At 50.6% G+C, this 70,430-nt stretch overlaps 1 protein-coding gene across 2 annotated transcripts; it reads right to left on the reverse strand.

Annotated features, from left to right (window-relative positions):
• Positions 1-433: 433 nt before the first annotated feature.
• MASP1 (MBL associated serine protease 1) lies at positions 434-21,477 on the reverse strand. 2 transcript variants are annotated; one of them, XM_058031210.1, is made up of 11 exons: positions 21,303-21,477; positions 19,051-19,276; positions 12,225-12,402; positions 11,829-11,960; positions 11,172-11,368; positions 10,726-10,873; positions 10,133-10,251; positions 9,190-9,268; positions 4,812-4,949; positions 3,770-3,844; positions 434-1,329 (listed from the first exon to the last, which is right to left on the reverse strand). In XM_058031210.1, exons 1-11 carry the CDS (start codon positions 21,305-21,307, stop codon positions 434-436), a joined length of 2,193 nt encoding a protein of 730 aa, XP_057887193.1. In that variant the 5' UTR covers positions 21,308-21,477. The 2 variants fall into 2 exon arrangements, with proteins under 2 accessions (XP_057887193.1, XP_057887195.1); XM_058031212.1 differs by lacking the exons at positions 434-1,329; positions 3,770-3,844; positions 4,812-4,949 and adding an exon at positions 7,387-7,592 and having other exon boundaries at positions 21,303-21,378.
• Positions 21,478-70,430: the final 48,953 nt, after the last annotated feature.

Raw genomic sequence — 70,430 nt, forward strand, 5'->3', positions numbered from 1 at the left:
TCCATAGGCTCTGAAGCTCTGTAGCTGCATCTTCTGACAGAGAGATCTGGCCAGAGAGCCCTGGGGGTGGGGACAATTGCCTGTACACAGCACAAAGCTTTGGTGTCAGGGAAACGCTGCCTCAATGGCTGTGCCTTTTTCCTGCCTTGGAGGGAAGTTCCCTGGAGTGTGGGTGAGGTTTGCAGATGGGCAGCACATGCAGAGGACACCAGCTGAGATCTTGTCCTTCGCCCCCTCCTTCCAGCTCCCTAGCAAGCATTTCCTAAGAATGCGAGCGAAGGGATGCGGGACCAAGCGAAACAAATGACCTGGCAAGGGCTCGGCATGCGTGGAGTATCGTGGCTATTGCTTGCGAAAGACCCGAGTCTGGAGCACATTAAACAATAACAACAAGAAGAAAGGGAGCCGCGGTGGCAGCAGGCAGCTTAGTCACTCATCTCTCCAGCTCTGGGTCCAGAAATGTCCATCTCTCTGAGGAGCCTGTTTTCTGCTCCACCCAGTCCACGTAGTTGGAGACCTTGGTGTACACACCGTACACCTGCTTGCTGCCGCACTCCTCCGGGCCGCCCCACGAGACCAGCCCTTGGGCCACCCACCTCCGTGTTCCCGGGTCCTGGATGACGAAGGCTCCCCCACTGTCCCCCAGACAAGTGTCCTTGCCCCCCTCGTAGTAGCCAGCACAGAACATGTTCTCGGTCACGCTGTAGTTGCCCGAGCGCGACTCGTAGCTGGTCTTGCACTCGGCGTGCAGCACCACGGGCAGTTTGACGTACTGCAGGATGTCAGACAGGGTCCTCATGCCTGAGCTGATGATCTCGTCCACTGTGATGTTGGGGTTGGAGATCCCCCAGCCAGCCACCAGCCCCAGCGTGTTGGGGTGAGGCCCCTCCAGCTCGTGCTCAAACTGGGGCAGGCAGACAGGCATGACGTACTTCCCCATGGTCACCTTCTCCTTCAGCTTCACCAGCGCGATGTCGTGGTTGTAGTTCTGGATGTCAAACTCCTCGTGGAGGATGATCCTCTCCACCGTCCTGTTGACAGCTTCCATCTTGTTCCTCACATCGTGAAGGGCCAGGTAGACGGTGACGTGCTCCTTGGAGACGGGGATGACGGTCTTGTCCCGCCGCTGGGACCGCAGCACGTGGGCGGCCGTCAGCACCCAGGACTCTGAGAGCAGCGCCCCGCTGCCGAACCATTTGTCGTTGGGCACCCGGGACATGTCCTCCACCACAATCAGGGCCTGCCAGGGGAAGAAGCCGGGCTCCGCGTTCCGCCCGCCAATGATGCGCTTGATGATGCCGGGCAGAGGACGAGCCGGCCGGCCACACACTGGGGACAGAAGGGACAGCACAGTTACCTCCAGCTTATTTATCTAAGGAACAAATGAAAGGGGCCGTGTGGCTGGTTATCTCCAAACCAAACACTCTCTTTTGTCCTTTTTGGTTTTGTTTTTCCTTCCATTTTCAGTTTCTTGAGGGATTTGGCTAGATCCACATCACTTCAGATGCAGAAAGGCCAAATGAGTAATCTTACAGCCTCACCGTGACCTGTGAGCTCAACCAGCCCTTCACAGACCTTTCAGGCACTTGCTTGGCTCCTGCTCAGTGTGCCAAGAGACCCAGGGGAATGATGGTGGGAGGACTGGAGCTTGACATCAACCCAGTCTCACCCCTCACTGAGACCTGTCATGAGGTCTGTGCTCTCACAGCCATGGCATTTGCCCTCCTGGAGCTGCTGTGGCTGGAGAAGGCTCAGCCATGGGATGTTGCCTAGCACCATGGGCTTTACTCCTGCGTCTTATCAGCCACAATTCTGGCAGCCAAACCAGAAGCTCTCTGCTCAGCTCTTCAACAGACCAGAATTAATGCCTGAAGAACCCTGACATGGTGCCTGCTTTGCTCCCAGAAGCTTTATCTAGGCATGGTGTTAGGAAGGTGAGGGAATCAGGATGTTGAAGGTGGCTCTGAAAGGTTGGACAGGGTAGGGAGGGACAATCCTGTCCCTAGGGAATTTAAGCCTTGGGATATGGCTGTTGGTGGTAGGGCTGATTCCTGCCTGTGGCAGCACTGTGGAACAGGACTCAGGTGGCTTGGCAATGCTAATATCACTGGGAGGTTGTGGGAGCCTATTTGGGCATGTCCTACATCTGAAAGAGTCCTGAATCACAGCAACTCAGGTGCAGGTCTCATTCCTCTCAGTCTGCAAAAAAACCCCAGATCCTCCATGGAAAGTGCTGGGACTCTGCCTCAATGCCACCTGTGCTGTGAGGATGCAAAGCCCCACAACCAGAGGCTCTGACCCCTCAGGGTGGTGGGGTCAGGGTGAGAATCAGTCTTGGGACCAGGGCAGGAGCACTGGAAGCTGCTACTGCGGATTTGTTGAGGCTGGGGTCTGTATCTTGGAAAAATGTAACTCTAGCAGGGAGGGAACATGGTGAATGTGTCTCTGCATGTGCTCCCCACCCCTGCCTTTCCCAGTGCTGAAAGGAATAAAAAACATGCTCAGGAAAAGAATTCCTGTGTCCCAGCCCAGCTGCTCTGCTGCACCGAAGCCGATGGCTGTCCCAGGGAGATGCTTTTAGAGGAAGTGCATCCAGCCAAATATTTATTAAATTACATATCAAAAATGCTGACCAGGCGGCAAATGCTCCCACTAATGGCAGAGGCAGGCATGGAGCAGAGGTTCCTAGAAGAGAGGTTCCTATTGATGGGGAGGTGCGTGAGACACGGGAAGATCTGAAGAGCAGCTGGCCAGCTGCTGCCGGCAGATGCGGATCTCAGGAGAGTGTGACCCTCTCTCTGGGATTTTCCATTTTCCTGAAGTCTCTCTGACTCCTGTCACTAATCACAAGGCCTGGAAATGGCCCATGAAAGCGGCTATGGCCCCAAAGCTGTCCCCGTATGCTCCCAGCTCAAATTAGTTCAGGCTGAAACATCAAGCAGAGATGCAGAGAGCAGCTGCCACAACAAGAGCAGCCACAGCCCTAGTCTTGGAGTTTTGTGGGATGCAGGAAATCTGAGGAGTCCTTTCTCTAGCCTTGCAGTGTCTCAGCATGGCTGGAGAGCAGATACCCTCCATGGGGTTGGGCCAGTGTCTGAACCCAAGCTGGTTGCAGCTGCAGCTGATGCATGGCATGGATGCCTGCACCTCTCTGGAGAGCCATCCCTGCACATCCCACTGCAGCCCACACCCAAACTGCCTCCAGGCCCCTGACGTGCTAGCCAGTCTGGCCCCATGCTTGGCCATGGCCACAAACTCCCAGAGACTTTTGTTTAATCCCAATCAGGTGCCTGGCCTGGAAACTTGCTGGCTGCAAACATTTCTGCCACTGCTCAAAGACTTGGGACACTTCCTTCCCTGTAAAGCAGTTTGTTTTTTTCTGGAAGGCTTGAAGAGGTGATAATTGCTACTGGATGTGTACACACTGCCAACAGGAGCTGGCAGCCAGGTAATGCTCTGCTCTTGGCTAAAACCATCTCCAGGGATGCTGGCAGCTGAGCATGGCCACGGGGCTGCTGGAGTGGGGAGCTTGGGGAGCCCTGACAGCTGGGATGGCTGTGACCCCAGTGCCACCACTGCACCCTGACCCCCTGGGCCTGCTGGGGTAGCAGGAAGCCTCTGTCCCCACCATCCTGCTGGCCATGCACTGTGGCACTTGGGTATGTCCAGCTGGCACTGTCACCAGGAGCAGGGTTCTTGCATGGCAGCATGCCCTCCCTGTGTCCCTGCTCTGCACCCCTGGCTGTGTGAAGCCACCCCAGCACAGTACCTGGTCTGCAGGATGGCAGCTTGGTCCCCAGCTCCTCACTCCTCCACTGCCCCAGCGCATCGCACATGTAGGTGGCTGCAAGAGAGCAAAGTGTTAGCTGGGCTCTGGTCCTGGCATGAGGGATTGTCCTTTCCAGTGAGGAGACCTTGCCCGGCTGTCAGGGCCCTTTGAACCCTTTTTCAGAGCAGGAAGTGACCTCCCTTTTAATGCCCTTGGCCATGGTAGCCCTGCCCCCATGCAGGGACATGTCTCCATCCTCAGTTTCATTGCCTGGAGCTGTCTGGAGGGCTGTGCTATGGCCTCAGCCTCTGCTGGCAGCTGCCTCCACACAAAAATGCTGCCAATGCCCATTCTGATAATTCATATGTGATGCTGGGACCATATGCAGGGAGATAAAAGCAGGAAGACAAGAATGTGAAGAATTCTTTTGGCTTTGGTTGCTGAGGGAGGAGAAGGGAGAAGGGCTGGGCTGTGTATGCACCCTTTCTACTGTCCAGAACTGGGTCTGGAGGGTACACAGAATTGTGATAATGATAAACCAACTTGTGGTTTTTCTTGGTTGCGTACCAAGGGGGATGGCAGGAAAAACTCAGTCTGATATGATCCCACTACTATCTGTTCAGCTTGTTCTGTGCTGAACACTTGGGTGCTGGAAGGAGAAGCCTTGCAGAGTCCTTCCAGAGGCTGCTCAACCTAGTACTCTCTCTAGCAGCAGCTCCTTTCACAGACACACAGAAAATTTTGTAGTCTGCAGGGAGCAGATGGCAGGGCAAGAAGGCAGAATGCAAAACAGACACTCTCACCGCTCTGCTGAGGCTGTGAAACACCCAGGCAAAGCAGCCAGCAGGGCCAGCTCCATCCTACCTCATTTGTCCAGTCTGACAGTCCAGGCAGGGCAGACACAGGGCTTGGTATGTGCAGGCTACATCCACAGCCTGCTGTTTGCAGAACACCCTGGAGCTGCCATCCCAGCTCCCCCTCTTGCATCCCACGTGCCCACCCTGGCTGTGCCGTGGGGACGTGGCCTGGCCCCACTGCTCACCGGTGCTGTTGGGGGCCATGTGGTAGTAGGGGTGCTGGCAGTGGTACTGGATGGATGCCTGGTAGGTGGTCAGGTTGTTCCTGGTGGAGAAGGTGACAAAGCCATGCTCCAGCTCCGGCGGCGCCTTGCAGTCAGCAACTGAAAGCCAACACAGAAGGGGGGGTTGGATCCTGTGCTGTGGTTTGGGGTGTTCAGCCAGCCAGCCAGCAGGCAGGTAGTGCTGGGCTCTGGCCTGGGATGGTGCTCTTGGGGGGCAGACCAAGGGCCTGTATGGTGCTGTGTCCCTTTTCTCTGTGGCACTGCAGGGGGCTCTGGCCTGGCAGGGCAGGCTGGCCCTGTGAAACCCTGCCATGGCCACCCTGCACAGACAGAGCACACGAGTGGCACCAGGAACACCAGCAGCCTGTCCCACCCATAGGCTGTGTGACCAACACTCACACTGGTGGAGACCCCAGGCCCAGGAGCCCCTTCATGAGGGGTCAGGATCTCTCTGCTGCCCCACTGGGAGGGGAAGAAGCCTGTCCTGGCAGGTGAGATGGTCCCAGAGTGTGTCTTTGCACTGCTGAAGTGTGCAGGGAGAGGCAGGCAGTGATTCACTAGCTGTGCATCAGGGGTGCTCCTCTATGTACAAGGCTTTGCTGAGAGCACAGCCCTGTCCTTCCTGCTCTGGTTTTGCTCACCAAGAGCTGATGAGCATTTATAGATCAGGTGAACAGCCCTGGGTCCTGGCTGTCCTGTGACAGCAGGAGATGAAGGACATGGACAGTGTGGCTTGGCTGGTCTGCAGGCAAGGGAGAGGCCAGTACATGTGGGTGAGACCAAACTCCTCCATCCCCCAAGACATCAGCAGGGTTGGCTCTGCTTTACCAGCCCCTGGTGTTGACTCAGGGTGGGATTGAGGGAGAAGAATTTTGCCCTTCCCCATGGCTTGTCCATGGTTCCCTTTCTCACCATGACCTCCCAGAGTGCTCTGCCCTCTCCCCATGGCTTGTCCCCTGTATTAGGTTAGTGCCAAACACTCCAGGGAGGGCCCCAGGCTGTGGGAGGGTTCATCTGCCAAGTCCAGGAGTCACCTCCTTGGAGCTGAGCCTCCCTCCCACGTGGGCAGCTCACAGCACATTCAGGTGATGCTGTGCAGCCTTCCCCTCCCCATCCTGGGTGAGCTGCCCCAGGGGAGGGCAGGAACCAGGGTCTGATACTGCCAGGAAATGCAGCGCTGTGCAGCTGGGTTCTGCTGTGTTTAGGATGAGGGGCTGAGTAGGGAAACAGTGACTTTGCAGTAAGCAGGTCCTGTGGGTCAGGGATGATGTGATGTCTGTTGGTTCCCCTGTGCTCTAGGATGTGAAGGGAACGAGGAGAGTACTCTTAACTGATCCAGGCTAACAAAGAGAGAATTCACTGGACACAGTCCCTGGAACCAGGGATATGGACCGCTGCTCAAGATTGCCTAATTCCTTGGGTGAAAAAAGCCTGATTTATGGCAAAATACTGCAGCTCACCATTCCCCAGGGTCCCCTTCACTGTCTGTAGAGACAGCAAGTGATGGGATGAGTGTGTAGGTGCAGGCAGGCTGGGTGAAGACTCTGGGTTTTCTTGCAGGAAAGAGGGAATGAATGTCAGGGGACCACCCTGACCATCTCTGCTCTGGGACTGTTTATGGCTGCAGGGCAGCATTCACAGGCCTGCACAGCCCATCTCATCCCTGTGTGTCCCTCAGACCTGGGCAGGCCTGATCCCTGGAGAATGGGCTCTTGCAGAGAGGTGTTGCTGCACCAGTGTCCCAGGTCCTGCTGAAAGCGTGAGGGGAGGGCATTCCTTCTGTGAGCCTTTCTAGAGTTTTTCCTCAGGAAAGGGGCCATTTAGCATCTCTGTCTTTGTAGGACCAGAAGTGGACTGATGTCCCCAACACACATCTCCTCCTCCTCTCCCTCTCGTCCACATCCCTGCACCCTCTTAGAGGAGCCTCCAATGCCTCAGGGAGAACAGTGTGCGTGCCCATGGTTCCTGGGGATGTGAATGGGGCCAGATACCAGGTCTGGCCTCCTTGAGCTCCTTGGGCAGTCAGCCTGAGGCCAGGCTGTCCTCACCTCTGCCAGGCCAGCCACGGGGAGCAAAGGGGAAGTGAAGGAACATCCATCCCCCTGTCTTGGTGCCTGCAGGACAGGGCTGGTGATACCAACCCATCCTCCAGGCCTTCTTGTCCAGAGGGTCTGAAAGGCACCAGGACTCTTGGAGAGAGGAGGGGAAGGAGTGTTTCTTATTTGCAACACTGGGCCAGTGAGGAAGGACAGTGGGAGACTGAATCCAACCCACCAACCCAGCAACCGGGCGGCCGTGCCACAGTCCTTGCACAGCTGCCTTGGAGGGGGAGCCAGGGCGGCCCAGGAGTCCGAGCGCAGAGGGAGGGATGCAGAAATGCTGGGAGCCAGCAGCAGCAGCACGGGGTGCCCAGGCAGTGGTGCTGGGGCAGGTGGGCCCCCTTCCCTGGGGCAGTGTGTCAGTGGCAAAGGGGGGCTCGGCGTCCCTTTCCTTCACCCTTCTCGAGACGGAGTTAAGAAAGCACCAGGCGCGAGGGTTAAGAGTGCCATGCCGGTTAGACAAGCCACAGAGATGGATTTGGCAGCCAGGCCAGTGGAAAGGGAACCTGCCCTGGGTACGGGACAGACCAGAGGGGCATCGAGGCAGGCTGCCTGTCGGGGCGGCATGGCCGGCGCCAGCCTCACGCAGCCACTCGCTCCGAGCCGGCTCTTCCCTCTGTCTGGTTGTCGGCTCTATCTGCAGCTGCACCGAAAGCACAGGGGAAGGAGGAGAGCAGAGAGAGAAAGCCCAATTAGTAGATGAGCGGAGAGAGACATGCAGGAAACCCAGCCCCCAAAACACCAGAAATCGTTAATGAGCTCCCAGCGAGCTGTGCCAGGGTGCTGTGGATGCCAGCGGAGCCACGGCCCTGCTGGGGACCCCCTCACTCTGCTCAGCCAGGGCAGCCTGCGGGTGATGGCTGGGAGAAGCTGTCACTGGTTTCTGTTTAGCCTCTGCAGGCTATGGAGCGGGATTTTATCCACTTTGCTGAGAAGTTTTCTATTTTCTGCATTGTTTGTGCCCTGCCTCGCACAGACATCCCAGGGAGGTGGAAGTCTGTAGCCTAGAGGCCTAAATTGCCCATTTAGGGGCTTCTTGGCTTTCCAAAGATGTCTTAGAAATTTAGTGTAATGAGTCATATTACACAAGAAGGGATTAGTTCCAGCCCAGCTGGAACAATGCAGGTAATAATTTCCATTTTCTCAAAAAATTAGTAATTTTTGGTGCTAAAAATATTTACCTAGATTTTGTTCTAAGTTTTAGACAATGCAAAATTTTCTCCGATCACTGTTCAAGCCAGATGAAATCAATGGGAATTTGTGGTAGTGCGAGTGTAGGAGTGAGGAGTTCCTCAGTAGGGCAGAGACATCACTGACCCCACAGCTTTTAAGGAGCCCTCTCAGTTATTAATCTATTTAGCAAGTCTGAGAGGCTCCCAGTTTCCATTTGGCCTGAGAAAACATGAATTAGAACTCCAGAAATATTCTTTGTTCCAAGGTAAGATGCACAATTATTGAAAGCGTCTGCCCAGATGAGAAGAACCTGGATCCCAAAACATATCCCCCTGCCTCTCCTGGAAGGACCTGGGACAATGTCTGACCATGTTTGCTGCTTTTCTCCTCTGGACCAGCCTTACAGCACTGAGCAGCAGTGAGAGCCTCCCTGAGCTCTGAGAGGTTTGGGAGAAAAGGAAAAGGTGTGATCAGATACATATCTCACACCTGAGCTGAGGGAAGAGCTGGATTAGATGAAAGAGGAGATTATTCAAATTATCACCTGTCCTTTCAAATGACATTTCTTTTCTTCTCTCATTTTCTCCCATTTAAAGGTTTGTAAATATTTGGACGTTTTTCCCTCCTCTCTCACTTACCTGAGCAGTGCTCAGTTTAGGTTCATACCAGGGACCTCTCTAATGCCCTGCATTCTAATAGCCTCCATTTGGAAGGAAATTTGGACCAGGAACTAGATTATCCCACATTGTCCCAGGCTTACCTGACAGAGCCAGTTCTGAAGAGCCAGGCTTGCTCTTTCTTTGACAGGGAGACAGCAAAGTGGCTCACAAATCAAGCTCTATGAGTAATCTGAATGAAAGCACCAATCTCCTGCTTGTGGCATTTGGCCTGAGCCCCGTTATGTTATCCAAGAACAAGCCAAAAGAGCTTTGCAGGGTTACGTAGCCTCTCTGGCTGGGTTTGTGTCTCTGAGTAAGGAACTCCACTCTGGCAGGGCAGCTCCCATTAGCATGAAATGATTTTAGCAGGAAAAGGATGTTGGCAGGGTAGGGAAAGGGTGTCCTTACTTTTGCAGATAGGGATCTTGTTACTCCACGTGCCATCCTTCAGACACTCGATCTGGAAGGAGTCGCTTTCCACGTTATCCTGTGCAGAAGGTACCAACAAAACAAAAAACAAACCACATTCTATCAATGTTCAAAGCAAAGAAATAAATCTCTCAATAAAAAGGGAATTTCTTGGTGATTTAGTCAGGTTATAGCTAGCATGCCCTGGAAGAGGACTTTTTTAGCTAAAAATTGCAATAAAATTGTAATGAAAAACTTGAGGTGTTTTCTTGCTGCCAGCAACTCTGTGGCACACTGAAAGCCAAAGAACTGGAGTCACTTATTGCTGTTGTGAATGATGGGATGGGTAAGGAGGCAGCTCTGCACGAAGGATGGGACTGGGAGGAGATCAGAGAAATACCCAGGTCCATGTTGGAAGTCAAAGTGGGCTACTGGCTTGGAGGGAAGACAGCCACGCCATGAGTCAGCCATGCTCTCTGTGGTTCTCAGCTGCTTCCCAGAGAGAGCCTGACAAAGTCCTGCCCTCCTGACTCACTAATGCTGTCCCCAAGTCCCTGAGGACCTCCCAGTCAGTGGAGACTGGCCTCTGCAGGCCTGCTGAGACAGTGCCCACTGAGGTGGGGGGCAGGCAGAGCCCTGGCAGCTGCCTCAGAGTTTCTGCTGATTTTTTTCTCTGGCAGGGGACCCAGGCCTGACATTCTGTGAGGTTGCTGCCTCTGGAGGGATGCTGAGAGGATGGCTCAGGGAAGTGCTATCTCCTCTTTCCCTCTGCATCTTTGGAAAGGAAAGGTGTTGGCTCTCAGAGGAGGTGTTTTCCTTGCCCCTGGGAAGGGGATGAGGATGATGTGTGATTGTGTTCACTCTCCCAGAGATGCAGTGGCTCTGAGAGGAAGTATCCTCTTCTTCCTACCTGTATTCCCATCTCCATGTTGACAACCCATACCTTCAGCACTTTGTATCCAGTGTTGCAGCTGATGACAACCTGGTCTTTGAAGGTGTACTTGGCTTGAGAAGGCTCAATTTTCCCATTGATTGGTGGTTGCACCAGTGGGCACGGGTTTCCTTTGAATAGAAAGCAAATGAGGCTAAACAGGGGAATAAATAGAGCAAATGTAAAGTCCCAGCTCTTCCACCCAGCCCATGTAGCAGAATTTGAGCATCTCTGCCCTGCTTTTACCCTTAGTCTACACTGGCATGGCACAGCCAGGCATGGAGGCTCCATGTCTTTCCTTCAGTCTGTAATTCTCTGTCTTTGAGCATTACAAATCTGGGAGCTAATAACAGTAGCTTGTGCCATTATCCTGCCCAAAATTGCTCTGCTCTGCAATATGGTCTTGTTTCAGAGCCCAGTTGTTGTAGGGAAAAAAAGAATCATTTGGAGGGAGGGCTCCATGTTACTTTAAGCCTCTCCTATTGTGATTTTTGGAACAGATCCTTTCTGGAGACAGGATCACAGACTACCAAATTCATGCTGTCCACCTTTATAAAGCCCTTCCCATTCCCAAGCCCAGCAAACAGGAAAGCAGCAGGAGTTACCAACTGCTGTGTATGACAGCTTCCAGCCCCTGTTGTCTCCAGAGTTGTCACTGTGGAAGCGGATCTGCACGCTGTTGGTTTGGGTTTCAATGCGTCCTGGGGACTTTTCTCCACAGAAAGGTCCAAACTCCTTTTGGCCTGCTTGGATCTGCCGAGGGAAAGATGACGGAGGGATTTGAGGGGGCTCTCTGATCCCTGAGGCCAATGGGTGGGGCTGGAGTGGGGCTTAAGCACCATGTGTTGGGAGAATGTGAACAGAAAGAGGGTCACTGTTGGTTGGGGGGGGTCACAAGCAGATGTGGTAAGAGACATGGGGTGAATAGAGCACAAGGCTCCAGTTGATTCTATCACCCCTGTTTAGACTGGGGCGATTCTGATCCCATCACCAGAGCACTGGGCACACAAAACGTGAGTGTGAGAGGAGGAGAGTGCAGAGCCTAGCTCACCTTGATGTGGTCATATGGACAGGTCACCTCGGGGTGGTCTTCCACATCAAAGCTGTCCTCAAAGTTGAGGGTGATGAAGAAGCCCTCCTCCAGCTCGATGCGGTACAGGCAGTCTGAGCTCTTGGGGTAGGGGCTGGGGAAGTCGGCACTGGTGATCACCCCGCTCCTCTGGGTGTAGAGGTTGTCACTGCACTCCACTGAAACACAGCCATGGCTCCATCAGGGCCCTGACAGCCATGACCCAGCTCTGACCAACCCAGGAATCCTCCCAGTGGAGTGGGGTCTGTTAGGTGGATCATGAATTCCGAATATGGGTACATGGATCCCAAATATGTGTCCATGCAAGGAGAATCTCACACAGCCAACTTCCAAATATGCCCATGGCACAGAAGCCCTGGGCTGAGAGCTAGTCCCAGCTAATCTACATGATGCAGATTCAGAGCAGGGACTAAAGCTTTTCATTTTTCTGACTTGAGGAGATCTATAGAGCTTAGCTGAGGAGCATAGCCCCTGGGAGAAGGAGTCCCACACTACTGGTTTGTAGGGGAATAGGCTGCTCATCCCTGCTAACAGCCAAAAAAGGTGCTTGGAAGGTGTGATGCCTACTCAGGAACCCTCTGTGTGCCCATGCCTGGGTGTGGGCTGTGCCTGTGGTACCTTTACAGGTCCTGTTGTCGGAGTGCAGGATGTAGCCAAACCTGCAGGAGCAGTAGTACCCGCCAATGTAGTTGTGGCAGTAATGGTCACAAGCCAGCTCCTCATCGCTCTTCTCCTGGCACTCATCCACATCTAGAATGGAGTTAACAAGGAAGGGAGGTCACCCTGAAGGTCTCCACATGTCACTCTTTGTGGGGACATTTGTCACAACACCGAGAAATCTTGTGTTATCCCATGTGGTGGGTCACATGAGCACCCAGCGAGTCCCACATGGCCCAAGGGCTGCACACGAGTTCTTCTCTAACCCAGGAACCCAAGGCTGACCTGAGATGTGGTTCCTGCAAATCTGGTTCCCTGTCCTAGGGCAATCTGGCCCTGCAGCTCCAATGCTCTTACCCACAGCGGTGTAATGGGCATCGAAGCCAGTGAAGCGTTCCTCGTTGGAGAAGTCAGACCTGAAAGTGAGCCCCATGTAGGGCCCTGGGGACAGGATCACTTGCTGTCCTGGAGCCTGCTCTGTGTCCGTTGTCTCCCTGCCACAGAAGGTTGCCAGCTCCTGGTCCTCAGTTTCAATCTGTTGGCAGAAAGAAGGGGTGAGCCTGGAGAGCCTGCTGTGTGTTCCCTGGGGAGATCAGGCTGCGATTGGAATCATCCTCCCTACCCGGGAGCTCACACCTCTGCCTGTGCTCGCCCAGGCTGCCCCCTGCCAGGACTCACCAGTGTCGCCATAGAGCACAGGGACTCAGTCTGCCTGTTCTGCCTGGAGGGGCCTCTGAGGCAGATGCCAAGAGCCTTTGGCATCCAGGATGTAGTGAGGAGCTGGGGGATGTAAGGGGAGGATGCAGGGTGGGAGCTCATTTGGGAGATGGGATGAGATCATGGGGTGGCAGTGCAGAAGAAGGGATGTGAAAATCAGCCCTGGGCTGTGTCATTCCCACTCAGAGCTGGTGGCACCTGAGATGCTTCCCCTCACCTCTTCCCATGGCTCAAACACTGCTCCATCTGTGAGAGGGGCCTAGAGCAGTCCCTGCCTATTGGTTTTGCATCAACTCAAAGCAGCAGCTGTAATTTCTGTCCCTTGGGCTGCCTTGGACAAGCTTGGTCCTGTCCCTCCTACCCAGGCTCTCTGTCTGGCTCCAGAGCTGTGGCTCCAGGCACTGCTGGGACTCTGACCGTGCACCCAGAGGGCTGAGGAAGGGGAGTGATGAGCCAGGGTGCCCTGTTGTCATACCAGCACATTCAGTAGTCTCTGTGTGCATCCCTTTAAAACAGAGCCTTATCTGTGCCTTAAAGCACTGTAATCCCTGCAGAAAACCCTTCAGTTTTCCATGGAAACCCTCTCCTTTCCTTTTTCCCTGCTGTTTTCTCCAGCATTGGTCCACCTCCTTCTCCTACACATCCCATCCCCAGCCCCTGTCTCAAGCACAACCTCTCCCAGGCAGTTCCCAGCACCCTGCCTGCTTTCCCCCGGGGATTTGAATATGAATAAGCCTCGGCAGAGGAATGTGATGAGCACCACCAGGCAGCCACCACTGCTCGAGCCAAGCCACCGCTATTGAGGCTGTGATGAAGTCTGCAGCCCCCCAGCACATGCCTGGGGAAATCAGTCATCTGCTGGGGGCCCATGGGGTCCCGGAGGTGCTGGAATGCTGTCCCTGGCTTGCTTGGCCTCAGCAAGAAGAGACCCTTCTCTGACTCCGTCCCTGCCACCAAGAGACCCCCAGGATGTGCCTGCTGGGGAGGGTCTGGGCTGAAAGGGAAATTTCCCAGAGCTGAACAAACAAGAGGAAACTCGTTCACACCAGGGAAAGCCAACATGGAAATGGCAACTCAGCATGCCTTGACATTGCCTCCAGATATTTTCCATCCTCTCATACAAGCTGGAGCTGGCCAGAAAAGAGAGACACTTTCCGATGATAAATTTTGGGAATTTCGAGAAAAACACACGCACCCTGCTTTGGGGACAAAAACCCAATTGAATTTTTTTTTTTTGTGTAACAGCGTTCTGGGGCAAAAAAAGAAAACAAGTAATTTGGGCTCCATCTGGTTTCAATCCCTTTGAAATATACTGTGGTGCTTTAGAATTGCTTTTAAATCTGAAAGATTGTTTTGAAATGAAGAAGTGTTTCAGACTGAAAAACAGGAGTGCCATCATCAGCAGCGAAGGAAAAAGGCATTTCAGCCCTGATGCACAGAGTGGGCAGTGCCAGCACGTGGAACACAGCCTCTTCCACAGAAAATGCTTTTTCTTAAGGAAATCTGTGGGAAGGAGGAATTTCCAGCCAGCTGCTCTGTGCGGGGCTGGTGGCTGTCACCCCTGTCAGAGTTCAGAGCCACCGCGTGAGCTCCCATTCCTTGCCTTCAGCCCCAGGGAGTGCAGGACCTGCAGTGCAGCATTCCCAAAGTGCAGGAAAACCTTCCCAATGCCCTGTGCCTCTGCTCTAGGATGCTGCAGCCATGGGGCCAGCCCCAAGCATCCCTGGATCCCTGGATCCAGCCTTGGAGCAGCAGGATGGGCCCCGGGAGAGCTGTGCTCTCCTCACTGGAGGCATCACAGACCTTATCTGAGACGGGTCCCATGCCCCAAGCCACAGGGAGCAGAGGCAGCCCTGCAGCAGTAAACTAAACACAGAGGTCATCATCCCTGGTTAATATTTGCTGCTTCTGCTGGGGACTGTATACTTTACTTTTGTAGATCATTTACATCCAGCGAGCAGGCTGGTAATTAAATCCTGGTTGTTTGTTTGGAGTTTCTCCCTCTCGGGTCACGATGTCGACGTTTTCACTAGAGAAGATGTGTCCCTGAGGGAAATATCAATTGCCACAGAGAAATTCCCTATAAAAATACGCTGAAAGAATCTTCCTTTGAAAAATAAAATATAGCAACACCCTTGTGCATTAAATTTACCCGTGCCAATGCCTCCTGCTGTCTTCCCTGTTTTTTCTTGTATCCTCAGTCCCTCATTAAGACCTCTGCCCTTCTGGATGGAGACAGATTGGAGTTCCTCTCTGGTTGTGGATCTATCCCTCTGCGTTTTGCTGGTGCTGTGGCTAATGGGTGTCCCAAGCTGTGGGGCCCCTCTCTGCCCCCACAGTGATTCCTCCCTTGGGCAAAGGAGCTGGGATGCCCTGGCTGGCAGGAAAAAATGCTATCCCAGGGCATGGGCTGTTGGGGATGCCTGGGAGCACTGATGCTCTGGAGGTGCCTCCTGCAGCCAGGGGGTTAATAAAATGCCAGAAACACCGAGGGGAATTTGGCCAGGCAGTTTGGTGTCTGCTGCCCGAGAGGAGCAGGCAATAGAGAAACACAGCCGCCACCCGCCCCCCTCTGCAGCCCTCCAGGAATGCACTAATTGGACTGATGAAGGCCAAACATACCACTTGTAATATATATAAATGGCTCATTAGGCAGAGAAATCGCAGTGCTGGGCTGAAGACACTGGGAACATGACATGGGGAGGAGATGCTCAGAGCCAGGGCAGGGCGCGCAGCGGCCCCCGCAGAGCAGCCCTGCAGAGTGTGGCAAGAAGGCAACACCCAGAGCAACAACGGGGCTTTTTCCACAATGCTGCTGCTGCTGACTGCTGGGAATGAAGCAGGGACAGCCCCTGCAAAAGCCTCCATCTAAGTCTGCTGGAGATCTTCTCCCCAGGATACATCTAGGGTCCTTTCATAAGCTGCAAACATGAAATTGCCCTGAATTTCCATGGGAGCATAGGTGGCAGCCCTGCTATGGGTGATGAAGGAGGATAGCTGGTTTCCTGGGCTGTGGATTTGGCTTGGCTCCAGAGACTGTCCCTTCCTGCACGGCAGCTGCACCCACGTGCCCTATGTACGGGCAAGGTTTGTTCCCTGGAGGGGCTGGGGGTGAAAAGAGACCCAGGCAGGAGGCTGGGGTCCTGCAAGAGAGGATGACTTGCTCCCATGCCTGTTCTCCCTCCTCCCCCTGCACTGTCCCCAGTGGCACAGGGGAATGGACTCTGCAGAGAGGTGGCACTTTCCTATCAGGATAGGAGGGACAAGCAGCAAAGCCCTGGGCTCTCCCAGCTGCCTCCTGGGGTTCACAGTGCTCCTTTTGGGACCCCACACTCCCAGGGAATGAATGAGCCCCAGCTAGGGCTGGCTGACAGGACCAAAAGAGGATGCTCTCCTCCTGAACCCTCAATTCATGCCAAACCTTGATTTGTGCTTTTTCTCCCTGGTTTGAATAGAGGAAGGTGTACATGGGCCCTGTGCATCCTTGTTGCAGCCCCAGGCTGGGTGTGCACTGCCCTGAATGAAAAACCAAGCCTGTTCCCTGGTCCTGCATGTGCCCCACCAGTGCCTCATCAGTCACTGATGGGGTGTCCCCCCATATTCATTCCAAGCAAGGAGCTGGCTGCCAAGCTCTTGGGGGCTGATTTCATTCCAGGGCTTGACTGAGCAATGTGCAAAACCCCACTGACAGCTCCCCAGGCTCAGATCTCTATAATAAGCTTGGGGATTTACTCATGATGGCCCTCTAGAAACCAGGATGCCCATCTCCCTGTCACTGTGCTCCTCAGTGACACTGTTCAAGTCATTTATCCTGATTTTATAGTCAGAGCTGTGGATTTTTGGGTGCCCTGGGCCAGGGCTGCAGGCTTGCCAACCATGGTGAAACCCTCTGCAAATGAGGAACCCCCAGACTGGCTGGCTGTGGACGGTGAGGAGCTGGGCAGAGCCTGCTGAGCAGCACAGCAAAGGGAAGGAGCAGGAAGAGGGTGGGTGGCTGCTCCATCCCTGTCCACATGCACCTGGCAGGGGGCTGACAGCAGCCACCCAAAGGTGAGAGGCTGTATCCAGTGTGCTGAGCCCCAGAGCTTGGCTCTCCAGCAAACTGGAGTTTTCTGCCTGCATGGGGGGCTTCTCCTGGTGGGTATTTTGGGGATTGCTGTTCCTCCCATTCCTCCTGGCTCACTTCCTTACTGAAGTGCAACTCCCCTTCTCTGCCATGCCCATTTGCACAAACAAGCCTCCCATGCTGTGAGCATTTCTTCAGGAGCCACGTTCATTTTTTACATATACACACAGGGGCACGCGTGCATGTGCATATATATAAATAAACAGCTATTGTTTTAATTAGCCATTGTTTCAGAGCTCTGGAAACTGTTCCCTCCTGCAGACCACCCCGAAGGCAGAGGTCTGTGAGGGTTTACAGCTCACATCACCCTGAGCTTGCCACTTGGGATGAGCTTCTACACCACTTAAGAGCTTGGGTGTGTGGGCAGCCAGGGGGTGAGGGAAGCAGGACACAGGAGCTTTCTGCCTGTCCTGAATTGAGTCCCCACCTGCTCAGCCCCTTTTAAACTCCTTCTTACAGCAGTCAAGATGAGGAAGACCCTGAACAAACAAGAAGGTGTTTCTTCATACACACAGAGACACATAACCATGTATTTAACCTGTCCAACTCTCTGGCATGTGGTGCTGCAGAGATCACAGTTACCCATGAGCTCAGAAAGCAATGGTACAAGTTCATAGAGGGGGAATCCATTGAGCACCATGGAACATAGAGCTCTGCCTGTGTTTCTGAGCTTCCTCACCGTCACCAGCAGAATATTACAGAGAAGCACCTGCATGTGCTAGGCCTATAGTTATGTTCTATAGCCATGCACTGTGGCCTCTGTCAAAGAGAGGGGTAATTGATGCTGGTTTTATAGCTTGCACTGGTGGAGACAGAGCTGGACACACAAACCCAAGGAGGAAAACAGCCACGGACTCATTCACTGCTCTCCTTAATGTTTCCTAAGCCAGTGGTTTAGCAGCATCAAGAGTGCACCCTTACCCAGCAGAGTAACCTCTGGATCTCCTGGAATCCATCCATTTTCATCACTTTCCAAATGTAATTCTGTGGTGGAGGCTCCGCAAGCTGAGTTATAGCCCCGAGCAAATTTATACAGCTGAGATCTAAATCCCTGTGAAAAATACCTCCTTCTTATGGAAATCCAGCAGCAGGGAGAGCTGTGGTGCCAAGTTGGCACCATGGCCAAATAACAGGGAGCCTTATGAAAAAGGAAAAAAGAGCAGGGGGTGAAGGGCAGGAGGAGGGGTAAAGATTGGAATGGGGAAAGTTTCCAAGAAATCTGTTCCTTGAGCTTACTGGGGTTTTAAAGCAATATATCTCTATATATGTCCCTGGGCCCTTGTGCTTGGAGAAGATCCAGGAGAAGCAGAAAGAGCTAATCAAACCTCAATGAGAGCTGTTAGTAGCAGGGTGAGTGCCAGCACAAAGGGGAAATTAAAGCAGGGAGCAATAGACCCTAGAGGGAAAAATACACAAATGTTTGCTTTGTTTTCTTAGGGGAGGAATAAAACAATAATTTCAATTATCTGGAAAATAGCACCAGGGTCAAGTTCTGTGGTTCCAGACCTGGGAGCAAGCTCCACCTGCCTCTGTGTGAAGGAGCAGGGTGGAGCTTGTCCTGGTGATGATGTAAGGTGTGTTCAGCCAGGCAACCTAGAAAGCACCTGCTTGCTACTGCTTCATCTGCCAGAAGCTCCACACTTGAACATCTTCAGAGATCTGGAGAGCCACCCTTATCCTGGATGTGAAGGAAAGCCCTGCTTGGAGAAACCTGTGGTGTACAGACATGGTTGCTCTGGGGCACTGCAGTGTGTGGCCACCCCAGTTTTGGGTGGGTTACCACCCAGCAGAGAAGCAGACTGAAATATTTGGAGGTTTTGGCCATGAGAGCTCCCTGGAAACCTCCATAGCATTCTCAAGCTCAGGTCTAACCTCTCCCTTTTGCTTCCTGTGGGGATGGACAGGGTGTCCTGAGAGCCTGCAAGGTGTGGCCAGGGATCCAGGCTGGCTGCAAGACGCATCCACAGCCATGGCCTGACAAGTGTGCCCAGCTCAGGGCATCTCCTGGCTGGCATCAGAGTGGCACAAACTGTTGCTTAGCCACAGGTGTTTTATCAGCCCAGAGGTGTGAAAATCCCATTGGGTGCAGTAAGAATTAGATGCCCAAATACTTTCAGAAATTTGTTTGTCTCTGGGTAAGCTCTGACTCTGGTGTCCCACTCCCTGTTGGTCCAGTGGATGCTGCCAGCTTACCTGTGCTCTCCCTGTGGTCCACTGGACTAAAAACTCCTGACCCCAATAAAATGGGGAAAACTGTCCTGTTCCCAGCTTTTCCAGCACTACCCTTTCTCAGCTGGCCAAGCAACCCTGCTGTCCATCCCACCACCTGTCACGGCTCACCTTCACATAGTCGTATTCACAGAGGTAGGATGACTCCAAGTCAAAATGCATGAAGTACAGCTTGATTTTAAACCCATCAGGCACAGAGATGTTCCAGGTCATTTCCGAGTCGCTGGGATAGGAGTCGGGGAAGTTGGGAGACTGGATCTCCCCAAACATGTCTGTCAGCTCCACAGCATCTGCCACACAGAGCAGCAAGGCACAGAGGGGCCAGGCCAGGGGGTACCTGGAACACACATGAGGGGATGAAATGAAACTCTGGCAGTGACAGTGGCTGCGCAAGGCTCATCTCTGTTCCCAAGTGGATCGTGCAAGAGGAGGTGCAGCACCATGGCACCATGAGCAACCCCTGGGAGGAGCAGGTGGGATCTGCATGTGGCTCCCATGAGGGGAAAGCCCCTTTGGAAAGTGGGTGCCACAGGTGCTGCAAGTGATGCAAAGGCAGCTCCACAGCTCCCAGCCAGCCTGAAGTGCCATCAGGAGCTCGGTGTTTCCTGTGCTGCTGGAGCAGGAGCCATTGGCAACACATCCCTTAACTAATGGAGCTCTGGTGGGCAAATCTTCATTTAATGGAAGAATGAACATAAGCATGCTTAATAAAATAATGATGTTCTCTAAATCGATTTAGTGAAAGCATCCTGGCAATAACTGCTAAGTATCATTATTATTATTATTATCATTATTGCTGCTGAGCCTCATCCTGCCAAATTGGGATCATTAACTCTCAGTAAATAGCACACATCTTTGCAGCTGGGCAAAGATGGAACCAGGCCTCAGCTTTGTGACCATGCATGTTACACTCTTCTCTCTTCTCTTCTCTTCTCTTCTCTTCTCTTCTCTTCTCTTCTCTTCTCTTCTCTTCTCTTCTCTTCTCTTCTCTTCTCTGAGGCTGAGATTAATAAAGATGTTTTGTCATCTTTTAAAAAAATCTCAGTCTGAAGACTTTGTCCCAACTTGTTCCCAATTTATTTATCCCAGAGGAGGGCAGAGAGAACAGGTGAATCTGTGGTGGTCCAGCTGACTTCACACCAGCCTTGAGCTTCATTTGTCATGAGAGGGAGCATGAGCTGAGCATTCCTCTGCACAAGGAGAGAACACCACCCATGCTGGAGGTGTGAACACAAAAGCCTGTGCTATTGCATAGGACCCAGAAAGAAGAAAGACCTCAGGCTCTTTACACATAGTTGGAGCATACAAAGGAAAAGAAACATGCAGGAAATAAGAGCCATTAAACATTAAAATTTCTAAAATAGGCACTAAGGCCTGGCAAAGGTTTGTAGGTGTATACAACAGACATTGGAACTACTTACATGTACACCTGGTTTCAAAATCAGGGCTTGATTTAGGTATGCTGGTGAGGAAATTGAAGCTGCATTAGTGGATTATTTTTAACCTGTCTGTGTTCTTTCAAAACCAGGGCAGCAAATTTCTGGGGTTCATTTGTGCAGTGCCATCACTTTTCTCAGCTCTTCTTTACAAAGAAAAGTAAATGGGAGCTGAGAAATTTGGATTGATTTTTCTTTCAAGCGGAGTGAGGTTGAACATGCCCTTTTCTGACAGCTGTTCTGAAACCACAAAAATGTGTGAAGGGAAAAACTGTTATTCCTCTGCTCAGAGTACATGCACGGGGCTGGATGCTGAGCTGGTGTAGTGGGCATCACCTCCTCCATTTCAACAGGCTGTTTTCTTGAGCAGTTCTGCTTCCTCTGAAGCAGGGGAGGCAAAACAGCATCAAACTTCATCCTCACGACTGGAAAGTCTTAACCTCATGTGAAAGTGATAAATGACCGTGGTGTGCACAGAAACCTGAAGCCCACTCAGCAGGTCCCACCTCGCTGTGCCTCGGCCGTGGCAGAGCGGTGCCCATGCCGGGATGTCCCTGTGGCTGTGCCGGGATGTCCCTTTGGCTGTGCCGGGATGTCCCTCTGGTTGAACCGGGATGTCCCTTTGGCTGTGCCGGGATGTCCCTCTGGTTGTACCGGGATGTCCCTTTGGCTGTGCCAGGATGTCCTTCTGGCAGTGCCGGGTTATCCCTTTGGCTGTGCCGGGATGCCGCTCTGGCTGTACCGGGATATCCCTTTGGCTTTGCCGCGATGCCGGCGTGCAAGCCGGGCTGCGGCACGAAGCCGGGCCGTGAGCACTGCCCTGTTCGCTCAGGACAGAGGAACTGGAACCGATCCTGGAGAATCCCTCCTGAGCAGGACACCCCCCTGCCCGGCCGTGCCCGGGCTCAGCCCGTGCGGGGTACTCACCTCATTTCGCTGCTGGGGGAGTTTCCCGGCGGCTTTGGTGCGGAGGATCGACGGCTCGATCCTTGCGGGGGACGGCTCTGCCTCCTTCCCGGCGCTCCGCTGTCCGCCTTATCTCTGTCCGGAGATTTGCGAGCGTGTGTGCGCCTATGTGTGTGTGTGCGTCTGGAGCTGTCTGGCATTTTCCATGCAGGTCACGCCTTCCCGTGCCTGCAGCGTTCCCCACATCCAGGCAGGCAGGCAGGCAGACCTGCCCGCAGCCGAGCCCTCCTCCCCGCCCGCCGCTCCCTCCTCTCCGCCGCGGGGCTGCCCTGCGCTCCAGCATTCAGCGCCGTTTTTGTCTTCCCTAATCTCCAGAGTTTTGTGTATGTGTGTGTGCCCATGCACATTGTGTTTTCTCTCTCTCTCTCTCTCTCTCTTTTTTTTTCTCCCCCCTCACAGCCTGCTTTGCCAGATGGCTAAAATTTGCCTCTCAATAGGGTCTCAGGCTCCAGCAAAAACAGAAGGCAAGAATGTGTGAAAAAAAAAAACTGTGCCGGGATAAATAGCTTTAGTGGTGGTGCTGCCGCTGGGATCGGCCCTCGGGAATTGCTTTCAGCATCTCTGCTTAGTGCCGAGCAGCGTTTGGGATGGAGATCTGGCTTCCAAGAAACTTTGGAGCTGTGACAGTCTGAATAAAATCAAGCCCTAATTTGCATCCTCCTGTAGAACTGAGGAATTGCCAGATTCAGTATTTTCTCCCAGGGCAAAAGAGCAGCTTTAGAAGTGGACTCTGCTCAGGAGTGAAAACTTTAAACACTAAAGTTTCACAGTGTTTTGAGCCTGACTCCCTCCTGTTCAGGAAACAGGTAAAAACATGAACACCCCCCGCTAAGCCGCGGGAGACTGATCTCCCCTCCCTATGCCAGGCACAAACCAACCCAAACTCCCCTGTCTGCATAGCTAAGAGGGAAGAAGATCTATCCGGGCTGCAAATAAGGGAATGGCACGTAGGACGTCAAAGGATGCGAGCGACTCCCTCATTCAGAAATCTCCTTGGACGCACAAGGAGCAAAACTTTAATAGGTGTTTACCAACTTCAGCTTGAGCTGGTTAATGTGAACCCCGTAGATATCCACTGGCAGGCACGCATACGCATGCGGCACGCTGAAAGGCGCACAAAAACAAGGGAGGGAAGAGGCAGGGAAGCAGGGATGTGTTGGCACCACTCGGGGCAGCAGCTCCCGGCCCTCCCGGGCTCGCTAGTGTCAGGCTGTGGCGCTCCCGTTAAAGGGGCGATGGTGCCTCCAGCCTCTGCACAGGCTTTGCCCCTCCAGCAATCCTAGAGAAGCTGGGAGGGAAGTGGATAGAGTGAAAAAAGTAAAATTGTCTTTTTCCATTTCTTGTCTTTGTATTTTGGGAGGTTATGGTTTCTTGGTTTCCCATGAAGAAGCTGTTTTCTCATTCCCGCAAGTCTCTGGTTCTGCACCGAGAAAGAAATGGTACCTAAGAGACACAGTGAAAGAAAATAGAAAAATATGGGTGGAAAAGCACTATAAAAAGAGGAGAAAGGCCCTGAGTAAAGGGAAGATCTCAGTCTGCCATAATTTCTAGCTCTATTTGGAAAGTTTTAACAGCTTATCACTAAACAGACATGAGCTCTCACTCATGCTAACACACCCAGGCAAGCTGATCAAACTAATTAATATGTAAGCAATGTGTCAAATGCAAGGATTTATTTTTGCAGGCAAGTGTGGTCCTGTCTGAGCCCTGAATACACTGTGATCTATTTTTTCCCTGCCTCTTATGCAGGGTGGGTCCTTTATGCATTAATTTTTCCATCACGGCACTCTTCTATAGCTTTTCGGAATGGCTTCTCTAATTCAGGGGAAGTATTAATTCTGAAGTCAGATTTTCTTTGCCTGCCAATGATTCTTTCAAGACCACCTTGGGTCAAAGTCAATATTTACACTTCAAGGCTGGACTGGGAAGTGTAAAGTGGTACCAGAAGCTCTGCAGGGTTTTGCACCATGCTGGTGGATGCACCATGGGCTTAGAGCATCCATGCTGACCGAGTAGGCTCTGGAAGGCAGGAGAGGATGCCCAAGGAGCAGCACACTGCAGAACCCATCAGCAGCCCTCTGAGCTGGTTTCCCTGCTAGGCTGCTGAATCCTTGATCCAGTGCTTGTCCCTGTCCCCCAACCCCCTTGGTGTGCAGAATCACATCTCCCTGAAAGCTCATGCTGACCAGCTCAGGACTCAGTTTTTTTCCAGCCAAATCTTACCTGAGACATTGTGGGCTGCTAAAGAAAGTTGACGGGTAGTGGCTGCATGGCCACCACTTCAATTCTGCTGTACCCAAGTGCTTAAAATTACCTGCAGCCTCCTGCTCCAAACTCCAGCCCCAACAGCTACACTGCTGAATCCTCTGGGAAGGGACTCTGATCTCCAAATGAGTCCTCTTGGAGCCCTGATGAGCTGGCCTGGCTAATTGCACTGAGTTACAGAAGGTCAGCCCCGGTTGCCCTCTGTAGCAACATAAACCCTGTGCTGCAGTGTCTGCTGGTGGGGAGGCATATGGGAATCTGCAAAGGGAAGGTGGTGCAGAAGCTGTTCTGGCTGCAATGCCTTCTCCTGTGTTATTCCCATCTGACAGAGAGGAGGGCTCATCATAGCCAGGCCTGGCCACTGACACAGCTGTGTGAAGTGTCCATGAAGGGTAAAGGCAATAAAGGTCACCAGGAGAGGATCTGGTGCTGTCCAGGCAAGGTCTCATGTGTGCTGTTACCTGCTCTCTACCAGAGCTGGCTCACAGCTACCAGGGATGCCAGGGCTGTGGAGACATGTCCCACCTCACTGGGGCACTTGGAAAAATATTACCTGAGGTGTCACCATGCAGTGACCAGAGTGGGGATGCTGAGTTTTTGGGAAGGAGTGTTTTCTTCCCCAGGTGCTGGTGGAACAGGGGAGTTAGACTGTGACAGGTCAGCAAACAGGCCTGGACCTGCTTTCTCACTGATGTGTCCCATATTGGAGAGATCATTTTTGGAATTACTTCTGCATGTCCATGATGCTCATCAAGGACTGAGCTCAGCAGTGTTGCCCAAAGCATTTCTTTAATGCTGGGGTCAAATTCACCTCCTTGAAATAATACCAGTATTATCTAATTCCCTGAGTGGAATTAGACAGGGATAAAACAGATGCGAGGGATAAGCATGGACCCACAGGAATACGACTGTGGGGTGAATCTGTGACTGGAATAAATGGTCATACACTGAAAACCAGTATCTTGCAAATGTTTGAGACCCTGCTGCTCTCTGGGTGAGGCCAGCACAGCCCACACCACAGCCTGGGCACACTGCAACGTGTGCACTGCTGCTTGTCATGTTGTGTGTGATAGGGACCAAAGTGCTGGCAGATCTCCTGCTCCTAGTCTCCCCTGCTGTCTTTCACCTGGGATGCTGGAGAAGATTAATTCTCCAGGAAATGTGAGCTCTGTTTTTAACATCTTTCGTGAGTCCTGCAGGAGATGCAGGCTCTGCTCCTGGCAGTTCTCCCCCATCTCTGATGGGCTCCTGGAGCCCCCTCGTGGCTCCTGCCACTGACACGGTCCCACCGACGCCACCTTGGGGAGCTGCTGGGGGACGAACAGCGCTTCTGCTGCAGCTCCTGTGCAGCCCCAGTGCTGGGGAGTCACCTCGGGGGTGTCACAGGGGGGACAGGGCATGGGGGTGAGAACAGAGACACGCAGAAGTGTGAACAGGGCGGACAATCCCACTCCAAAGCCATTTCCCTGCTTTGTGAGCCTGGCAGGAGATGAGTCCTTCCGTGGCTTTGCAGTGCCAGCCCCTGGAGCCTGCTGCTCGATGTGACAGCCCCGGGAGAGGCGGCCAGACCCCGGAGCCGGCGTGGAGGAACGGGAGGATGGATGGGGAACGGGGGAATGTGAGACAACGGGAGAAAGAAGGAAGGTGGAGATCGGGGAGGAGGCACACAAAGGTGGGGAAGGGGCTGTGGGGGTGGCAAAGGGTCTCTCTGTGCAGGAGAGGGGAGAGCGGCTGGGAAGGGGCGTGCGGGGCGGTGGGCAGGGCAGGGCTCGCTGCCCGGGGCTGGGGACGCTCCTCTGTCCCTCGGGTCCCGGTGCCACTAGATGGCACTTGAGCCTCTGCGCGGAGCGACACGGGGGTCCCGGGATGCGCTGGGATCCGCGGGCTCCCGAAATGCTCCTGGCAGCCGTTCCCGTGGGTGATTCTGTACCGGGGACTGGAAATGGAGAAAGCATTTGGGGACGGGTACTTCCCTCCTGTCCCTGGGCTGTGCTGGCTCTCCTGGGGCACTCGCCATGCAGAGAGGCTCATGCCACAGGCCCTTGCACAGGTGACCTGCTGAGGTGCCACACAGCTTCCACTGGAAGGTACCTCAGAAAAATCTAGTGCACTCAGCACAGCCCAATTGTTATTCTGTAAATCGATGCTTTGTTCGGCTGTGAGAGAAAATCAGATCCATAATGCTGTGGATGGAAATATTGAGCCCCTTTTGCCATTTTCTGTCCCATCCTCTGCCTCTACATGCACACTGTGAGGTCACGGGAGGCGCCCTGACTGTCACAGCATGCTCATGACTGGCACGAGATGATTGGGATTGTTTCAGCAGCCAGACATTCCCCTCTCTGCTGAAACTGAGGGATGCATCCAAAAGGATGCACAGAAGAAAACAAAAGCATATAACATTGAAATAAAACCAGAGAAATCAGGATGTTGTGCCATATATTGGCCAAGTCAAACACATCTCCTCTCCTCTGGATCCCAGCCACTGCACCGCTGGCTCCTGACAGCTGCCAGATCTGAGACTTTGTGCTGCTGTGTAACTGTGTGTGCTGGGCCCGACTTTGATGGATGTTTTGTCATTGCTCCCCTTTGTATTCTGCTGGAAGGGAAGCCCATGAGTGCTTTTGAGAGTGTGAGGCCTGAGGTGCTGAGGCATCTGACAGGACACAGGCTTGGCTGGGCCTGCACCGCTGCTGAAGGACAGGTGCAGGACTTGTGAAGGGCTGAGGCACTTAGCACTCACAGAGGGAAGCAGCAGAGCATCTCTTGCACACCTTTGAGAGAAAAATACCTTTGAAATTTATTTTGAGCAATCCAGGGAAAACCTGGGGTAGGGACAGGCTTTGAAACCTGGTCCTGCCTCATAACCTGTTGCCCCACACCCTCCCCAGTTCAGGGGAGCACTTGGCATGAGAAGGGCTCAGTTTTCTACCCCCAGGTGCCCAGACTCAACATCCTTTGTTTGTCCAAGCCCTTTTCTTGCTGACAAGTGAGTCACTGGGGAGCTCTGCAGCCTGTAAGGGTCAGACCACAACCAATCCCTCTGTGCAAACCAGTGTCCTCTTTAGAGGCAGAGTGCAGTTGTAATGCTTTCAGACAAGCCCGAATTGCTGTGATTTCCCCCTGACAGAGCAGCTGTGAAATTGCAGTGGGACAGAGCGTGGTGTGACAGATTATGTGGTGGCAGGGGATGATAGCAAATCCATGGCACTGGAGGGGGCACAGATAAACGTGAGCTGGCTGAGCTCACTCAACAGTTTGTTTGCAGGACCTTGCTTTGCTGGAAAATAAAAAGACCCAGAAAAATCACAGAGCATTGTTTCTTTCTCTTTTTTTCATTTCCAAAAGCTTGGCCCTGCTGAAGCTGGTGGGTGTTGGACCATGATGTGAGTCATTGCTGGTCCTGATAGCAGCATCCCCTGCTCACATGCCCAGGGCTCAGTGCAGGTTCCTGTAGCTCATAGCTGCCAGCATCATTCAGGTCTGCAGCCCCTGCTCCAGGCGTGTCACTCTCTGCCCTAAATGCAGCTTCTTTCTCCTCTTGGGAAGCCTGGGAATAAATACCCTGGGAACCCAAAGCTTCCTGCTTTGGAATGTGCATTTTTCCTCAGGACCAGTAGACCCTCTGAAGCTCCCCACAGGGGAAGCCCTCTGCCCTGGGTGGCTGGAGTTACTTCTAGACATGGTGGTGAGGATGTGATGGATGTGGAAGCTGCAGGTGTTTATTAGCTGCAGCAATGAACAATCCCCTCCCTGAGTGTGGTGTTGGGTCCACCTGCTCCATGGGGCCTCAGTTACAATGGCACCAAGTAGAATGGTGGCTGGGAAGCAATTTGTCATGAGTGGTGGCTCCTGGGGGTGCCATTTGGTCCTTGGTGGAGCAGGGGTCGGCAGGCAATTTGCTGTGTGCAGGGGACACTGCCCATGTGTGCCATGAACAATGCAAATTTATGCTTGAGGCCCCTTTCTGTGCCTGTGGTAAGAAGCATTTTTAAGGCTGGTGATGTCCTCACAATGCTGGCCATTTCAAGCAACACAGCCTGGAAAGAAAATAAACCAAAGAGGGTCTGGTGTACAGAGAAATGTCATGGTGACATCCACTGCCTCTTGGTGAGGCCAAAACTGTTGGGAGAGCCCTTGGTGCTGGGGCTGCTTCAGTGGTGAGGCAGCTGGTGCAGACATCTGTGCCAAGTGACTCATTTCCTCCTGGCCACGAGGGGAAACTGCTGCTGCCAGCATGGAAACCCACATGTTTTAGGGCCTTTCAGTCACTCCAGGGATCATCCCTCTTGCTTCCCATTTCTGGGGTGGGACATGGGCGGCTGAGGAACTGCTAAGGCTGGAAGGCGAGGCACAGGTATGGGGGTGTTGCAAGAAGGAGAAGATGTCAGACACATCCTTTGGCACTGTGCACACTGTGGTACTGCTGAGGAGATCCCCAGACCCCACAGTCACATCTGCCTTGCACCTTTCACACAGGGCAACGCCCATGGCAGAGGCATGATGTCCCCTGCCTCAATTTCTCACGGTGCCATTGGACTCAGTGACGATACAAATGTCAGAGCCATCATGCCACTAACTGGCAAATGGGCTTCCCAAACTGCTGCCCAAGGAAGGTTTGGATATTTAACCCTTCCACTGGCCATCCCTTGGAGCAGCAAGACTGGGAACTCGTGGCTATGGGCAGACAGGCGAGCAGAAGAGGACCCAGGGATTGAGGGATGCTGGAGAGGACTGTGAGCTGTTTGCCTGCCTCTGTGCACTGCTCTGAACCAGCTCGGGAGCTGTTGTGAGTGTGCTGTGGAGGATTATCGACAAGCAGCAGCTCTGCCCTCATTACAGCCCGTTAATCACCCACGGCTGGATGGGGGCTGTGCAGAACGGCAGGAAATGCAGAATCTATTCTGTGGGCTGGAGGTGAGCACAGCTTAGAGATCACATAGCTGGAGACAGAGTATGGGGGGTGAGGGGCTGATTTCAACAGCTCACCTGGATATATGAGACCCAGCAATGGGCCCTTAGTTATCTTCAACATCTGCTGTGCCTTGTGCTTTTTGGGACAACCACATTTACAATCTCTTTCAAATCACATCTTAGCTCTTACTCATGCTCCAACCGACCCCTCCAAGACATAAAAATTCAGCTGATGATGAGCTATGGGTTTGGGGAAAGCAGAAGGTTGTTAGTCCTGAGGGCAGCATTGGGCAGAGAGGGATGGTGCCCTGGGCTGAATTTGTGAAGAGCAATTTCTGCATTATTCATTCATGAGTGAGCTCTTTGGGAGTGTATTTGAGCGCAGAAAAATGATATTGAACATTTGTAGCATCACAAATTGACTGCACACAGGTGATTTCAGTTGCTGCCAGGATGTGGCCACTTGTGGGGCAGAGTACAGGTACCTGAGCTACCTGAGCAGGTCACCAGTGCAGGGGAGGGTGGGGGCAGACTGGGCAAGGGGAGAAGTTTGTAGCCAGTGTCTGCCTGAGCCACTGTCAGGCAGTGACCCACACACTCTGTGCCCTTGCTTACAGACTGAAGAAATTTAAACATCAGTTTTACACCTCAGGGAAAGCTCCACATGGGGCATGGCTCTAGGCTGTGCTCCCATCTCAGAGCTGGTGAGAATGGCTGGAACATGGGGGTTAATGGTGTTTCTGGTCTGACAGAGCTGCACTGGTTTTGCCTTCAGACCAGGTAGAAACTGCAGAAACAGCTACAGAGAAGCTAAGAGTCGTGTTGTTATCCTAGACTTTAGGAAGACTCCCCATGATTCCTTTGCTCTGTCTCCCTCCTCTGCTGTTTCCATCAGGCTTGGGGCACACAGGGGTGTGAGATATGGCTCAGAAAGCTGAGGGATGCAGTTTGGGTGAGGTGGGGTGTGCCTGGTCCTTAGGAAAGCTTGCTGATTTGGGTGGGGGCACCTGCAGAAGAAGGATGCAGGCTTGGCTTGCCCAGGAGGACTTCCCTGCAAGCCAGCTATGTCCCATTTCTCCTTAGTGGTGTCTTTCAGTACTCGTGGGGGCTGAGCTGGGGCTCACAGACCTTTTCTCAGCTCTCAGTCTGGGCTCCCTGGGGAAAGCCAGTCTGTGATGAGGCCAGAGGGCACAATGTGCAGGGGATAAGCTGTCGATAGCTAGCGTGGGTGGGTGCAGATTCTGGTGCTACCATGCTATAAACAGCAATAAAGATACCAAACCCACGCAGACAGGTTGCTGATGAGGCAGCAGCAGCCTCAACAAGAGGCTGAGGAACCATCCAGCTGCCTCCAGCAGGTGCTGGGGGTGAGATATGCTTCATGTCTCATCAGTGCTGGGGAAGCACTGACAAGAGAAACAAAAGGTGTGAGCAGGGATGGAGAAGGAGAAGCTGGATGGAAAATGTGACTTTAGATCCGTTTCCAAGTGAGAAAAGTCTTTAACATGTTAGAAGACTGCAAAAGGAGGGGTTGCTCACTCAGCAGGGTTTGGATCACCCCACAGCAGCACTGGGGCACGATGGGCTCCTGCTGAAGTCAATGAGAGCACCCAGTTGGGACTGTGCATCCCTGGAGTGACTCCAGCAAACACTTGTGCACCAGAGCTGTGAGCAAAGCTGAGCTGAACCCCAGCTCCAGGGCCACTGACTGCTGGAACTGTCAGCCTGGAATGTCCTGTACCTTCCTCTGGAGCAACTCACTTTGGGAACTGCGTGATAAAGGAGGGCACAGCTTGGAGTGGCTGTCACTTCCAGCCTGTCCCATCTGCTTGGTGCCAAGGTCAGAAATGCTTTGTGGGGGTTTTTTTTTGGTTGTTTTTTGGAGTCTTTTTTTCATCCCTAGCTGCGTAATTTCATCTATAAAATGCTGAAGTGTCAGCTGGGATCAAGTTCTGCCTTTCATTTTCTGTTTCTGCTTAAATTAATATTGATGTAGTGTTTATCTTTATTTAATATTCATGATGATAAAAGACTTGGAGCCATTCACTTTTAATTACATCCTTCTTATAGAAGTGGTCTAGTGCAATTAGAGGCCTTCCAGTGCATGAAAGAAAAACAAACAAAGTTTTTGCCTCCCCTTCCAGAAGTGCCAAGTGGGGTTTCCAAGGGCATCCCTGCTATGGTGGCCTGTGAGCAGAAGTTTCTGTGTAGGACTCTGGGCTGTGCTCTCAGGGAATCCACAACACTTGGTGACCATGTGCAGGCCTCTGATGTGGGGCAGTGTCTGGGAGAGGTGGGAAAGAGGCAAATGTGTGATGGTGGTCACAGGGGTCCGAGGATGAGGGAAGAGATGAGGATCTGACTCCACGTTTCAGAAGGCTGATTTATTATTTTATGATATATATTATATTAAAAATATACCAAAATAATAGAAGAAATTATTTCATCAGAAGCCTAGCTAAGAATAGAAAAAGAAAGAATGATAACAAAGGCTTGTGTCTTGGACAGAGTCTGAGCCAGCTGACTGTGATTGGCCATTAATTAGAAACAACTGCATGAGACCAATCACAGATCCACCTGTTGCATTCCACAGCAGCAGATAATCATTGTTTATATTTTGTTCCTGAGGCCTCTCAGCTTCTCAGGAGGAAAAATCCTAAGGAAAGGATTTTTCACAAAAGATGTCTGTGACACAAATGTGCAGCTCCATTGGGTGGGGGTGGGTGGCTTTGAATGCAAGGAAAAGCAGCTGGGGTGTTGTGATGTGGGAGTTCCATTCCTGTCCTTGCAGCAGCCCCTCTGTGGGGGTGATGGGAGCCCTTGGGCCTGGATGGGGGAATTGGAGCCCCTGTGCTCTCCCTTCTGGCTCTGGGCCTGTGTCCTTGTGCAGCTCAGAGTCTGCCTCTTCTCCCCCAGCAATAACAGCCACTTCAATAAAATCTGGGAAAATGACCGTGGAGCGGTGCCTTGATGGCAAGGCAATGAGCAGCTCTCCTCTTCAGCACTCAGACAGCATTGCTCCTCTCTCCCATTACCTTATCCACGAGCAAATTATTATATTGAGCTGTGCAAATTGCCCAGGAGCTTCTGCTGGGAGCCTGAGCCTCTTCTGACACGTGAAGCCAATCTGTCTGAGCGTGCCAATGTTCAGACATGGTCTGGTGATCAGCATCTCTTCTGGCAGCTGGGGCAGTGGTGGCTTCTGCTCTTGGTGTGGCTGCTGACAGGAGGCAGCAAGCCTGAGGAATTCCTGTGGACTGGAACAACTCTCCTGCTGTCACAGGGCTGGGTTTTCACAAGTCTTTGAAAATTGGAGCCCTTTAAGCGTTAAATGTCAGCACCCTAGGTGGAAACATCCCATGTCACAGCTCTGTTTGACCCCTGTGCCAAACAACTTTCTGTTCTTGGGGTGCCTTTTGGTGAGGAATCAGACATTGTTGGTCACATCCTGCTCACAGCCAGGGGATTGCTACCTGGGGCTTTCTCATGTTCAGTGTTCTTTGGCTGAGAGAACACCTTAATGAGGAGCTCCTTTAAAGTCTCTGCTCTGTTCAGGCAGGGCTCAGTGCAACAGGCTGATCATTTCCACCCTGTAAAATGTACATAATTCCATTTTACATGGGGCATAATCACTGCAGAACTGACTCTTATTTTCATCCTTTTCCTGCTGTAATTACTATCCCCCTGCTGGATGTCTGTGCATGATGAGTGAAAATTTAAAGTGCCCTGGGTGATGGGACATAGACCTTGCTGAAAAATTTAAATGTCTTGTATCCAGAGAAGGCTGGCCCATAAATAAAGGATGAAGTCTCCACTGCAGGAGGGGGAGAGCTGGTGCAGCTCCTGATTTAACACCTTCCTGCCCACTCCATCCGTGCTTGGAGCTCTGTTTCTTCTCCTTGCTGAAATCTGGGAACTTGTAGCAGCCCCAGGGTGTCACAGGCTGGAGATCCAGAGCTGGGAGGCCAGGCTGAGTCACTGTGTGTGTTTTAAGGAAGCCTTGGATTTAGGAGCAAACTGAAAACAACCATCCTGAGTTTAAGTGGGCATGTTGATCCATTTAGCCTAAGAGCTAAAGCTGCTGGTACCTGTGGAGCAGAGAGGCTTAGCTAGAACAGAAGTAATAGGCCAGTTTTCTTCATTGAAAAATGAGGAATACAAGTAATTAATCTCCTTGTGCCATGGAGGGGATGCTGGGGGAAAGTGATTATAACATGCTATGAGCACTGGCATGAATAACTCACTATCCCTTCAAAAGCCAGAGATTTTTTTAGTTTCACTGTAGAGAACTGTTTCTATTCCCACATCTCTTCAGAGGTATTTTACACTCATAATTTGCAGATCAGCCCAGACAGTCACATATGAAATGACAGTTTGGTGAAAAATCTCTCCCAGTAGTAAGTTGCTATTTCTGTGCATTACTGACTGTGCTGCTCGAGTTCACTGTAAAGAACAGGAGTTGGAGACCTGTGGCATCATCAGGTCTGACTCCCTTCTGTCACATGTCAAATCTGCACACAGACTTCAGGGATCCCTCCCCCACTTCTGCTGCTGGCAAGGGCTCATCCAGCACAGAAATAAAGGGGTCAGTCTCCCCCAGGATGTCTGTCCTCAGTCCGCACTGATTTAAGCAGCTGCACCGAGGAGGAAATTGTGTGGGATGGAGCAATGTTTCAGGAGGAGGCAGTGACTCTTCTTGCCTCCCAGGTGGTAATTTGCTCTGAATGTGAAATCTCTCATTTCCAGCTTCATGTCCCAGCAATGAGCTAAAGAGCTTGGCCCTCTGTCTCTCACCCCAGCACCAGGCACCTTCAGCCAACTGATAGTCTCAAAGATGTTAAATTCCTCCTCAGTTCCATGAAAGGTGGAAGACACAAACTGGTGTCTTCCAAGGGGTGAACTCAACAGTCTCAGAGGTGAGAATCCACTTGGGAGAGTCCCTGAAAAGCCACCCTCATGTGTCTGCTGTCTGTGGAAGGCTGGGTGTGAGGAGTGGGATGCAGAGGCAGAGGAGATAAAAGCTGTGCTTAGGTGGCTCTGTGGCACCTTCTGCCATCAGCCCTCGGGGGTGGGGACAGGGACTAAGGCAGGATGGAATATTTGCTGCCATTAACATGGGTAATTACTTTGTCATTCCCTTTTCAGAGCTGGGTGCAGTGAGCTGTGCAGAGAGGATGGAAATTGCATTGGCACAATTTGGGGGTGATGTAGAAATGAGCTGAACTGCCAGGGCATCCTTCACTGGGGTCCCAAGGAGGTGGGTGAGAGCACTGTAGTGGGTGTGACAAAAAGCCATCTCATGGGGTGGTATGGGGTCACAGGGATGGGGGGCTCATTCCTGGGAATTGCTTCTTAGGGAGGTTTGTGTGGGTTCTTCCAATTGAACCATTACACTTAATTAGCAGGAGCTCCCTGTGGAGGCTGACAGGTAACAAACTTGAGGGTTGGTCCTTATTAACTCTGGGTTGGGATATTGGTGGGGAAGTGCAGGTTGCTCTGGAATTTGCTGCCTGAATCCTGGAGAAACTCTGCTCCCATCTCCTGAGTGTCCCTGTCCCCAAGGCAGGCAGTGTCACACAGTCCCTGTTACCATTGTGTTCTCTGCAAGATGTTTCCATGAGGGGGCTCTTCCCCTTCCCAGGACTGAAGGGGCTCTGGATTTTGCAGGACCACCTCAAGGGCCACAGATTTTTTTTGTTTGCAGGCCTTCTTTAGGGGGAAACTCCAAGAACTGGAGTGTTACCTCCAGAGTGCAGCCAGGAAAGATCATGTTGGTGGCTTGCGGGCTCTGCAACAATCTGGTGGAGGTAACCAGGGATGCCCATCCGTTCCATCTTCCTGCATTCCAGCTATTTTTTTATGCTGGAGACATTGAATGGAGGTTTTCTAAAGGCCAGAGCAGTCTATTCAGCTCTATTCCAGCTGTGTTCTGCCTGCAGCAAGTCGTTTGTGACAGTTCTTTTTTCTTGCCCTGTGCTGCCTGTTCACACCTCTCTGGTGTGGCCCACCCTCCCCCAAGCACAGTGAGGAAGCCCTTTCATTTTGCAGCTGCACTGTGGAGAAACAAGGAACTCTGGGTCTGTATTAATTTTGAAGAAATAGATATTTTGATTGTCAAGTCAATCCCAGGTTATTTTGGGCAAATGCAGTTCGACAGACCATTATTTTGAAGGGACATGGATCATTTAACTAAGCCTAATTGCATCTGTGTGACAATTAGTCACTCAGGCTGAGGAGGAATTGGTGTCACCATCATTTTGTACTTGGAAGCCAGTGACTAAATCTAATGGAAGTGTGTGAATCAGAAGTTCTATGTATGTACATTCATTTTAATGCAAAATTGACCACATATCATGGGACTGGGCAAGACTGTGAGTGTGTGGTTGTGCTGCAAGGGTGAAAAGAAGGGCTGAGGATTTGGGAGAGGAGAATGAGGTTTCCAAGTGCCTCTTTGGCTGGAGATATGGGGTGTATGGGAAGGGGTGCTCAGTGCCAGTTTTGGCTCTCAGATACAATTACCCTCTTGGCAAGGGTGATAGGCTCCTGTTTGCAGTACAAACCCAGTGGAGGGAGGAAAACAGCCAAAGGTCTGGAGAAGGGAAAGGTTCCACAGTCCTTGGACTGCTCCATCACCTGGTGGAGTCACCTTGAAAAGCAAGTCAAGAAGCTTGAGACCAAGGGCAAGGCTGTTCCTCAAGGTGAGGTGGAAGACTCTGTCCTCTTTAATTTCCAGGAGGTAAATGATGCTCTGTGTTGTGTCCTGGCAGTGGTCAGGGTTACACCGCAGGAGTAAGGGCTTGCAAGCTTCCACTGCCACCCCATAGCACACCACGTGATGCTGATGTGGTTTATTTGGTTTATTTAAATGTGTCAGGTAAATCTTGCCAGACTTCGAGGCTCTCAGTTGTCTTTGGAGTTGAGTTCAGTGGTGGGAATGTTTTGGGAAGGAAAGGTGGGAGGGCAGTGCTCCTTTGCCTCAGGTACCACAGGCCTGGAATGGCACTGCAGAACTGGGGGGTGGTGAGTGGCTCCTGGGAACTGCCCCTCCTGTCCCACAGAGCCCAAAGTTTCCAAAGTCTTTCAGTTTTTCAGAGAACTGCAGACCGTCAGCTGAACGTCGCAAGTGAGCAAAGGAGCCAGGAAATGAACTCCTCCATGAAACAAAAATCAAACTGACTCATTTGTTTTCAAGGTTCTTTACCCCAGCAAAATGAAAGCCATAATCACACAGGGGAAATAGGAAGATAAATTGGGTGTTATTTCAAGTATTGCTTGCTCACATAATTTTATTGTGATGTTTGCAAGAATGGGCATTTGTTCCAAAGCTTTGGAATCTGGATTCAGACATTCTTGTTACTCTCAGCTTTTAGTTAAAAAAAAAAAAAGATGTTTTATGCCTCATAATCATAGAACACAGCTTGAAAATTGTGGCTGAGTTTGACTTCAGAAGCTCAGCAACCAGAAAATGAGTAAGGAGAGCTCAGAGGACACGTTGTCAGATTCAGGCCAGGAGGCCTTGCCTTTGCACACCTCTGCCACAGTGCAGTGCAGATAATGAATGTGTCTCAGTGTCTGGGGACACCGAGGTGTTGGCTGTGTGAGCTGGCTGTGACCAAACAGCCTCCTGGGGAGCTCATTTGTCTGAGCATCTCTGCAGCTTGAACTTACAGGGAACAGAGGAGCAGGGTACATGGCTTATTTGTCTCACTGAATGGGGGAAGGACTTGGTGCTGATGTCAGGGAAGATGTTGTGGGAGCTGCCAGACGCTCTGAACACTGAATTTCTGATTTTATTGTGCCCCAATGCTGTTGTCAGATGAATGGGGTGAGATGGATGCAGCTCCTGCTCCTCTGAACAGCTTTGACAGCTGCTCTGATGGAAACAAAACTGCATTGGCCCCTCTTCTGTTTTGATCAAGACAAATGTTTCTGTGCTTTCAAACAGCCAAACACAGTCTCAGAAGGACAGTAAATTTTAGGGACATATCAGGTAATCTGTGTGTGAGATGGAAAGAAACATCAGGGAAGATTTGGATCTAACACAGTCTTTCCTTGCTCTTGAGAAACCAAATACCTCAACGCACTAAGGCTTTAAGGGAAGGGAGTGAAGGGGAGACAGGATCAGTGTGGTACAGTTGAGGTAAGATCATGCCAGGCTCCTCACATCTCCATCCCACTCCCAACAGATAGATGCCCATCACAAGAGGACCCTGGTGTTGCACACAGCATTTTGTACCTGTCTGAGCCAAGTGAAGCCCTGGATGGCTGCTAATGTGCCTTGCAGAGCTGTCCCCCTCTTCATTACTGATGTTTAAATCCCTTTCAGAGGCACAGCCATTAATTTTGCCATTGCCTTGGTGTTGAGGAGCCAGCACAGACAGTGTTGTGTTCCTGGAGGCAAAAGTCTGGCTGAAAACACCTCCCACTCCACTCAGCTGCTGTCCTCATCCACACCATCCAGAGGAGCTGGACTCAGGTCCTGGGGTGCAGGTGCTGCTGCGATTTGCTTCAATGAAGAAGGGACAAATGTCCTGGTGAATGCAGGAGATGAAATGTTCTACCTTGTCCCTGTCCTGCTTTCATCTCCTCCCCTGTAACTTCTTCAGTGCTGTTTTGGGTGTTGTCCTGCCTTGGCTTGCCTCTGATGCATTTTCTGAGGTGGGTGGCTGTCACCTGTCACTCCAAGGTGTCACACCTTTGAGAGCAGAGATTATTTCAGAACAGAATCATTATGAAGTATCAACAAGAAGGAGCTGGGGTTTTAAGAAATAATCCCAGTGTTTTTGGGGGAAATTCTAGCTATTCGTTTGGTAGACAAAGTTTTGTTGGCAGAGGGAGTTCAAGGCAGCACAGGAGGCATTTGTGATCCTGGACATGATGCAATGTTGGGGATAGGACTGGAGAGAAGAATTCCTGGGGAAAACTTCCCCATGCACTGCAGGCCCTGGGCATCCCCTGGGACCAGAGCATCCTGCAGTGGAGAAGGCCAGGCTTCTCCAGATGGAGCAGGAATGAATTTGGATGGATTCATTGTCACAGCCAGCTCCAGCACTTGGACAGCTGCAGATCCAGCAGCCAACCACAATCAGCTGCATGGCCAAATCTGTGCTGGGGATGGAGCTGCAGGTGCTGTGGACATGAATGGCACATCCCTGAGGTCTGGGATGTGCATTTTGGTACCTCTGGGCGGAGCAGGGGGTCAGAGGAGTCTGGAGGAGCAGGAGGTGGCACCTGAGAGGTGGCTGCAGCAGCAGGGAGGCAGGGATGTAAAAGAGGCAGGGGGAGTCCAAGGACCCACATTTCTGGGCTATGGGGCAGTCCAGCAGCACAGGCTGTGGCTTGTTCAGGTGGATGCTGCGGGGAGCAAACATCCCTCTGCACGGGTTTGGGGAGCACATTTCCTGGCTTGCAGCCACTAGAGGCTGCCCTGCTCCAGCTCCTGAGCTCCCACTCCTTGGGATAACTGCGGCTCTGCTGCCTGTGCTGGAGGAATCAGGAGATATGAAGGGGTTTTTTTCTCCTTTTGTCTACTGGCAGCTTGTCACAGCAAACGTGCGACCTCAGGGATGCACCTTGTGTCCCTGCTCACATGAAGAGGAACTGAGGTACCCGAAGCTGCATGGGGGCTGTTATCGCACACAGAGCCCGGTGCCTGTCTGTGGCTGCTGCCAGAAAGGGGGCAGGAGCACGCCCTGTGTGTGTCTGTCTGTCTGTCTCTGTGTGTGTAATAACAGCAAAATCCTCAGACCTGCTGGGAGAGCCTGGGGGGGACCCGATTCTGGGAACAGCTGGGCAAATCTGATGGCTGGGCCCTGAAGCACCAGAGCTTCTCTGGGAGAACTGTAGTGTCTCCAGCTGCAGCTGCACCCTCAATCCTGCACTCACACACCTGTGCAAGCCCAGCACTCCTTTGCTAAGCCACTGTGCTGGGGGAAGCTCAGTTCTTAACTTCATTGTCAGCACACCCACTGCAATGTCCTATTCAACAAAAATCCTGCCTGTATGGCCCAGGCATTGCTGCCCTGCATGGTGGCAGATGCAGAGATGCAGCTGTAGAAGGGTAAGACCAGAGCTGTGCTGAGTGGGTTGGAAATATCCCTGAGACAGTCCTGCTGCCCTGAGAGAAAGCCATGGTGGTGGAGATGTGAATTCCGGGCAGGGTGCATGAGATGATCCTATGGGGTGCTGCACAGATTATCCTGATGGTCCCTCATGGCTTTCAGATGGCTCAGAAGCTTCTGGGCTGATACCACCAAAGACTCAGCTCCAAACCTTCCTCTCTGCTCCCTTCCATTTGAGGGGTGTGTGTGGGTCCCAGCCCGGGTTTGCAAGGTGCCACAGGTGACACTGGGCTGGCTCACGGCCAGGTCTGGTGTCACTGGATCTGGCACAATTCCTCCATGTCCCAGCCATCCCAGGGACAGCTGTGCTCCACCGTGTGGCAGCAGGCAGGCCTGGGGAGGGCTGGTTCCAGGCAGTCAGGCAGGCTTGGGGTGCTCGTGGGTCAGAGCCACCACTCCCCTGTTTCTCCTTTGATCTCATTCATTGCTGCTCTTCTCCTTTCTCCTGTGCCCCGCAGAGGCTGGCACAAATCTCTGTTTCTGCCCAGCTGCTGATGGGCTGTGCTGTCCAGAGCCAGAGGATCCTCAGGTGGTGTAAACTGATGTGGCTGCCCTGTGATGAGGGTTCTGGCACTGAATTAGGCCAGGTGAGGATCTGCTCCATAGTCTCTATTTCATTGTTATCAAAGTCCAAGCATGGTTTCCAGTGCCTGAAAGTCTCTGCCTTCTATCACATCTGTTCTTTGGCAGACCAACGTGTTGACAAAGACACCTTCGTTTATCTTCCCTGTGCATCTGCTGCAGCCGGATGCTTCTCTGACCCTCTGTTTTCAATAATCTTTTTCCTCCTTCCCTCCAGCATTACAGAGCCTCTTATTCGTTTGAGAGATAAGTATTTATGTATGTGTTGGTGAGGAAAACTTAATCAATAATGCCTGTGAATAACATTTCTTTGTGTGTTAGACCCATCAGCTCTCTCCCCCCCCCACCTTCCTTTGTTTTGTTGAGGGTTGTTTGGAGAGGGGTTTTTTGTTTATTTTTATCCTTTCCCTGCAGGATTCACATTCTGCTCTGGCCTTTTTTTTTTTTTTCTTCCCAAGGTTCAATTGTCAGAGGGAGAAAGTGTACTCCAAGTAAAAGCTGTTGTTTTGGAGAGACACCAATCTCATCAGTTCCCTCCACCCACCCCATGCCTGTCCAGGGGGCTACTCCCAGCCTTCCCATGAGGGACAGGGAAGCCTCTCCCTGAAAATTCAGTCTCACATCTTCTGAGTATAGAATTCACTGTTGGCAAGTGGTTCCCCCAATCTGCACACTTCGGAACTGAGCAGTGACATGCAGCTGCAAAATCCTCAAACACAGGTTTGTTTTGCTGTTTTTTTCCCCCTCCAGGTGATTGAAAAACAAGAGACATGAAATTGTGTCTTCCAGAGCAAGTCTTAATGAGGCTTCAGCTGCTCTCTTTGCAAGGGCAGGGTGCTGTGGGCACTGGACCTGTTGCCTTCTCAGGGTGAGCTGGGGCAGCCCAGAGGTTGCTCTGGCCAGGGATTGTGGTGGGGTGCTCCAGCTCCTGCTGTAGCTGAAGGGCTGGATGGTAGGAAAAACCCCTCTAATCCTTCTCCCTGCTGTATTTTCTATGCAGTGGGTGTCAGATGGGTCTCATGTAAACCACACTGTGCTGGACAGTCTCACCCAGTGGCTCAGCTCAGTGTTTCCTCACCTCCCTGCAGCATGTGCTGCCTGTTCTGGCCATCAGCATCCCTGGGGATCCTGCTCTGGACAAAGCTGAGCTGCTCTTCCTGTGCCCTGAGCAGGTGTGGCAGCTACATGTGCATCCTGCCCAGTGCCTGTGGCGGTGACAGGGAAGCTCATACACCATGGTGATGTCTGTGTGCTTGTGGGAAGCAGCTCCAGGAAAGTAATGGACCGTGAAATTATCCAAGGAAAGAAAAAAGAAGGAGAGAGTTAGAGCAAACTGCACTGCATCCACAACCTGCTCCACTCTCAGCCAGCTTAATGCACTGGCAAATAAGACATAGTAGTTTTATGCTGAAGACAGGAGGGGCTGGTAAAATAGCTCTTTCCAGCTTATTTGGGTGACCTAGTGTGAAGCTACACTGGAAAGATCGATTTCCTGGGGGAAGCTACAAGGAAGTGTCACTGCATTAAAAGAAAAGGAAAAAAGGAAAACAAACAAACAAAAAAAGGCTTTCAGGGGAAAATGGATAGTCATCATCATCCTTGTGATAGTAAAGTGGACCAATCTTGCAATCTTTATCCCAAGGGATCCCAAAATGTGTTGTCAAATTGTGTGTACAGAAATTCCTTGCCATTTTTTCTGGAGCTCCAACTCCAGTGGGGGAAGGACACATGGGGGAAAAATGTGCTTGAAAACAGAGACTGCAGGGAGAAATTGAGACACATGGAATAGCTACTTAGAGCAGAATTCAGCAACAGGGCAGCATCCCTGGGTGAGAGGGATGGAGGTTGCTAATGGCTCTGGATGGGTACAAGGAGAGCAGCAGCAGCTTTTCATCACCAGGCTCCCTATCTAACCTAATCTGGTCTAATCAATTCTGCTTTTTACATTCCTGCCACAGCAGTGTCTGAGATGGGAAATGAAGTTGTCTGCAATAACTAGAGCTGTTTGGGAAAAGTGTTATTTTTTTCCCATCAAAAACGTCTGGTGAGAACATATGTTTTTGTTGAAGCAAGAGAAAAGCCCTCTGATTTTTATTTAGTCTATTCAAAATCTAAAGCTCAGGGTTTCAGGTTGCTGGAGTGTCTGTTGGAATTACTGCACTTCTCAAGTCACAGAGAGGAATTGTCTGGGGAAATGTTAAGTGTCCATTTGATCAAAAAGCTGTTTTATTGCTGTGCTGCTCCAGGAGTAGAACACAACGGGTGTGACTCTGCCAGAGAATCAGTCAGAGATCATTTCTCCATCCTGCTGCAAGCTCACCAGGTGATGACAGCCTGTTATGCTGCACCTTTCTCCATGCCTTCCTGTACAGAATCACAGAATACCAGGTTGGGAGGGACCTCAGGGACTATCTGGTCAAACATTCTTGGCAAAAGCACGGTCCAGACAAGATGGCCTGGAACTGTCTCCAGCCAATTCCAATGGCTAATTATTATCATAGTGAAAAAATTTCCTTTTGTGTTCAGTAATCTTATTTATCCTCAGGTTTTGCATCCCTCAAAACAGAATCTGTCACTGGAACCCAACCCAGGCCTCAGCAACAACTTCAATTCCCTGTTGCCAGGTTTGAGAGGGACTTCAGAATGCACCTGCTCAGGGCTCTCTTTTTATCCTGCTAGAAACATCTGGAGAGGGAATTTCATCTGATAAGAGGAAGATCAAGAGGAAGTTTTGGGGCTGTTTTGTGCTGCTTGAACCTGTGCAGTAATTCAATTTCTCCAGTGCCATGTTCATCCTACACCAGCTGAGGATCTGAAATCTGCTTGCCAGGTTAATTTGCTTGCAAACAACAGACAATTGACACCAGTGCTGCAGCTTAAATGCTACGTGAGAGAATGTAAGCTGATGTGAAAGAGCAAACACCCCCCAAAATAATGGATGGTGGCCACGTGCTCTGCTAAATACAGCTCCAGCTGGGATGTAGAAAGTGGAAAACATGTAAATAAAAAAGAGGTGGGATTGTCTGATGTGACTGCTTTGAGTCATGCACAAAGGCAGCTACAGGAGGTGGATGGGAGACCAGAACACGTGGGTTTTCCTCCACCTCTTCTCTTTTTTCCTTTGCAAAATCCTTTGTGGAAAGAAGAGAAAGAAGTCCCTGGCAAGTGAAGCTGTGCTGGGGGTCTGTGGTCCTGTTGTGGGATGAAGCTCCTGCAGGGCTCTCCTAACTGAGACCCTCTCCTCTCACCTGGCTGAGAGGGCCAGCTCTCCTCTGCTCCCATGTGCCAGCAGGACAGGTGGCCCAAATGATGTCCTGGGTGATCATCTCCATCCCGTCCACACCGCAGCCCAACCCAGGCGGTCCCAGCTGGTCGGTCTCAGGGTGATGGGCTGCCAGAGCCATCCCAGCTCATGCTGTGGCCGTGTCCCTCGGGTACAGAGAGCTCTCTTCCCATCATGGCTCTGCCCAAGATGAGTCCTCCTGCATTCCAATGAGCAGTGGTCCCACAGTGTCTCCAGGGTGGGAGCAGCCCGGAGCCATGCCGGGCTCCAGCAGTCCGTCACCGCTCAGCCCAGCTCTCTGCTGATGAAAAGAAAGTTACATTAGAAAGGCCTTTTACCCAGATACTTAATTAAAATAATATTGAAACAAGCAAGACACACTGTGTGCTAAGCACACGGTCACAGCTTCCCACAGCTCATTTGCAAGAGTGCTCAATAATGGCTGTGGGTAATTATTTTTTAATCAGCCAGTGTAAAGAACGATTGGCATGTTAACAAATGGTACTTATTTTCTCTTGCTCCAGCAGGGCGAGATCAGAGGGATGTGGTGCCAGCCAAAGAGTATCCCCTGGCACAGCAAAATCCTTCAGCTTGCCATGGCTGGGTCTTGTGTTTGGAGATGCAAAGAAGTGGATGGGATTAGGAATAGCTGGGGGCAGGCAGGAGAAGGCTGCAGGCATGGGGCAGCCCAAAAGCACTGAGGTGCTTGGGAATGAGGCTCTGGGTGCAAAAACAGGAGGAGGAAAGCTACACAGAGATGCCTTTGCAGCTACAAGGCTCCCATCCTCCCTCCCTGGTGAGCCAGAAGATAATTCAGGATGGTTTTGGGGTACTGATTTACATCTGTCCAGGACCAATTCTTCAATCAGGGGGACTTGGGCTGGCTTTCTCATTAATTAGCTGACATGTCACTGAGGCCCAGATGTGATTTTGAGGGCAAGAGCAGTGTTGCCAGCCAGTGGTGTGCTCTACCCCTTGTGAATATTTTGCCCTTCCTAATTGCCTGCTGTCCCACTCCCTGAAAGTTGGGACTGGCTCAGAAGCAGGGCAGCTCTGAATTAGTGCAATTAGACAATTTTCTCTCCTTTTAAAAGCTAAGTGTCTGTTATATGTTATTCCTTCCAAAGAGCAGAGCCATCAAGAGGCACAAGACCTTTTCTCCAAGGTTCCTGCTGTTCTCCCTCTGCCTGCCTCCAAGGACAAGCCTGGCTGAACCCTGAAGAATGCACTTTCTCAATTCTGGCTTTTTCTCCCTCAGTTTGTCAGCCCTGCTTTGACTCTCAGAGGGCCTTGTGCTCCCGACAGTGCTTGGGTAACTTTGAACATTAATAATTCTCCTTGTTCTAAAACCACATTCTGGGTGCTATGAAAATTAATGAGGGAGCCTCTGGAAATCAATTTGCTGCTCTAAAGTCTCCTTTCTGCAGAGCTGGGTGCTGTGGGCCTTTGGGGTTTATTTTAGGATGGCAGTGTTCTGTATCCTTGGCCAAAGGATGTTCTGTCTTGGGCTTCTGCTGTGGAAAGATGCTCCTTATTTAACTGCCATGCATTTTCTGCCTCCTTCCAGTGACAAGGGTTTGTCAAGTCTTGCTCTGACGCTTCAGGTCTGGGTTTGCTCATTGACTTGGGCTCAGGAGGGTGCCAGCAGTGTCTCCTCTGCTTTGCAGGGTTAAGCTGTGCCATTTCTCACAACCTTTCTGCATGGCTCTGGCTCTTCCTGCTGCTGCTCCCTGATCATCCTACAAATTTCAGCCTCCTAGGTTTTCAGGTTTTGCTCCTCTTGGAGACATCCTGGCAGGTGAGGAGGAGCAGGACTCTGTCTACAGTCCCCTGATATCACTGCTCAGCTGAGCCAGCACTTGGCCTCTTGTGGCAGAGTGACCAAATGTTCCTGAAACCTCAGCCCCAGTGGCTGGAGAAAGTTCAAAGATGCTTCCTTACGTGGGGAATTCATTGTCATCACCACAAAGGGGGCTCCCAGGTCTTCCAGACAAGCTCTTGGTTTCCCAGCAGCTGGCTTCATGTGGCCTTTGTGTTCCCACGAGACTGTGTGGGCTCATCTTCATCTCGTCTTTCCATCTGGTTGATTTATTTCATTAAGTTGCAAAATTACAACTGACACATTCCTCCCACAATTGAGTTGTTTTTCAGGGTGCAAAAAAAAAAAAAAAAAAAAAAGACTTATCATACCACCCAAGTGCTGTAACTTCTGATTTTCCCATCTGGGCAGATGTGCTTGGTGCCTCTGGGATTTCAATATCCACGTTGCACCAGAGAGTTTTAAATCAGCCACTGTCTCCAACCTCTCCATTGTGAAGTGCTGTTCAGGGTGCAGAGCTGGGCAGTGGGGATTTCCCGTTCCTTTGGTGCATGTTTAATTTATTTTCTATTGTGGTTTTGCTAATTATTTTGTTTGGTTGCCCCCAGGTGCAATGAGTTCTCATGGCTGTCTTTCCTTGCAGAGCCTCCAACACAAATAAACCCAAGAGTGGAGTAAAATCATGGCAGGGTGCTGTCCAAGAGGATGCTGATGCTGGTCCCACTGGGGATGACCCCAGTGGGTCCCATTTAGAACCTTGAGGTGGGTTTGAATCCAGCACCACCAGCCAGCAGATGATCTGTCTGTCCTCTTCCCTCCTTTACTTTCCACTCCCAAGATGAGACTCCATCTATTCCCACCCTATTTTATTTCCCCTGAGCCAGTGTATAATACATTTTGTGCCCTCATCTTTGAGGTGCCCAAAGGTCAAATTTGTCAGAGAGCTTTTCCCTTTCTGCTTTTTAAAAGCAATTTGATTAAAACAGGTCTCTAAACCGTGCCCCTGCCCAGGCTCAGGGGACCCAGCCAGAACTCTTCTTCTTGCAAGTCAATTTTCCCTCCCAGTCAGTCCATTAAAATGCTTTTCCCTGCCAGAGCTGTTCTGGGTGAGAGCACTTTGCTTTATTAATATGGACATGTTTACTTGGGAATTGGAAATGGGGATTTCTGAGTGAATTTTATCCTTTGAAACAATGCAGTGGTTCTGGCTGTCTGTGGTTTATTTTCCTAGAGTAAGGAAGAGATGGTTTTGCTGGGGAACTGACCCGTTAGGGTTCAGCTCAGCTGGCTGGGGGGACATGCTCAGGTTGGTAAAATACCAGCAGTCACTGTTTAGGTGCTGCTGCATCCCTGGTCAAAACTACATTGCTGGGAAAGGGTAATCTGGGTCTTGACCCACTCCAAGCATGGGGACAGGACAAGGTGAGGGATGCTGCGTGCTCACCTGGCTCCTGGGGCAGTTGCTAGAGCTGAGGTTCTCTGTACAACACATTGCAATGTTTGCATTGCAATGTAAGCAGTGTTTGCATGCATCAGCTAGACAAACAGCTTGCTCTCAGATCTGAGATAAACCACCTTTCCAATCTCAGAAGGCTCTCCATATCCATTACAGTTCCTATTTAGGCTCTCTCTTAGCTGGAAAATGAGCACACATCTCTGCTGGTGGAGACGTTCAAGGTACACCCACATCTACATTTGGAGTTAATCTTGTAGTCACTCTCTGCCAGTTCCAATAAAATGAGCTCCCCTTTCTTCATCAAATCTCAGGTGGAAGTTGAGATTAAAGTGTGAAATTGATGTTGTGCAGCAAAAGCCTTTCTGGAATGGCCACTGAATGCAGGGACCAAGCAGAATCCCCCCACATGTGGGTGCTTGCAGGGGTGTGTGTGTACAGACAGACATCCTGTCCTTGCTTTTGAGATCACACACATTGACAGAGTCAGTCCCTGCTCCCCAGCCAGCACTCAGGCTCTCAGCAATATCTAATCTCTTCCTGTTGTTAGTGATGATTGCCATAAATACCCACAACACGAATGTGACTTCAGCCAGGCAGTTAAATTCCATTTGTTTTCCTATGATTTAAATCCCACTGTGTTAAAAAGTGTAATTTCTCTGCCTTTCCCCACTGCCCTCTGCTCTCCTCCATATGGAGATTATGAGCTGGGGGAAAGTAAATGTCTTATTTGAAGTAAAAAAATATAAAGATATTGTTGAAATAACTGCTGTTGGAGGAAGATACATTTTTCAAACACATCCTCTGTGCTCAGCGTGAGGCAGCAGCTGCCTGTGTTTCAGAGCATTATGGTACATTAGCCTCCACATGCAGTGTTGCTTGCTTTGTTTATTATTTTAATTTCCACATCTCTGGCAGGCGTAGATGGTGCCAGGGTGATGGCATGGGAGGAGTGAAGGGCTCTCCTTTGCCATGCAGTGGGGCTGGGGCCACAGGTATCAGTCCCCAGGCAGCCACCCAAGGGAGCAGGGCAGGGTCAGGACACTGCCAACCCAGCAATGAACATGACAATTCCTTCTCTTTGCCTGAAAAAAGAGGTGATCTGGAACCTCCAAACTCAGCCTGTATGGACCCCTGGAGCCTTAGCTACAGGAGTCTTTGACAGGATATTTATTGTCCCAGCTACTCCATCCTTACCTGCTCCAGGGGAGGAGCTGTCTCACTAACAGCAAGGAAAAGTCAGGGTCTGTCTGTGGAGAATGATCTGGGTGAGATAAAAGGGGTTATTTTTCTTCTTTATGACAGCAGCCCTTTCTCACTGTGCCCTCTGTGCTCCCCATGTGAAATCAAAGATAGGAAAATGTGGGTTCCAGTCAGCCCCCATCTTCACTCTATCCTGTGCAGATGAATTTGTCTGTGTTTTGTTTTGATGTGTCCAGAAAATTAGGGCAATTTTTGAAGAACAAAAAATTACTTTGTAATGGGGGGAGAAAGACAGAGAATATGTTTTGGCATTCTGTCTGAAAACACCATCCTTTTGTCTCCACCAAGACTCTGCTGCATTTGACCTGAATTCTCAAATAGCTCTGGCCCTCCAGGTCTGGTTTTCATCAAAAACACCCCTCTTGATTCACCAGATAAAATTGCCCAGGTTCACTCAGGAGGCTGCCCACAGAGTGCTCTGGAGTGCCAAGACCTCACTGGGCTTCTAAATTCCCCATCAGCTGGGGGATTTAAGCAGAATATCTGTGATTCTGTCTCTGACCTCATCCCTGGGCTGTGCTGATGACTTCATCTGTCCCACTCCATTGCCTGGAGAACCCCAGAGGATGGGGAGGCTTGGGAAATACCTTGCTCCTCTGAGAAGCTATTTGCAAATATTAACATAAAGCCTATTTGTATGCATTAAAGGCCAAAGTTAGGCTGAGTTCCTCTTATCTCTAAAGGCCTGATGAGATGGGAGGGAGCAGACAGTATCTGATGGTGGGTGCATGGGAATGAGAGGTTGGATTCATTAATGACACTTTTCCCTTTCTGCCTGGTTCTGGTACCAGCACAGATTTGCAAGGGAATGCAGTCAGTTGGTAGCAGAAATGCTTGGAAAACTATGTCTGGCTTGGCAAATATGGAAAGGAAGTATAAATCAAAGTAAAGTAACACTGACAGCTCTAGAAATGGACTTAACTTCTGATAACAAAATGACACTGGAATAAAATATTGCCTTGAGAGCCAAATGATTTGACAGAAAAGGGCTGAGCAGCTCTGGCAGCCAGGCAAGCACCACTGACACATTGACCAGTGCTGAGTGCCCAAATGGCCTTGGAGAGCTGGTGTGGCCATTCCCTGTGAGCGTCCCAGGGCACGGCTGTGGTCACCCAGCCTGAGCTCCAGTGTCACAGTGACTGTGTGGTTGCACTCAATTGTGCCTTCTCAAAACCAAGTGGATCCTTGTCCAGGATCCAGCTCTCTGGATGAGGAGTCTGCTCTGAGCTGGTGCTGCAGGAGAGGACAAGAGAAGGTGGTGTCCTGCCACATCATCACCCCATCTTCCTTGAAACCCCTTCCTGGAGTGGAGCAAGGCATCCTCTGGAAGTGCCCATCTCCCCTCTGGCTGCAGGGAGAGCAGGGCATGGCCATTCCAAGGCAGCCAGATTGCAGGGAATGGAGTCTTCTCCTGCATTTAGTAGCTTTTCACACCCCAGTGGAACAGATGGGAAAGGCACCTAGGGGCCCCAGCGGGAAAGGTGCAAATCCATCCTGCAGCCCTGCAGACCGGCATGGCCAAATGCTCAGCCACTGCAGCCACTGCAGAGGAAGAGATAAGGAGAAGGAGCAAGACTTTGATTGCTGTGAATACTCAGCACATAGAGGGAACAAAGAGAGGCATTGATCTCCTTTACTGCTCAGTGCTGTCATAGGAATGGAGCAAACAGCTGCTCAGTCCCACTTCGTCAGAAAATCCTGCCCTGAGTATTAGTTTCAGCTCATCCACAAGAGCCTGACACTAAACATAAATCACAGTCAGAGATGAAATTATACATGTGCATGTGTCCTTACTCTGGTATTATTGTACGGCCCAAAGCTGGGACTTCAGAGCCAAATGCTTCAAGTTCAGACAAAAAATTCTGGTCTAACCTCCCCATAGTGCCTGTGAATCAGGCCAGCATTTCCAAGCCAGAAGGGGCGGCTCTGTCCAGCCTTTATTTTAGGTAGGACTGAAATTTGGAAAGATGAAATGAAATCACATGGCTTTGCCAGACAGCTGACAGTCAAAAATAAATGTGTTTCCATGGGAAAAGGGGAGAATTTTTAGCAAATGTATTAAGGCTTGCTAATCTCAAACCTCTGTTTCACTTTCTTTACAAAGCCAGTAATTGCAGAGAGGATCTGGAGGAGCTGGAGCCACTTGAGATGAGTGACTTGTAAGTAGAAACTAGTTTGAATTTCACTTTTTGGAAGGGGCAGGGTTGGCTGGTTTCTAATGCAGTGTTTTCCAGGTATGTTGTATAACTTTTTTTTTTTCCAAATCTCTTGAGTGGTCCATAATGAGCAATTATAAAAGGCTAATCTCATTAAAAGGAAAATCTCCTTATTCATTTAATTCTTAAATCTCTTTCTGTTGGGAGGGGAGTATTTAAATGAGCTTCCTCCCATTATAAAGTTACTCCGTGGTCTGTTTTTCATCACAGTTAAATCAGAACAGGGGCATGAGGTGCTTTTACTTTAATCTGTTTTTAATTTGATTTTCCTTAAATGAAGTTGGATCATTTCTGGTGCAGAGTCCTAGAAACCAGGGAGATGATGACTAGCAAGAGGTCATTTATTCTGCTCCATGGTCCCCACAGGGACCCTGAAGTTTCATTAATGATCATTGCAGCCATAAAGAAACCCACTCATTTTACTCATTGGCCAATAAATACTTTATAGTATTTAATGGGACTCTTTAAGGATGGGAGGGACAAGAGCCCTTTGTAGAAGCAGAATCTCATGGGGAGAGCTGCCAGCAGGGAGGAACGTTGTCTACACATCACGAGGGACTGAGAGAGGGACCCAGAGCTGGGCCAGCAGCTGGACCTCATGGAGCCCTGTCTGGGGCTGGGGACACTAGGCAGTGACAGAGGGGACAGCAGCACCCTGGCATGGAGGGGGGGTGGTCACAGGCTCTGCACCAGGACAGTGCTTTGTTATCTGGGCTGTGCACTGCAGCACTGCCAGCCTGCATGCCTGGACAGCACTTCTGCCTGTGCCAAATCCGTCACCGGGCCTTTCTTGTGCTCCCCTTCTGTCCCTTATCAGCCACCCCCGTGCCTCAGCAGCCACCAGTGCTGTCAGCACACGAGGCTGTGCCTGCACCACCGCCCCCTCCTCTCCCCAGGGCAGCACTTGGCCTCTCTGGCCGCTCAGTGGGGGAAGGCAGAGCTCAACAGGACAAAAGTCAATCTCAATAATAAAGTAACAGACTGCTCCAGGAGAAGGAGAGAACCTGGAATTACTTTTCACTCAGAAGTCAGCCCAAGATAAGGCGTCAGCCCAAATGCCAATATGCAAATGTTGATCCTTTAGCAGTGTGCTCTGCCAGCGTCTCTACCTTGCTTGTTCCACATCCGTGACAACCTGTCTCTCCTCAGCACCAGAGATACATATTTTGCATAGAAATTAGGGCAAATCCTGCCAATGTTTCAATGTGAGTGATTAAAAAGGCCAACACCCTTATGCCATCCTCTTAAGTGTCCTTTTTCTTTCTACCCATCATCCCCACCCCGCTGAGCTTCCCACCACATTGTCTCTGGAAGCGACTCCATGGTTTTGAGTTTGATCCCTGCCTTCCATTTGCTCCACTCTCCAACTTTCCAAAGGCAAATATCCAGAGTTTGACGTGGAAGGATGGAAAATATTTTGCTAAGGGGAGGAGAAGAAGAAGGGAGGGTTTGTTCAAACAGAGAAACTTAGCATGATGAAGGACATTGTTTGAAATGGTCCAAAGCAAAACCTGGGGTTGAGACACTGTCAGAAAATGGCCAGCATTAAAGCTGGGACCTGGACCAGAGTGTCACAAATGGCTGCTTTGGCAAGAAGCTGGAGTTCTTTCTTGGAAGAGAGTTTTATCCTGGCTGCCTTGTCCTTTCTCTGTGTTGTTTCATGTTTTAGGCTACTCTTCCTTTCTGCAGTGAGACAGTCCATGGACGTTCTGTGCTCATCCCTGTAGGAACAGAGGAGCTGCACTGAGGCAAGGTTCAATTGTTAACTTGTCTAAAAGCATTCACAGACAGTCAATCCTGTCTCTCAATAAATGAAGTATTTCCTCTCCAGTTTATCTCCCTGGACACCAGCAGCCCAGATTGCTAATAGGCAGCAGCCTCTTCCCTCAGCAGAACAATTCTTTCTCATTCATGGATTGTTCTCCTCAAATTCAGTCATGACAGAAGTGGAAATCCATTTTTACACCTCTTGGGCTTTTTGTCTGGAAGAAAACCCTTTCCTGTTGTTGAAATGAGTCCAACATTTAAAGTGTTTTTTAAACCTGCAGACAGATTGCTTTTTCTCTTGGTCTTGGTTAATTTAAATGTAAAATTTACGTGAGTAGTTCTTGACTGTAGGAGAAGGCTGGCTGTGGAGTTTTGTTTTCTAGGAGTCATCATCCAGAGCATAGTAAATAAGCACAAAATTAAATAAAACTAAGGAACTATTATGAAACAGTGTGTTCTTATTAGGAGATCTGCAAGTGATATTTTCATTTTGGAATCAATGGCTAGCCATTATTATGGAAACAGTAACCTTAATAAAAAATGACTGTGGTAAAATGATCTGTGGAAGGAAAAGGTCTAAATCCCTGCATACAATTTGGAATCCAAAATGCTGACTTTAAAGGAAAAAAGGTTGAAAATGGTTTTGTTTCTTTTCCTCTGAAAATGCTGACTTTAATGCCCCCCCACCCCAAAAAAAATTCCATTGAAAAATGCAGAAAATATTTCAAGTGAAAATTATCCAATACTATAAATATCACTTCCATTTTTGAATGTAAAGATGCGATTTATTTGTGAGGAATACTGCAACTTTCTAAAAAAGTCTACCAGTACTTCATCAAGCTGCCTGACTCCCAGCGAAGTGTTCCTGCTTGGAAAAACCAAAGCCCAGCAGGCTGGCCCAGCCTGACTCCCACTGGCACAGACAGCAGTGAAAGGAGCCTGGGCAAACCCTTCACCATCCAAATAAAGATGGGGATTGCAGTTCAACCTTAAAACCTGCAGGGATGGATGGATGGATGGATGGATGGATGGATGGATGGATGGATATGGATGGATGGATGGATGGATGGATGGATGATGGATGGATGGATGGATGGATGGATGGATGGATGGATATGGATGGATGGATGGATGGATGGATGGATGGATGGATGGATGGATGGATATGGATGGATGGATGGATGGATGGATGGATGGATGGATGGATGGATGGATGGATGGATGGATGGAAATGGATGGATGGATGGATGGAAATGGATGGATGGATGGATGGATGGATGGATGGATGGATGGATGGATGGATGGATGGATGGATGCTCATCATCCCCCACCAGTAACTCTTTTCCCTGCTTGGCTGGTGATGTTCCAGCTGTGTGTAGGCATAGAATCTACAGGACAATTCCTCATTTTCAGACACTCCGAGTGCCCAGATACCAGAGGGGAAAACAACTGTAGCCTTGCCCTGAAGTCAGAGCCTGGTAAAACCCCAGCCTAAGCATCTCCATCTGGATGAGGGCTATGCTTGAGGAGAAACCTTTGCTCCTTTTTCCCTCAGGGCCCCAGGAAACCTGTGAGAACGTAGGAGATATGCTGGTAACACAGGACTGGAGAAGCAAGACCAGCATGACAGAGCTATTCCTGCCTGCCAGTTCTTTCTAATCCCGAGGCTGCAGAAACAGCTGGAGCTGCTGCTTTCACTGCTTTCTTCAGAGAGCCAGAGTGCTCACAAAGACGTGTATTTTTTCCATGTGCACAGCTTTCTGGCTGCTATTTTTGCTGTGCTGTTTGAGCTGCTCCCGTGGCATGATGATATTTCTGTTCTATCCTTTACAGCATCTTCCCTGACAGGGTACACAGCGCCTTCCAAACATCCACACTTTCGAGCTTGCCTTCTCCCTTTGGACAGAGAGGGAAACTGAGGCAGGGGGAAGAGCTGTCACACAGCCACGGTTACTCAGGGAAGTAGGAGACCTCAGGAGCTTAGCTCTGGGTTCAGTGTTTTAGCAGCAAAGCTGTCCTTCCCCTCTGAACTGGGCTACTTTAAGTTGCCTCCGCGTTTTATTATGTACAGGATTTTCGTCAGACGTGCAAAGTAAATTAGCACCGTATTCACAGCCATAATCACCTACCAATGATCTCATACATGTGGCACAAAGGGAAAGGATCTGCATGGGATTCTGTTCTGCAAGTATAATCCGCCCATAGCCTCCTTGTTAATTAGCTCCTCTCAAGCATCCAATCTGTGGCAATTATAGCAATCAAAAATGCATTCATCCCCCCACCCCTCCTGCTCCCCATCAGCACCTGACAAGCCGCAGGCACATTATCCCAAACCATGGCAAGTGCTCGCTGATAGGACAGAAACCTCCCCGCCGCCTGACTCAGGATTCATCACCCACAATACCAGCCCTGGCACAAGCCCTTGCATACCAGGAATTATTACAAAAAAAGGAAGAAAAGGAGACAGAAAGAGACAGATTTCAATTTTCTCCCATAGTTTTGGGAGCCCATAGAAAACCGAGTGAAAGATGTTATTTAGCCCATTGGGTTCAATTGGTGTCATCTTCTTCTTCTTCTTTATTTTTTTTTTGCTGATGTCAATGAAAAAATGAATCTCTCTCATTTTAATGTTGCCTGATTGAAAGTGCTGCTCGCCACATTGCGCCAGGAGGCCCAGGTGGGATGAATGGCTGGGGGATGGATGCATGGTGCTGGGCTCCTCGAGGCACACTTTGTGAGAGCAGTGGTGGGATTGCACTGGGGCAGCTGGGAGTGGAATCCCACTACAAAGCTCTGCCAGTTAAATGCAGCTCCTTCCTCCTCCTGCTGCTTCCCCGTGCTTCTTAGTCCAAGATCAACGGGGCATGTGTGCCAGAGCAGCTACTGGTGGGAACCTCAGTTGAAAATTTGAAAATTGCACTATAGGCCCTGCTTGCTCCCATTGGGATCAATATTACTGTATTTCTTGGGCAAACCCCTTTGATTTTGCACTAGTACCTGCTATCTCAGTACTCCTGGAGGTAAATTTGCTCCTTAGCTTCCTGACTGGATTTTTGCTTTGCTGTCCAAGCATACAGATATGGAATACCTTTCTCAGCCCAGATCCTGTCACTGACCTGCATGCACTCAGTCCCAGTAGCCTTCCACAGATACCCATTGCTGTGTCTCAGGGCTGGCACACAGGACAATCCATGTGAGTGCTCCTAGGTCAGTCCTAGGCAAAATCAGCCAGCTGAGCTGGCCGCAGCAGTGCTCACAAGCCTCCTAGCCCAGCTTGTTTGTGGGGAAATCATCCTTCAGGTAGACTGATCCCTTGGAAAAGTTGAACTCTCTGCCAGTGTGAGAGGCACAACAGGCCCAGCTGGTTAAACCATTCTGGGTCCTGTAGACTGCATGATGCTGCCAGGCTTTTAGCTCTGAAGTATTGAGGAAAGTCCACCAACAGAGAGATGGTCCAATAAAGCATAGGCTGAGCTCAGAAGAGCCCTGAGACAGCTGCTGCATCCAATGTTACTTGACCCTTGGTCTCCTACAAGGAAGCCTCCCAGAGAGGGAATTACTGCTGCTGTTCACAGACAAAATATGTCCCTCTGATGCTCTTGAACTCCTCTGCCTTGAAAAGAAATGTCAGGATGCCCACACCCCCACATGGCCTGCATGGAGCAGAGGCAGGCTGATGAGGGAAGGACTCCAGAGCCAGAGACAGGCAGAGCCCCTCCACAAAGAACTTCTCTGCAGGTATTTGAATGGCTGTATTGTGCCCTCTTCATCCATCTCAGCACTTTGTGTGTGGCTCCAGCCCACACAGAAAGCACCTGGGGCTGGTCCTGCTTTCCAGGCTTCACTGACAGCTTGTGCTGCCCAGGTCCTCACTGCAGCCTTGGCACAGGGCTGCTTCAGCAGGGACAAAGCGGGTGGAAGGGAGGAAAAAGCTGTATGAGCAGGACAGCTGCTGCTGTAACCTGAGCTTCTCCACCTCTGTATAACCAGGATAGTGTGAGGGAGTGTCTGAGCGTGGACAAACACCGAGGGATGGACCCAGCATCTGCCCTGGATGCACATGGAGACAGCAGCTCCCAGGCACTGTCCAGGGAGCATCACAGGGTCCTGGACACTGGCCCAGCCCCAGTGGCACTAGTGGAGACCAGCTGAGATACGGCTGACATCTGGCCTTGGGGTGCAGCAGGATTTCCTCCTCCTGGCATTGCCATTTTTGTCTCTCCCCTGCAACCTTCTGCACCTGGCTTGGCATCTCCTTCTCTTGCCTCTCTGCTTTCAATCTCATTTCTCTTTAACCTGGACTCGCCACAAAACCACCCTCACTGCAGGTCCTGCTGGCCCTGAACTTTGCCTGTCCTCAGCACCAGGCAGAGAATTAAGCCCCAGGTACCAGCTCTGGCCATCTACCATCCACAGGGCTGCTTCCCTTTGCTTGCCCAATAAATAAGACCCTGAAGAAGTAGCTCCATCACTTGAAGCGATACATGTGGCAGCTGAATATCATGTGCAGCATTTTTCAGACATGAAATGACTTTCCAGAGCACTGTGGTGGCCTCAGATCTCCTGCTTATGTCCATTTGTTTAGAGGTTCATGGTGGGGTTTCTTTCCCTTGAGCACAAAGCCTGTTTGCTACCTCTCCTCCTTCCACTTATTTCTGGTGGGGGAGAGAGCTGAGTTGCATCCTGGGATGTGAATGCTTGAGGGGTGAGGGCTGGTAGTAAGAAATCCCAATTGCCAGCATCCTCCATGGGGGGATGCTGGGCTGGGGTCAGGGTGTTGGAACCTCTGCAGAGGATCCGAGCCTTTGCATCGGAATGGAAATGGCTGGAGAATGGGAACTAATCAGTAGATACGGAAATAGTGGGAATATGAGCTGAATTAGCTAAGCTGTCATTCAGTTTCCCTTTTCCCTTCCTGCTTTCTTTCCTTCCCAAGCCAAAAGAGCTGGTTTACATTCTAATGGCTTTAATTACCTCACGGAGATGTGAGCGGATGGGGAAGCGCTGCCACCAACAACGCTTTCATGGTCGGCTGCACGCAGTTGGAATTCATTTGGCTGGGCTGGCTATTAGCACCAACACTCCAGGGCTTGCCTCGCTGCTGGGGCTTTAACTTCCCCTGCCCCTGACCGAGTGCAGGCTTCCAGGCACTTGCTCAGCTGCCCACCCGCTGAGGCACCTCAAGGACAGCTGGAAAGTGCTCCCTCTCCTCATCATCTCCCTCACTCTTGGCTTTATTTCACTTATTTGTGTTCTTAGTTTGGAAATGACTTAGAGCTGTCTTTGAGCCCGTATCAAGCCATCTTTCCTGTGCCTCCATCTCTCACAATTGCACTCTCTGGCATCCAGAAGGTGTGAAAGTGCATCCCAGCTTGGCTCTGTGCCTGTGTGCTTGTCTCTGTGGGTATATGTGTATTTTCTCTGTTGTGGACCGAGGGGCTGAGCTCCAGCTGCTCTGCCTTGGTGGAAAAAACAGCAGGAGCCCCTCCTCAGCTTAGTCACATCTGCTAGCTCACAACATTTGTGGGGACATCACTTCTCCAGGATGTCTTCCTCTCTGGAAATGGCCCGAAGGTTTTAAAGCATCAGTGGGGGGACTGGCAGCCCTTTGGCAGCATGGTGCTCCAAGGTTCAGCTGGTCCATGTGAGCCTCATCTCTCCAGGAAGCCAAGGGAGAAGCAGCAGCCCTGGCAGCATTGGGGCAGCAGCTCTGTACCTGAGGGCTGAAACTGGCTGCTTTCTTTACTGTTTTCTTTGCTGTTTTCTTTACAAGATCCCCCTTTCTACAGCCTCAGGATGGACTTTAACCCCAGAACCAGCCAGAGCTTCTGTGGGCTTTCTCCTCCCTCCCTGCCTGTGTGTCCTGCTCGGGATCAGGCCATGAGTGCCACCTTGCAGGCAAGCCTTGGAGGCAAGTGGCTGCTGGGCTGGCACAGCTGTGCTGGCAGTAGGTGATGTGCAGGCTTGAGCAGGTGTGGACTGGCCAGGAAATTACATCCTCACATATTAGCACCTCTCAGAGTTGTGTTTGCAGCAGGTCACTTGGATTGGTCACGAAAAGCAGAAGCTTGTCACTGGTCCTTTATTGCCATGTCCCCTCCAGCCCCATCTGATCTCAGAGCTGCTGAGAGAGGAGCAGGATGTGTAGATGCTTTGCACCCCCTGCCATCACATTTAGCCTGGCCCCTGCCACTGCTGCAACAGCCAGGGAGAGAGATCTGGCTGGGTGTTAATAAAGAGCCTGAAGGAGAAGGAAATTAAAGTAATCTTCTGCATTGTGTCCTTTCCTCTACCCCCACTGTGCTCCCTCCTCCCTGTCTCACACACACACTCTGCTTCTCGTTGCAAATGTTCTCTCCTGGGATGGATTTTCTTTGATCTGTCTGCAACCAAATCCGCACAAGCACCACCAGCTTCACTGACTTACAAATCTGTTGTGCTTGAGTGGCTAAGAAGCCTGACACTGCTTTGGATTTCATGTCCCTTTCAAACTTCAGCTGGAAAGAGCCAGTGCTGGGACCACCGTAGCCATTGCTGGAGATTGGTATTCTGGTATTCCATGACGTCTCCTGCATTATCTGAAGTGCCTGTTTTCTGTGTCACATGGGCTGGAGGTGGGACTAGCAGTGTTGAGGGTGAAGGTGCTGGTGAGTGCTGAGTGGGACCAGGGTTACTCCTTTGGGACCATTTGCTCTTGGTCATATCTTCAAGCAAAGCTTTCCCAGACTCTTGGGCCACCTGGCTCAGCCTCTTGCCTCCACCTGGCTCCACTCTCTTCCTCTCCATCTGCTGAATTGATATGGGGTCTTTACAGCATAATGGATCAAAACTTTGATATACCCTAGTGCTTAGGAGGGCAGTAGGTCCATGTCAAGGTCTTTGGATGCTCCAGAGCTTGATGTGAGACGCCTCACTGGACTCCAGCCAAAACCTGAGGCCAGGCAGGTTGCAGGCTGCAGGGGAAGTCAGTCTGGTTCCAGCCCTGCAACTGGACGTTCCAGGATACAAAGAGAACAATCAAATATTAATATTCATCCTTGAGCACTGGTGATGGACTGATTGCTGTCTGCAAGGGAGATATCAGACTGCTCACGGCAGGCACAGCTTTCTGAGGTATCAAAGAAATTATTGTATACTTTAAATACAGACTTTGAGAAATGTTTTCTTGGCTCCAAAAAGAAAAGCTTCTTTATTTGTGGAGTTAATTTGCATTTACTGTAGCCTGCATTAAAGTTACCCGTTTCCTTTCATTCAAGGGACTTCTCCTTTGTTCACATGAAAGCAGGCAGATTAACCATCTGCAATGCACGTGTTCCTCCTGCTAATTGCTTACGGGATTCTTCCCTTTACACTCCCCAGAACGACTTCCCAAAGAGCAAGCCAAAGTCACCACAACTTCCCCAGAAGATTACCTAGGAGGGGAGACTCTGTCACAGCAGCAGGAGAACACTGAGCATGGACAAACAGTGAGGGATGGACTCGGCACCCAGTTCTGCTGATGCACTCTGGGTTACGACAGCAATCAGTGACTGTGTCTGTCAGACATTGCTTCCCTGCTGGCCCTGTTAGCATCCTGCAAGCAGATCACAGGGGGACGTCAGGCAGCTTTGAAAGGAGCTCTTGACTTCTTGGGTGCATATGCAGCGTGTCACCAAGTGTGGCAGTTCCTCCAGCATTCCCTGCCTGGCTTGCTAATGAGAGCTCCTTTGATTCAGCATCCCTCTTTGCCCTTGCTGGTATGTAGCAGGCTTTTGATGGCATCATCAAGTGGGCTCTGCGGTGCTAGGTGCTGTACATAACAAAAGAGACTTCCTGCTCTGAAACATTTACAGTCTGAAAGGGCTACACAAAGGAGAGAGGCTGGAAACCCAGAGAAATGAAGACCCAACTTCAAAAAGGTATCTAAGAACCTCAAATGCTCACCAACGCTAAGAAAATCCCTGGAGGCCAAGGCAAAACTGGCACACCTCCCAGATGGGTATCCCACCAACAAAAGGGGCTTTTTTTCTTCTTTTGAGCAATGCTTGGGAAAAACTGGCTGAGGAAGTGATTCACAAGAGTACCTGCTCTGCAGGAATGGGGCTTTGTGCCTTGCTCCTGGGTCTGTGTGTTTCTCTGTAGAGGTCCTGCTCCCCCATACCACACCTGTAGTTTTGCTAGTTGCTGACAATTTTACCAATGCAAATCCTTATCTACCTTTCCACCCAGAACACTCAGTCCTTGTCTCTTACATGATTCAAGGAGGCATGAGATATGGATGTGTATCATGGCTATGCCCTGCTCCTTGGACAGAACACATGAGTGAAACTGGGTGCTTTCTAAAGCCCTTGGTCTGGGAGGGAACCACCTCCCACATTTATCCTTTCTTGTTGAGGATAAAATTGCCCAGCCAATGTCACTGCTGCCCATTTTCAGCAGGCCTGTATGTCTGAACCAGTGAGCAAATATCCTTTAGGTCCCTCTCAGGGGGACCAGATCAGACTTTCCCCAGAGATGTTTAGCTTGCAGGGATTCAACACTAAGATTTATACATGTTTTAGCTAAGTGATTTAATGACTGCAAATCACTAAGACAAGTTGAAATAAGAGCAAGTGATGCAGCTAAGAAAAGGCTTTCAGAGGAGACAGGTTTGTAAATTGTCAGAGGGAACTCTCTTCCTGTCCTCCATTTAACATGAAAATTTGCCTATTTTTATGCTTCTAGCACCAAAAATGAGGATTTCTGACTCATTCTGCGGGGTTGAAGTAACAGAGCTTCTTAGGCTCTAAGGAAGAAAGCAGCAATCATAGGGACTAGAGCATCACACACCACCCCCCAGCAATGTTGTACCAGTTTTCAGCATCCAATGTCACTGAATCCTTGGTGGGAAAGCACTGCATCTCTCATCTGAGCAGCCCGGAATGAAGATTTCATCTAAAGCGCCACCTTGCCTTTGCACAGGGGAATTTGTAAAGAACAAAAGCTTCAAATAATCCTCCTCATCTTAATAAAAGGATAAGACACAGTTACAAGCAGTCTGGGGAAAATCTAGCCAGGTTTCAAATTTGGACAGGCAGCTTAAGCCAGGGAGATTAAACAGTTTGACAGACATGAGTACTTGTGTCCTCCTGAATTGTTGTGTGAGCAGAAGACAGCAGCGCAGCTTCTTAGATGATCCTGGCAGTCCGCTGGGAAGAGCTGTCCAAATTCCTGGATTTCCTTCCTGTGAGGGAAGACTGGTTCAGACTGTTGGCTGGCACAGGCTGGCTTTTCCCCTCTGACGGCAGGGAACCCAGCCAATTCCATCCTGCTGAGCTCCTGGCTGGCTTTCCGAGCTGCAGGGCGGAGGGCGAGCGTGCCGCGAGAGCCTCCGGTGAACGAGCTCACAGAGACCATCTGCTTTCACTGCAAGCACTGCACATTAAAGGTCTCCTAATGGTATTTAATTTAGATTCCACAAGACCTCCAGTGGATAGCTAACAAAGGATCAAAAATGTATTTCTTGAAACATCTCCGCTGAGAGATAGCAAAGCTGCTGAGGCTTAGTGGATGTAAGTGTGTAAACACTGCTCAGAAAGCTCCTCAGCACAGGCTTGGCTCACGCAGAACAGCAAGAAAAAGCAGACAGCTCTTAAGTTTTTCTCTCATCTCAAGGCTTTCCAGAGGGTTATGATGGTGAAATGGGTGCTGGAGCTTGGTGAAAGGGCTGCATACTGCTGGCAGGCTTTCTACAGCTGGATATAGGAATATTCTTGACATAATATTGGTGAATTTGGACCAGATAGATGGGAAATGTGAAGGGTTTTTTAGGGAGGAAACTGAGTACCTCTTCATGGATGCTCAACATCTTTCAGATGCAGCCTTAGACTGGTGATGAGTGGGTTTGAAATGCATTCTTGGGGATCATCTCCACATTTAGGGATTGTGTCTGTGGACCTTTGACCCTGCTGGATCTCATCCACATCCACAAGAAGATTGCAGCTGATTGTTTCATGCAGCATTCACCTGACCTCTCACGTTCCTTCTGAGCAAAGTCCCCACTTCTTCCATTTGCTGCAATCAAGGAGCATTTGCTGGGATGCCAGGAGTGGTGCTGGACCATCAGGCTGTGTGACTCTGTTTTTCACCACAGTCAAACCTTATGGCAGGAACACTGCCACATGGCAGGAACTTTGTAGAACACTTGGCTGCTGTTTCTCCAGCCCATGCCAGCAGGGAGATTTCCTGCTGTAGCAGTGCAGCACAGTACAACCTGAGCTGAGACTTCTACCACAAAGGTACCATAAATCCTAACTCCAATGCTCCAATTATCCCTCTCAGTGCACATCTGACTTCAGAATCCCATCAGACAACTTCACTTAAATTCTACGAGTGACAGAGTCATTAAGTGCAGTCTGGTCACCCTAATTCCTTAATAATTTGACATAGGCATTTTTTCACCTTTTTTATGTCCATACAGGGAGGTGATTATAATCAGGGAAGTGACTTGGTTCAAATGACATAATTGGTTTTTATATTTATTCCCCCTCACTGATCTCAGTTCAAATGTGCTCAGCTCACAAGTCAAAAAGATGATTTCTTCTAATTATCAGTTCTGCAGAGCTCATCTTGGGCTCTGCAAAGCCAACTGTATTCTTTGTGCCTCTGCCATGCTGTCACCAAGAATAAAGTGTTTGCAATCAGGATGCAGTCAGTCATGTTTTGTTGCTAATGTGCAAGGCAGAACGGAAGATTATTTGCTCCTTCACCCTGCTACTGGCTCTGTTGAGTCAAGAGCAGAAAAATGCATGTTTTCAGCTGGGGCATGACTGCAGGAGGGAGATGCAGGGGTCTGTGTAGGGGGAGTAACACGAGAGGGATGTTCCAGGCTGCAGGAACAGCAGATGAGGTGAGGCTGAGAATGTCGTGGGGGATGAAGTCACTCATGAGTCAGTCTCCTTGCACAAAGGGTGAGTGAAAGGGCCGTGTCTCCTTGCTTGAAAGCTTCCTGTTCTGTGGGCTGGGATTTTACAGCAGGCTCCTGCAGCCTTTGTGACTATTCCTGTAGTCAGGAGTTTGGATCACACAGCTGTATTTATAGGTCTGTGACACAGTCCCAGAGCTGAGGCCATACTGGTATTGACTGATGCTTAAACAATCACTGATATTGATGCCACGGATCCTCTTCACTGAAGGAGGATCTGTCTCTGCTAATCAAGCTCCTCCTGAACTTTCAAGCCTTGCATTTGCAGGCTAAGACCAAATCATGGCTTTTGATGACAAAGGGAGGTTGGGCTACCCTTGCCATGGGAGTGGGAAGGGAGGTACAAAGGAAAGAGCCAGCACACCAAAACTATTCCTCCCTGCAGCTGCTGCACAAAGCCACTTCTGTGGATGAAGCCACCACAGGCTCCACACTCTGACCAATCTCCTGGCAGCAGTCACAGTCAATCTGACTCTGTGAAGTGTCAAATTCTGCTCTTGCCAGAGGAAGAAGTGGGTCCATAGCCCCTGTATCATTCTCATCACTGTGCTGGCTTACCAATGACTTAATTTTGTGCACAGAGCTGGTGCTGCTAATGGGTTTGATAGACAGCCCATCAAAATCCAGGGCTCAAATGGGCCTTTGCTAAGGACCTCTATTTAGCATGTCCATCTGTTGTGTGGATGGCACAGATGGCAAAAGCCATATTTCGGCAGGACCTCTGCACATCTCCTCACCTGGCAGCCTGCGGGGCGAGCTGATGGCAGGGCAAAGGGGAGCAGCACCAAGTGCTGGAAAGCTTTGTGGCCAAGTGGAGAGGAGCAACTGAGGATGGAGCAGCTGGGGGCTGAAGGCAGATTGTTCCATGAGTCATGCATTTTTAACAAAGTGGCTTCTACCTGGAAGAGGAGCATGCTGCCTGCTCCATCCACCAGCGCTTCCTGCCCCAGGTCCTGCTGCAGCACAACCCCTGCCGCACACAGATGGGCTCAGCACAGAGCAAAGACCTGGCCTGTGATGGCTGAGGGTACAGAGCTCCAGTGTCTTATCTCCTGAGCCGTGCATCTCTGAACTTCCCCAAGCAAACCCACTGCATTTTCAGACATCTGGTGACACATTTGCTACTCTTGTTCCCCCTCCCTGTTCCACCTGAGAGCTGTGGGTTTGTTTTCTGTCAGAGCCCCGGCATCTCAAGGGGATGTTGATGTGCTGTGTACATGGGATGTGGATGAGATGCTCTGGGGACTCTCCTGCATCACGAGGCTGCCCTGGGGCTGCAATTGCTGGGGATGTGGCTTGAAGTCCCTTTTCTTCCTTTCCAGTCTTGTGTGCCTAATTCCTCTGAAACAATCCCAAAAGGGTAGTCAAACATTTCCATAATAAGGAGCATTCTAAATAAGCAGTTTCTGTCTCTGCCTCATCTGTAGGCTTTTCTTAAGACAGCAAGTAGTTACTTTTGAAAGTAAGAACAAAAACCCAAAGAAACCAAACTGAATTTATTTCCTTTAAACTGTTGTAGAAAATGTTAATTATGACGATGAGCTTGTCATGCTCTGTGGGTTTTTTTCAGTGCTTCTACTTGAAGGGAATGAGTAAATTCTACCTACGTTTAAAGTATGGACAATTTTATACACTTACACATTTTTATATATGTATGTACATATATATACCTAAGCTTTCCTGATCTTGCCTACAGCTTTTTTGGAGAAGGCTTGTGTTAGTATTGCAGATACTTGATGCATGATGCAGTAGCTCTGTACCTGAAATAAAGATAAGGTGAACAATTCCCACAGCTCTATTAATAATTTTCCCAGCAGGAAGAATAATATTCATCCTCCACTTCAGATTGGTCACTTTCTGCAGTGTTATAAAATATCTCTCATACATCGAAAATCACTCCAAAATGAAGGACTGCTTTTCTCTGATGTAAAAAAAAAAGGATTAACACAGAGTACAAATGCAAAGCTGATAGATAATGGCATTTCTTTCTAAAGCTTCTATTACTTTCAGATTTCCAATCACCTGATGGACAAGTTCACCCCAACTTACAGGAGCAGGCAATCCTTTTTGTTTACCCCTTTGGCACATGAAGGAGATTTGTAAAAGCTTTTCCCATTTCTCTGAATTTGAGACTGACAAAGCAGACAGTCACAGTGAGTTCACAGCAGACATTATCAAGACTTTTCAAATATCTTGTTTCTGAGGATCTGCATTATTTTGCTATTTAGTGGATCCATCCATCCATGCATCCATCCATCTGCAGTGAACCCCACAGTTATCTATGCACTGAAGTACAACCATTATTTTTGCACAAACACACCAGCCCACCCATCCACCCTCACATTGTACTGGGGCTGCTAATGCAGCAGGAGCTCCCAGACTGGCACCTTGTGGTGTTTGTCAAGGAAAACCATCTTTTCTTCAGCAAATTTTACACTGGTCCTCCCAAGGTCATCTTTCTGATAAATCAAACTCTAAAGGGTTGCCTTGGATGATATCTCACAGCCTCTCAACAGGCTCCTGTGTGCCAGCATGGCAAGAGCTGTCACTCTGTGAATGAAAGAAGCTCCCTGGGAATTTTCACATCCAGGCATGGCATCCAGCTTCCAGAAGAGTGTTTGGGAGCACAGGTGTGGCAGGCAGGGCATGGCAGAGCCAGGATCTTCTGCCCTGCATTTGTTGTCTACCCCTGCACATCTCACTTGTCCTGCTCCCATCTCGTCTCAGCACTGCTCTTGTCTCTGTTCCCTGGATGGGGAATGATGTTATCCCCATCCTCACTGTCTCTCACTGGGGAGGAGGAACAGCAAGGTGTGGGATGAGGGGAAGGGACAGCACTTAAGAGAGGAGAAAGATGCTGGGACAGCTGAGCCAGGGCTCACAAAGGGGAGAGATGGGAATCTACACCCCTGCAGAGGCACCAGCCCAGGAGGAAAGATGCTGAGCGAGCAAGCAGCTTTTGTAGCTGTCCATGAGAGATGTCTCCCCTGTGACACTGCCACACTGTCACCCCTGCAAGAGCTCCCCTTCTCCTTCCTGGGTGTTTAGAGAATGCACAGGGCAGCCCCAGCCTTGCATGCCCAAGGCTCGGCTCCATCACCTGTGTCTGGTCCCTCAGTCCTGCCCCTGCCATGCACAGCAGCTCCCATCAGCCACACAGGGAGGGCTCTGCAGGATAAAACACTGGATTTTCCCTTCTGTGAGTGGCAGCAGCCAAAGAGCTCTCCTGGCAGCTTCTGGGGGAGCAAACATGCTGAGAGAACCCTCTGAAGGGCAAGGCTCCATTTTCCATGGGTGCCTGGAGCGGATGCTTTGCCATGTGGGAGAATAGAGAGTTCAGGGCAATGGAGAGCCCAAGCCCCTGCCAGGTGCCCCGGAGAGTCCTGCTGCCCAAGGTGGCTGCAAACCACTCTGTGTGCTCTCTGAGGTCACCCAGTGTCCAGCCCAGCCGTGGCAGAGGCCGATGTGCAGAACCTCCCGTCTGCCTGCAGCACCAAGAGAGGAGCAGCACCCTGGAGAGCCTCCCCGGGCTGCTGTGCACCTCCAGGAGCCCTCAGACTCCCAGGCCAATTAAAATCCTCTGAAAACCACGTGCCTCATCTCCAGATCCCTCTGGGGAGCTTGCTCCTCGTTAGTGTAATTGGGAGATGTTTCCACTCTAGCACAGCCCACCCTTCCACTGTTGAGGGAGCGAGTCCTGTAACCTGACACACAGCAGGGTGAAGGGACCATCAGCTCTGACACCTCACAGCACCTTCTGCACTCGCTCCTTGCAGGGCTCAGCAAACATTGCAGCAGCACTTTTAAAATAACATTTGTTATTTCTGTGATGCCTGCGTTGCAACCCCTCTGCCCCTGGAGCTCTATCTACTTCATAAACACTTGCCACTGTATCTAGGTACCCACAGGTTGTCTACGGTTATGAAAAGCTCCCAGTTTATCCTCAGGGATTGCGAGGTAGTTATCCAACCCCCGTGTCACAGACTGGGAAACTGAGGCAGAGGGCTATGAATTAGAACATGAACAGTGCTGTCTCCTCTCTGCCCCTGGAGGACTGTGGAGCTAGAAAAGGTGGGTGTGAGGAGTTCTCCCTCAAAAAACCTCCTTCCAAAGCTGTTTCCAAAGAGCCAGGGGAAGGGAGCAGCAGTTTCATGGTGTGGGCTCTCCAAGGTGTCCTTTCTTCCAGCACCATGGATCCACCTGTGAATGGGGCAGTCCCAAACACCCAGAGTGGAGGCACAGACCCTACAAACCCTGAAAGGTGAGCAGGCTGTGAACTGAGCCTGTTGCACCAACATCTGTGTACTGGCATGGACAGAGAATCTGCAAAATTCAAGGCTTAGCCATGATTGTATACCCTGGATTGTATACTCTGGATATGGCTGCCTACCTTCTACCAGATTCTGCCACATCAACTGTGCTGTGGGGGCAGAACTGGTTTAATGGAGCTGGCACTGGAGGGAAAGGCTGGGGGAGGCAGCGGGTGAGGTGAGCTGGCAAAGCTGCCTGTGCTCTATCCTCCTCTCATGCGCAGGGAATTTAACATACCAAAGGTTTCCTGGATGAGAGTTGGCTGCTGACCCTGAAAGAAACGAGACAGCAGCATGGGGAGGTGTGAGACAGCAGCGCGGGGAGGCTGTGGGGCGGGGAGGGGACAGCTCTGCCCTCCGCACTGACACACGGCAGGGCTGGGGACACTGAGCCCGGAGTGCCTGATCCCCGGGGAGCCGCTGTCCTGCATGCTGCTTCACCACCAAAGAGGGTTCAGGTGGCACCATTGCCACCCTGCTCCCCGCTGATCGAGTCAAACACCTCACTGGAGGAGAAGCAGCAGCACTAAACTGCCTCATGCTCAGCACAGCAGTAAGTCCTCCCCGATTCCCACCTCGGTGAAGCAGCTGTAACCGTATACAATTGCCATTTTCCTGAATATTTTTTCCGCCTGCAAGGACCATGTTTGCCGCCTCATGCAATAGACACAGACTGGGACAAAGTAAATTCAGTGACAGCGTAAAGACAGAAGGTTTTGATAGAACCTGGCTCAATGAGAAACAAATTTGCATGCCATTTAAGAGGTCTTCTGCTTCCTCTTAGCATTGCCTCCAAAACGGATATAGAGCAGGACTTGTATGGCAGGATTCTCCCCTTCCTGTCTTAAAAGTATTATGAAAGATTAGTGCCTGCTGTCATCATGGTTTGCAGGCATGTTATTGTTATTAATTACGGTCATTACTGCAGCGCAGACCTACGCAGCATCTGGCCGCGGGCTGCCTGCAGAGCCGGCACGGCGAGCAGAGCAGAGCAGAGCAGAGCGGCTCCTCCTGCCCGGACAGCTCGGGAGCCAAACCCGGCAGCTGCCCGAGCAGCAGGGGCTCGGCCGAGCCGTGCCCAGCTGGCCTGGCAGCCAGCACGCCGTGCCAGCCAGCCCGGCTGCGAGCGGCAGCTCTGCTGCCTCCAAACACCGCCCGCCGGGAAAGGTGGGGATCGAGGGGGCACGGAAAGGGACACAGCCCTTTGGAGAACACCTGGGTGTAAAACAGGAGCGACAGTTCTCGAGAGATGGGTTTAGCTCTGGAAGTTTTGCAGACCTTCTCTTTCATCAACTTGGGAATGCTGGGGGGTTTTTATGTGGCGTTTTTTGGAGGTGTGGGAGGACTTTGGTGGTTTTAGAGGCTCTCCTTCATCTCCCTTCTGTTGTCTCTTTGCTTTCTTTCTTTGAAGAAAAGTGAAGAGAGGAAAGGAAAAAGGAAACGCTTCTAATTGAAACTGGGAGGGCTTGAAGCTTTGCTGAAAAGCAAAGGAGAAGAAACCTCCCCTGGTGGCCTTTCCCTGGGGGCAGAATGAAAGGAAATGTGGTGAAATCAAAGTACTTGTGGAAATGTAAATTCCTAGTAAACACCATGGGGAAGGAGTCTGTGAATATTTAAGTAACTCTACTTAGTTGTATCAACGGCAGGGCGGAGGAAGGGGGGGGACCGCCACCCTTCCGAGCCCTGCGACATGGGACCCCCAATGCCCCACGGCAAGCCATTCATCTCCGGGAACTAATCAGCCCTGCCAGCCAGAGATGCTCCCTGCTCCATGGGAGGTTCTATTTTTGCTGTGACTTACAGTCATCTCTGCCCTAATGGGAATGGCCGGGTGTTAACGAGCATCCCTGGATGGGTGTCTTGGCTGGCAGGATTCGGGAGCCCCATCCGGCCCTGTCACCCCCAGAAGTGGCTGGTGGGCCTCAGCTGGACCTTGTGTGTCAGACAGGAGAGTTAACAAGGAGAACTCTTTGTCCAGAAGAGTTTTTTGCTGAAAAAAACTGCTGCTAAGAGGAGCAAGGAGTGGCTCTTTGTAGGAAAGGGTACTTGCCTTTTGTAGGAAGGGTCCATGAAGGTCCTTGCCTGAGAATCTGAGGTCCTGGGAGTGAGGGCTCAGCAGGCACAGGGCTTTTGGCAGCACAACTCCAGCAGGTTAGTTAGTTGCTCAGTTAGTGGCTTGTTTGAATTTCTTATATGAAAGGACATCTTAGTAGTGAGCATCTCAGATCCACGTGTGAATGGGGCAGTCCCAAACACCCAGAGTGGAGAGACAGACCCTACAAACCCTGAAAGGTGAGCAGGCTGTGAACTGAGCCTGTTGCACCAACATTTATGTACTGGCATGGACAGAGAATCTGCAAAATTCAAGGCTCAGCCATGATTCTACACCCAAGGTAATTCCCGCAAATTCAGGGATGTCTGCTGCTACTTAAACCCAGAGAAGGTAGAGCCTTTGATTTGGTTTTGCATCTCTGTGTCTAGATGGCCTCTTCCCATCGAGTCTTTGGGCAGGAAAATGAAAGAAGGCAAACTCATGGGATAAAAAGGACAAAACCATTTATTTTATGCATCCTGATGATTTCCTTCTTTAGGTCCTGGCCTTGCTGTGACTGTGGGAGTCCTGGAGCCAGGAGGTCCCAAAGGTGCCCAAAATCCTCCGTGTGATTTCTCCTCCTGGCAGCCAGCCCATGAGCTGCCTGATGATTGGGAACACTGGTCCAGGTCTCTCCAAAGGCAGGGATGGGGAGCTCTGAGCAGGGAGGAAGAAGTGATGAGGAGCTCCTCAAACTCGCCAGATTAGTCTGGAGCTGGTAGATGGCAGAGGCAGAGTTGCTCAGTGCTCAGCAGCATGGAAGTGTGGCTGCAGTTCAAGAGCCTGTTACAGAGCTGAGACATACACAGACTTCATTAGCCACATGTCAGAAAGCACTTTTTACAGTAAATCCTGCTTAATAGCCATATGCTAGGAGAGAATTAAATGCTTTTTAGCTCTCAGACAGTTATGTAAACTTCAGAGAGGAGAAAAAAAAAGATAACAAGTACCAGCAGAGGAGTCTTCAGTACATACCAGTTATTAATGTATTTATCTAGGCCGTTTATTTATTGAAGATATATTTTTTTTCTGGGACAGGCCTATTAAGTCTGACAGCTTAATCGACACCCAATGGGAAAAATGCCATTTTAAAAAGTAGTTAGACTCCCATTGATTTCAATATAAACTCCATTTTTTATTTTGTATTTTTCCCCAGCCATCACAGTCAGTTTGACAGACTCATTAACAAGATACTAAACTGCCCCACTCTTTTTTTGAGGACAATAAATTACTATGGAGAAAGCTGCTGTTGTCTTAACAGATGCTTTTCACAGTGTAAACATCCCTTGACTGATAAGCAGAGAGGGAAGAAGCGTGCAAACTAGCCTTTTCATGCTAAATAAATAACAGGGCTGGAGAGCTGGCACTGAAATCAATGCTGTTTGGCTTTGCAAAGAATGCTGCACTGGAGGACAGGATGGTTTAGGAGATGGATAATGGGATATGGAGAGTTTGCTTGGTTGTGGTTTGCCATGTTAATCCATCTGACTGTGGGGGAGAGGGGCTCTGTGGGGGTCTGGGATGTGGCTGATGGGGGCTCTGGTGTGGGGCTGCATGGCCCCACCTTGCTCTGGCATGGTCAGAGTGGGGCTGTCCCCTGCCAGGTGCCTTCATCCAGGTGAGGGGCACGGTGAGGCTTGCAGCAGGAGCTGGTTAACCTGCAGCTCAGGCCAAACTGGCCCATGCTGCCAGCCACAGCACTGTCTGGATCCAGGCATTTGCCAGGATTCAGGGATAGCTGATGGCAATTCTCTACTGGTATGTGGGTGAGAAACCCACACCTGTGCACCAGGGAAGAGACTGGGGGCCACAGAGTTCCTCAGCAAGGGCCCGAGCCAATTTGCCAGCCTGGACTTTCTACTCTAGAAGAGATGGGGAGGACAGATCTGCAGGAGCCTCTGCATGAATACCAGGGCAGGGACATAGGGAAATGGCCAAGCACACGGGGCTGCAGGTGGTGGCTCAGCATCACGTGTCTTCCTTCAACTCCTCTCTGAGGTCTCTCCATGACAGGCATTTAAAGCTGAGTTCCCCCTTTGGCAGCAGCAGCTCCACCCAAGGT

Source organism: Melospiza georgiana, chromosome 10 (genome assembly GCF_028018845.1).
Source record: "Melospiza georgiana isolate bMelGeo1 chromosome 10, bMelGeo1.pri, whole genome shotgun sequence".
Lineage (NCBI taxonomy): Eukaryota > Metazoa > Chordata > Aves > Passeriformes > Passerellidae > Melospiza > Melospiza georgiana.

Excerpts from the sequence above, each read along its gene's own strand:
- MASP1 (XM_058031210.1), bottom strand. Across the intron at positions 10,874-11,171 it reads GTCCATATGACCACATCAAG|ATCCAAGCAGGCCAAAAGGA; the intron begins GTGAGCTAGGCT and ends TTCCCTCGGCAG. Across the intron at positions 9,269-10,132 it reads CTGGATACAAAGTGCTGAAG|GATAACGTGGAAAGCGACTC; the intron begins GTATGGGTTGTC and ends CCTTCTGCACAG.